At 46.9% G+C, this 62,981-nt stretch overlaps 1 protein-coding gene across 1 annotated transcript; it reads right to left on the bottom strand.

Moving 5' to 3' along the window:
* Window positions 1–19,261: 19,261 nt before the first annotated feature.
* LOC141057191 (eukaryotic translation initiation factor 3 subunit B) lies at window positions 19,262–49,462 on the bottom strand. The gene is made up of 19 exons (XM_073553734.1): window positions 48,996–49,462; window positions 42,736–42,928; window positions 42,195–42,314; window positions 42,058–42,115; window positions 41,750–41,878; window positions 40,500–40,657; window positions 39,958–40,089; window positions 39,811–39,877; window positions 38,100–38,146; window positions 37,751–37,961; window positions 37,601–37,673; window positions 30,225–30,347; window positions 30,032–30,110; window positions 29,474–29,612; window positions 28,617–28,742; window positions 28,458–28,535; window positions 21,226–21,334; window positions 20,786–20,897; window positions 19,262–19,747 (listed from the first exon to the last, which is right to left on the bottom strand). The coding sequence occupies exons 1-18, from the start codon at window positions 49,126–49,128 to the stop codon at window positions 20,800–20,802; spliced, it is 2,073 nt and encodes a 690-aa protein (XP_073409835.1). The 5' UTR covers window positions 49,129–49,462; the 3' UTR covers window positions 19,262–19,747; window positions 20,786–20,799.
* Between the last annotated feature and the right edge of the window lie 13,519 nt (window positions 49,463–62,981).

The following is a 62,981-nucleotide window of genomic DNA, read 5'->3' as shown; positions in this document are numbered from 1 at the left end:
TAGCATCACGACAGCCTCACGCCACATGTTGCGCGTTACTGTGAGCAGTCTGCGTGACCAACACGTACTCCCAGAGCTGCAGCGTCCCCGGACTTGTCTCACAACGAGCACATCTGGGACGTCATTGCCAATTACAAAGCAGCTGCCAGCAGCGGATCTTGATTATTTGCCCAAGCGCAAACATTGTGACGGAACGTTCCTCAAACGACCATTAATAACCTCATTGAAAGCAGCCGAGGCTGGAAGTGCTGGGATTTCTGCATGTGACTCATACGCCATAAAAAATACTGTATAGCCAGAATGTTTTTGTTTCCATTTTTCATCAGATCCTGAGATTTCCAGAATTTCACAAGATTTCTTTCTTTGTGTTGCCATATTATCTATCTATATATCTTTCATCTATTTTTCTATTATCTATCTATCATCTATTTTTCTGTCCTCTCTCACCCTGTACCCGTTGTGATTTGTATTGTTTGAGATTACTGTACTTGTGTTTATTACGTATACCCCTCCTCACATGTAAAGCGCCATGGAATAAATGGCACTATAATAATAAATCATAATAATTTATTATCTAATAAAAGGAAGTCACATGGAGTGTTATACTGACCTCTAGTGGTCCTTAAGGTAAATGCAACATTTCATTATTTTTTTTTAACTACACAGACAAAAAAAATTCTGTCTGCTGCAAATTCAGTACAGAAAGCTTCACCCTTTTTATGGCAAAAGGTGCAATCATTGCCATGCTTTGGATTTTGTATCCATAGCCCTGGTTAATGTATGGTGCAGGTTTTCTTTACAGCCCAGGATTGAGATTTTATGAGCCTTGTCCACAATATTATCACTGTATTAAGCAACATTTTGTCCACCTGGATAGTCCCTGCATATAAAAAAAATCCCCATGCCAATATACACTTACAAGTTCTGCAACTTTGTGTTTCGATCTCTACTTCCTTTCTGTGACTGTTTGGCTGAGTTCACACGTGGCGTTTTTTTCGTGTTTCCACGACGGTTTTAACTGCGCGATATTGCCGCGAAAATGCAAAAAATAAGCATCCCATGCATTCCTATGGGATTCCGCAATGCGATCCTGCGAGAACGGACGTCATTGCGGTAGTTGTCGCAAAGGATTACTGGGACCGGGAGCGTGGAGAGAGGCGGGAAGGCTGCGCGGGACATCGGAAGGTGAGAATAACAATATTTTTTTTTTTATTATTATTTACATTCTATCTTTTACCACTGATGCTGCATAGGCGGCCTCAGTAGTAAAAAGTTGGTCACACTCGTCAAACACTGTTTGATGAGTGTAACCAACCTGTCAATCAGTTCTCCAAGCGAAGCTACAGATTGCTTGGAAAACGCTAGCAATTCTGCAAGCTAATTGCGCTTGCAAAATGCTAGCTTTTCCGCGGGAAAATCGCAGGAATTTAAAATGCGATTTTCCCGCGGAATGGAACTCCGGAATTCTCACGGTAATTTCCGCGAGAGTTCCGCTACATGTGAACCCAGCCTTACTGTATAGATCAGCGCTCTGGGCCAGGGTCTACACCTGGAGGCCTGCACACTGCTGTGATCGCTCACATATGATCACTGCCCTGAACGTGTAGTGAAAGACTAAAGCCCCCGTCACACACAGCAATCTCGCTGCAGAGTCACAATTTTTGTGACGCAACAGCGATCTCACCAGCGAGATCGCTGTGTGTGACACTTACCAGCGACCGTCCCCCTCGCCGGGTATCACTGATCGTCCTGGAATGGCCAAGACTTTTTTTCATCGCTGGCCAGTACGCATCACTGCATGTGGCAGGCGGGAGACCAGTGATCAGCGAGCAGGAGCTGGTAACTAAGGTAAACAGAGGGTTTCTAAGAGGCACGCAGCGCTTAGAAACCCGACGTGTACCTTAGTTACCAGTGCGTGACATTTTATTAGGCGCCTTCATACTCTAAAAAGTCACTAGAACGGTCAAAGACAAAAATAAAAAGATAAAAATTCTGCATCAAATTGATGAACCATGTGGGCGATTTTGAATTATTTGGGGCAAAGACGTCAGCGGATAGCACCATGATGAATCAGGACTTTAGTTGTAGGAGCTGGAGCAGGCAAAATAGGTCAGGATATAAACCAAAAATGTTTCCATTCACTGGCAGGGTGCAGAGATACTAGAAATGGTGATGTAAGTAGCAGAACTATTACTGAGGCCAGTTTCACGCGTCAGTGTCTCCGGTACGTGTAGTGACAGTTTTCTCACGTACCGGAGACACTGACACACGTAGACACATTCTAATAAATGGGTCTATGCAGATGTCAGCGTGTTTTCACGGACCGTGTGTCCGTGTGCAAAACACGCTGACATGTCCGTTTTTGTGCAACAGCACGGATCACACGGACCCATACAAGTCAATGGGTCCGTGTAAACACGTACCGCACACGGATGGCATCCGTGTGCCGTCCATGTGCGTTTTTAGAAGTCATAGGGTTAACATTGAAACAAATTTTTTCAATACACGGACACAGACAGCATACGGACAGCACACAGATCACACACTGATGGTACACACGGATATACGGATAGCTCCGGTAGCGGATCTGGACGTGTGAAACTGCCCTTAGGGACTTTTGAACCCCTCCTAGACTCCAGGGCCTGGGTGCAACTACCGCACCTACTATTGTTATATCCTTGGTCTTTGCCAGTCCTGAATACAGACGAATTTGCCACATTCCATTTCTGATGACTGTCCTTCCATATTACATATAGGTGGCTGGTGTTTTCCAGTGCAGATCTCTGTTTGGCTTATATAGGGGGTCCAGAGTGGGGGACCCTGTCTATGACATATATATATATATATATATATATATATATATATATATATAAAGCTCAAAGTGTGTATGTATGTGTGTCCGGGATTGGCATCCGCACCTTCGCAGCTACAGCCACAAAATTTGGCCCAGTCACACGTCTGGACCCCGAGAGCATCCTAAGCTATGTTGTGAGGCGAAATTTTAACCCCGCGCGTTCCAATTCACCAAACAATTTTGCCCCTATCTACATAATGGGGAAAAAGTGTGCGCGCGTCAAGCCCCGCCCCTCATGATGTCACAATGGTTGACTATGGGATGGAGGATGTGTGATGGGTATATGGGCACTGGACTATGGGATGGAGGATATGTATGACGGGTATATGGACACGGGACTATGGGATGGCGAATATGTATGATATGTATATGGGCACGGGACTATGGGATGGAGGATGTGTGACGGGTATATGGGCACGGGACTATGGGATGGCGGATATGTATGATGGGTATATGGGCATGGGACTATGAGATGAAGGATGTGTGATGGGTATATGGGCACTTGACTATGGGATGACGAATATGTATGATGGGTATATGGGCATGGGACTATGAAATGAAGGATGTGTGATGGGTATATGGGCACTCGACTATGGGATGGCGAATATGTATGATGGGTATATGGGCATGGGACTATGAGATGGAGGATGTGTGATGGGTATATGGGCAATAGACTATGGGATGGCGAATATGTATGATGGGTATATGGGCACGGGCCTATGGGATCGTGGATATGTATGATGGGTATATGAGCACGGGACTATGGGATGGAGGATATGTATGATGGGTATATGGGCATGGGACTATGAGATGAAGGATGTGTGATGGGTATATGGGCACTCGACTATGGGATGGCGAATATGTATGATGGGTATATGGGCATGGGACTATGGGATGGAGAATATGTATGATGGGTATATGGGCATGGGACTATGGGATGGAGGATATGTATGATGGGTATATGGGCACGGGCCTATGGGATCGTGGATATGTATGATGGGTATATGAGCACGGGACTATGGGATGGAGGATATGTATGATGGGTATATGGGCACGGGACTATGGGATGGAGGATAATTATAATTTGCTATAACTAACCACAGTTAGTTACTATGCCCGGGCAGCGCCGGGCTCTTCAGCTAGTATGTATGTATATACTGTATATATATATATATATATATATATATATATATATATATATATATATATATATATAGGTATATAACACCAACCCTATCTTGCACTCGTTCTACTTCCGAGTGATCGACCATACTATTGGTTTAATGGTCTGAACTGATGGTGCTCAAGACCCTTCTGGGGATTTAAAGGGGATTTACACAAGGTTTTGAAATTTGTCAGAGTGAAAAAAAACTGTGAAATAAAGAAAGAATAAAATAAAATACTACTTACCGCTCCAATTGGCCACTGCTCCTGTGATCTCTGCCAGGACTAGAAGTGCTAACGTCCCATCCAAATAGTCACCTGACTGATGAGGCTGCAGAAGCGGCAGACACAGACAGAAGAGACCCCTGTGCAAGAATAATATATGCGCCCCCTTTGTAGTCCAATATCTCATCATAGTGCACAACTTCTCTCGTTTGGAGGTAGAAATGGGTCCCCTTACCCCTTGGGCCTCTGTGATTAATGGTGTGTCTGCCAGTGGGCTGCAGGCTCAAGTGATTAATAGATGGCACGTCATTACTTCTGTTTGTGGGGGAGACCACCTGAACTTTAGCGCTGGATTGGAGTGGTAAGTAAAGATATGAGAATATGTTTACAGAGGATTTTTAATATTTTGTATATAGGTGGATCCGTTCCAAAAGCCTCTTTAGCCTATATGTACACTGACACTGGCGGACATTTTTCCTGAGGCGACGTTGCTGTCATGCTTAGGCCGGGGTCACACTTGCGAGTGTGATGCGTGAGTCTCTCGCATCAATACCCGGCACTCGGGACCGGTGTATGCGGTTGCATGTATTTCTATGCAGCCGCACACTCCGGTTCCGAGTGCCGGTGGCAGTGCCGGGTGTTAGGAGTGGCGGAAGGCACTAAATAAAAATATAAATAAAGTGCCTTCGCCACTCGGAGTCCACCGTGCAGAAGATGAAATAACTGCTGCTAGGTGATGGCAGAGCAATCTGGCGGTAATGTGCACAGGGGTTAATGGCACCCAATGTGCACTGCACAGACTCTGTTGTACTCACAGAGTAAAAGTAAGGAAACACAAAACGCTGAGTCTGTTTAGGACACAGAACATCAGCGCTGCACCCGCGGTATAAGGTCACAGGAGTAAGCACTAGATGGCGGTACTTACTCCGTCTAGACCTACTGAGCAGAGCGCCGCAACCGCGAACGCACAAAGAGCTGCAACTGCAGTGCGGCAAGGACAGTGCCACGGTATAGACACCGCTAAAGCAGGCGCGATGCTGACGCTGGGCTGCTGAGGCAATGGAGCAATGCGCGCTGGCGCTGACTACTGGCAATAACTCAGGCACTCTCACAAATGTAGTATCAGAGGGATGGGGGTTTCCAATGAGTCATTCACCAGTCCAAGTATCCATCCACAAACATTCAGCAGCAAGTATGACTATACTAGCGCATGGCGGAACAGCCATGCGCGCTTTTTATAGCGAACGGGACCTTCCGGAAATCTCCAGGTCTCCAAGAGGAGCCAATGGGATCCGACACAGGATCTGAACACCTGACTCCCGAACTACAATGGGAGTTCGTCCCATGAGCATGCTCAGACGCAGGAGTAGAGGACTTAGCCTCTGGAGAGAGCTGCCGCAAGTCAATCTCCTCAGCAATCTCCTCTACAGCTGGTGAAGAGCAGGAGACTGAAGAATGTGAGGGTCTAGATTTCAGCATAGGAGAGGCAGAAATATGACTCCTAACATTACCCCCCCTCCTAGGGCCCCCCCCCCCTGAGCCTTCTGGACCATCAACCTATGCTCTACGGTGACATAGGGCTCAAACTCGCCCGAAGGCGAGCTTGGTGTCCTGGTAGGTGATACAGTAAACCGAGACACTTGGAAGGCATCAGTGGAGGCAAGGTCGCCAGGTTTCAGAAGGGACACCTGGGAGACAACGGGAGCGGCCGATGCAACAGAGCGCCGCCGAGAGACGGCGACCGTCACCACTCTCCGCCTAGGAAGGCTATCCTGAGCACATGAGGTGCAGGCCTGAATAATTTTTTTGATGTCCCGAGCCCTGTGGGGCCACCAATACGCACCGGCCAATAGCTTCGTGGTTTGCATATAGCCCCGATGGTTGTGCGCATCGGACGCGTGTGCCCAGGTGAGAACCTGAGTCCTAAGATGAGGAGGGACAAAGGTCTCGTCGACCGGCTCAGAGTCCGACCATTGCGGGGAGCTGACCTCCTGAGAAGCAGCACAGACATGGTAACCACCGCAAATGGACTCTTGGGTCGGGCCTGTATCAAAACCGGTGCGAGACACCTCCATGGGCTCTGGGGGTAGAACCTCTGACTCGGGCAGCTCAAGGGGTTCAAAAAATTTGGGAGCCGAGCTAGCTCTCCGCTTGGAGTGAGCACGCTCCATACCGTGCTCTGAAAAACGGAGGTCAATACGCGGAGAGACAGAAATTAGCTCCTCCAGGCTAGTGGGGATCTCTCTAGTAGAGAGAGCATCCTTGACATGCTCCGCTAGCCCTCGCCAAAAAACGGGGATAAGGGCCTTGTCGGACCATTCCAACTTGGACGCCATTGTCCGAAAACGGACAGCATACTGGCTAACCGAGAGTGACCCCTGAGTAAGTGCGAGTAACTGCAGAGACGTGTCATGCGTGACCCGTGGGCCAAGGAAAACCTGCTTGATGGCCATTAACAGGTGACCTGCAGTCCAAATATCAGGATCGCCGCGCTCCCACAAAGGCGTAGCCCATTCCTAGGCCTTGCCCGACAGTAGGGAAATAACAAATGCCACCTTGGCCCGTTCCGTAGGGAATTGCGCGGCCAGCAGCTCCAGGTGGATTGAGCACTGGCTGATGAAACCCCTACAGGAGGCGCCATCCCCGGAAAACTTATCGGGTAACGGGAGGCGGGTGACTGTCGGTGCGAGGGTGGACACGGACATACGGCCTACCGCATCAGTTAGAGCCTGTACAGCAGCATCAGAAGCTTGTGCAGCGCGAGAGCCTTCTCAAGAGTAAGTAACCGGCCTTCAAGCTGCCGGATGCACTGCATAAGTTGCTGCTGATCTGCCATCACTAGCCAGAACCTGGCGCTAGTATAATGTTAAGAGTGGCGGAAGGCACTAAATAAAAATATAAATAAGGCCTGTTTCACACTTCAGTTTTTTCAAATCAGGCAAAATCCGCTTTTTGACGGATCGGTCCCATCCGCTGGCATCCGTTTTTTCCATCCGTTGGATCCGTTTTCTGACGGATCCGTTTTTTAACACCTCCAAAATGGGATGCTCCCAAATATGATTGGCTCTTGGAAAATGCTCCCACATGTGATTGGATCCTGGAAACTAGGGGAAAAATGTATCTAGGGTGTTGTAATACAAAATCTTTGAAAGGTTTTAGAGCTAGTGGCAGCGATGGAAGGAGTTATTGCGAGTATTAACAGCTTCTGTGTGGACTTCGATCTTCACTGCAATCGGTTGGAAATTATTGCTCTCCAGAGGGAGAAAAGAAGACTGCGAATCCTGCGTCTGAGGAGACAACGGCAGTGGATTCATCCGATTAATGTGCAGAGGTTTACCCGTGGTGTGCTTTCTACACTATATATGGAATTGAGGGATAATCCAGACAAGTTCTTCAACTATGTGCGCATGAGGCAGGACTTGTTTGAGCCATTGGTGGAGCGTGTTGGAGAACAAATCTGGAGAAGGGACACCTACATGTGGTTTTCTATATCACCGGCGGAGCGTTTGATGGTGACCCTTCGGTAAGTTATGTTTTTTAAATGGTTTCAGAATTTGCAGACTTTTATTGTTATGTTATGGCTTGTAGTTTGTATTAATTTTACTTTTTTCCCTTTTTTACAAGTTTCCTGGCAACTGGAGAATCATTCACCTCCCTCCATTACCAGTTTCGGCTCGGGATTTCAACGATATCTGGAATTGTACAACAGACCTGCCGGGCATTGTGGGATTGTCTACAGGAGGAATACATCCCAGAGCCAACACAGGAGAGGTGGCTGGAGATTGCCGACAACTTTCAACAAATCTGCCAGTTTCCAAATTGCGTTTGTGCTGTAGATGGGAAGCATATCAGGATTGTGAAACCCATCGGATCTGGATCAGAATTTTACAACTACAAGAAATTCTTCTCCATTGTACCTATGGCCATTGCAGATGCCAACTGCAAATTTATTGCCGTGGACATTGGTGCGTATGGGCGTTCAAACGATTCTCAGGTCTTCAAGATGTCCGCAATGGGCCGTCGTTTGTATGGAGACAATTTTGACTTCCAATCTCCAAGACCACTCCCTGGAACAACAGGCCCACCAATGCCATTTGTGTGCGTTAGTGACGACGCTTTTCAGCTGTCCAAACACCTACTCAAGCCATATGGTAGTCGTGGATTGACTCACCGCAAAAAAATATATAACTATCGATTGACCAGAGCGCGAAGAGTGGTGGAGTGCGCTTTTGGGATTTTAACTGCCAAATGGAGAGTCCTGTTAATGGCCATAAAAATGAAAACAGAAACTGTGGATGAGGTGGTGAAGGCGTGTGTCATCCTGCACAACTTTGTACTTTCAAAGGAACCTGTTTCCATAGAAGAAAATCTGTCTGAAACCACCTTGTGGGATTATCAGCAGCCAACTTTTCGGAGTACTTTGTCAGTGTCAAGAATGAGGTACACATTTGCGGATTATTTTCTGACACCAGAGGGAAAACTTGACTGGCAAGATGACATGGTATAAATTTTTTTTTACATTTTTTTTATTTTTTAACAATTTTTGGTAATAAAAGTGTTGTGTTTTCACATTTTAAACCACCGGTGTACTTTTGAAATGTTACCAAGCGTTTTTTTGTTTTTTTTTACCTTTTACACCACCGGTTTACTTTGTGAAATGTAATGTTGTGAAATTTTTACACCACCGGTGTTTTTTGTCAAATGTTACAAAGTGTTGTGACCTTTTTACACTACCGGTGTAGTTTGTCAAATGTTACCAAGTGTTGTGACCTTTTTACACCACCAGTGTACTTTGTCAAATGTTACCAAGTGTTGTGACCTTTTTACACCACCGGGGTACTTTCAACCTTTACCAAGAAATAAACAAAAAAAGAAACTATACAATAAAGTTCTTTTGAAAAAATTGTTTTTAGTTTTCCAATTTTTTTCAAAATTTTAGATAAGAAAACTTTATTTTTTTGTTAGAAATTTTTTTTTTATTTTTTTTTTGGGGAAAATACATAACATTATAAATGCTGGTAGTTTTGGGTGGAGATACTATCGGAGGGGTTAACAGGGTTGACCACATCGAGAGGGGGGGGTAGAGGACTGGGAAGTGAGTTGGTGAGGATCAGAAGTGGAAGGGGGGTTGAAAACATGAGGTTGGGACGGGAGTGGATGGACAGAGGAGATTTGTGGGAACATTGAAGGTGTGTGTGGGGGTGGGTATGGTGAGGTCATTGGGGTAAAATGCAGTAGGGAATGAAGGTACTGGGAAGAATGGAATGGGGAACTAGAGAAAGGAGAGGGAGTGGTAGGAGGAGGGATGGTTGTATGAAGGATGGACGGTGGGAGGATGGACGGTGGAAGGATGGACAGAGGGAGGTTGGGATGCTTCGGACAATACTTCCACTAGAGCATTGTGACAGGCTTGCATCACACGCATCTGTTGGTGAGTACTTAAACCTTCCATTTGCCAGACAACTGATTGAAAAAAAATATGTTCTCGGCGTCTGGTTTGACTATAAATTCATCTGTTCCATGTATCTTCTGATTTCCATGATACTTTGATTGATCATGGTCAACTCAGAAGATAACTGTTGTCCATAAGTGTGGAAACCATGCTGGACAGATGAGTTCAGACTCAAACAGTCAGACAAGGTCATCCTTTCCTGACCTTTCAGACGCTGCCGGCCAGAACCAAAAGTTAGTCGAGATGTTGCGGCCTGCTACCCCTGTGAAAATAAAAAAATTGCTGGCTGAAAATAATTTTTTTGAGGAAAAAAAAAAAAATTTTTTATTTTCACGGCTCTGCGTTATAAACTTCTGTGACACGCTTGGGGGTTCAAGGTGCTCACCACACATCTAGATAAGTTCCTTGGGGGGGGGGGGGTCTAGTTTCCAAAATGGGGTCACTTGTGGGGGGGTTCCACAGTTTAGGTACATCAGGGGCTCTGCAAATGTAACATGATGCCCGCAGACCATTCCATCAAAGTCAGCATTTCATAATGTCACTACTTCCCTTCCGAGCCCCGACATGTACCCAAACAATGGTCCCCACCCACATATGGGGTACCAGTGTACTCAGGACAAACTGTACAACTTTTGGGGTCTAATTTATCCTGGTACCCTTGTGAAAATAAAAAATTGCGCACTAAAAAATAATTTTTTGAGGAAAAAAAATATTTTATATTTTCACGGCTCTGCGTTATAAACTTCTGTGAAGTGCTTGGGGGTTCAAGGTGCTCACCACACATCTAGATAAGTTCCTTGGGGGGTCTAGTCTCCAAAATGGGGTCACTTGTGGGGGGTTCCACAGTTTAGGTACATCAGGGGCTCTGCAAATGTAACATGATGCCCGCAGACCATTCCATCAAAGTCAGCATCTCAAAATGTCACTACTTCCCTTCCGAGCCCCGACATGTGCCCAAACAGTGGTTCCCCCCCAGATATGGGGTACCAGCGTACTCAGGACAAACTGGACAACTTTTGGGGTCTAATTTATCATGGTACCCTTGTGAAAATAAAAAATTGGGCACTAAAAAATAATTTTTTGAGGAAAAAAAAATGTTTTTTATTTTCACGGCTCTGCGTTATAAACTTTTGTGAAGCACTTGGGGGTTCAAAGTGCTCACTATGCAACTAGATAAGTTCCTTAGGGGGTCTAGTTTCCAAAATGGGGTCATTTGTGGGGGAGCTCCAATGTTTAGGCACACAGGGGCTCTCCAAACATGACATGGTGTCTGCTAACGATTAGAAGTAATTTGCATTTCAAAAAGTCAAATGGCGCTCCTTCCCTTCTGAGCCCTGCCGTGTGCCCAAACAGTGGTTCCCCCCCACATATGGGGTACCAGCGTACTCAGGACAAACTGGACAACAACTTTTGTTGTCCAATTTCTCCTGTTAGCCTTGTGAAAATTAAAAATAGTGTGCTAAAAATCATTTTTGAGGAAAAAAAAAAATTTTTTTATTTTCACTGCTCTGTGTTATAAACTTTTGTAAAGCACTTGGGGGTTCAAAGTGCTCACAACACATCTAGATAAGTTCCTTGGGTGGTCTAGTTTCCAAAATGGGGTCACTTGTGGGGGAGCTCCAATGTTTAGGTACACAGGGGCTCTCCAAACGCGACATGGTGTCCGATAACAATTGGAGCTAATTTTCCATTCAAAAAGTCAAATCGTGCTCCTTCCCTTCCGAACCCTGCCGTGAGCTCAAACAGTGGTGTATGACCACATATGAGGTATCCATGTACTCAGGAGAAATTTTTTAACAAATTTTAGGATCCATTTTACCCTGTTGCCCATGTGAAAATGAAAAAAACTGAGGCTAAAAGAAAATTTTTGTGAAAAAAAAGTCCTTTTTTTTTTTTTTTACAGATCAATTTGTGAAGTACCTGGGGGTTCAAAGTGATCACTATGCATCCAGATAAGTTCCTTGGGGGGTCTAATTTCTAAAATGGGGTCACTTGTGGAGGAGCTCCAATGTTTATGCACACAGGTGCTCTCCAAACGTGACATGGCAACCGCTAAATATTCCAGCATATTTTCCATTCAAAAAGTCAAATGGCGCTCCTTCCCTTCTGAGCCCTGCCGTGCACCCAAACAGTGGTTTTTGACCACATATGAGGTATCGGTGTACTCAGGAGAAATTGCCCAACAAATTTTAGGATCTATTTTATCCTGTTGCCAATGTGAAAATAAAAAATTGATGCTAAAAGAAAATTTTTGTTGGAAAAATTAAAATGTCCATTTTTTCTTTCCATGTTGCTTTAGTTCCTGTGAAACACCTGAAGGGTTAATAATCTTCTTGAATGTAGTTTTGAGTAGCTTGAGGGGTGGAGTTTTTAGAATGGTGTCACTTTTGGGTATTTTCTGCCATATAGACCCCTCAAAGTGACTTCAAATGTGAGGTGGTCCCTAAAAAAAATGGTTTTGTAAATTTTATTGTAAAAATGAGAAATCGCTGGTAAACTTTTAACCCTTATAACTTCCTAACAAAAAAATATTTTGTTTCCAAAATTGTGCTGATGTAAAGTAGACATGTGGGAAATGTTATTTATTAACTATTTTGTGTCACATAACTCTCTGGTTTAACAGAATAAAAATTCAAAGTTTAAAAATTGTGAAATTTTCGCCAAATTTCTGATTTTTTCACAAATTAACGTAAAAATTATCGACCTAAATTTACCACTAACATGAAGCCCAATATGTCAGGAAAAAAACAATCTCAGAATCGCTAGGATCCGTTGAAGCGTTCCTGAGTTATTACCTCACAAATGGACAGAATTGCAAAAAATGGCCAGGTCATTAAGGTCAAAATAGGCTTGGTCATGAAGGGGTTAAATTTAGAATCATTCCCATTAATGTTATAGAGGTCATGATAGTATTTAGCAAAGGTGTCGACTATGTCCTGGGGGTGAGATTTAATTGTACCAGTTCCAGATCTTATCTTGTCCATTCTATTGTAAATTCTCTTTTTTTTTTTATTTGGCGCATCATAAAATTTGTGGGCTTATTAAGTGAGGAGTATAATTTGAATTTTGAGTTTTTGATCATTGAGTCATATGATGCAAACAATTTGTTTTTAAGATCTTGTCTAAGTTGGGTGATTTCTTGCTTTAATTTTTCTGAGGGAGATTGTAAATTAGTCTGTATATTCTCCTTAATCTTAATTTGAGTTTGGATATTCAATATTTTTGCTTTTCTTTTTGTGTCTAGAGGAAAGTTGAATCATAGTTCCACGAATTACGGCTTTGTGTGCATTCCAACAGGTAAACGGTTTAAGCGAGTCGTCTTTATTTTCTTTAAAGTAGTTTTTTAGGCAATTTTCAATAATGGCTTTGTATTCCGGGGTATACAAGAGAGTAGAATTGCATGTCCATAAAAAATTATTTTTAAAACTGGGGCCTAATTTAATTATACCAGTAACAGGGGAATGGTCCGAGGTTTTATCATTAGAGATTGCGCTAAATTTGGAGATGGTGAACACATCTGTAAGTATCAGATCAATCCGTGAAGCTGATTGATGGGTATCTGAGAAGAAGGTATACTCTATTGATGTGGTGTTGATACACCGAAAAACGTCAAATAATTCGTTTTTTTCAAGCCAATTATTTAGCGTGGGGTATAGATGTCTTTTGGGGGCTGAAGAATCCATGTGTCCATCAGGGACAATGTTAAAATCTCCCATGATTACTAGATCTCCCTTTTTCTTTTCTGCAACTTTTTTCATAAGCTTATCTAAATTTGGTTTGTCTGGAGTTGGGAGCAGAAGCGTTAACTATGGTGCAGAGCTGGTTATTAAATTGGCCGATCAGAATATGATACCTTCCCTGAGCATCACAAATTTCTCCCTCTAGTTTAAAGGGGATTGTATTTTTTATAATAGTCATTACACCTGCTTTCTTCTTTTTGTTCGTTGATTTGAAAACATGGGGATAACTTTTGTGATGAAATTGTGGTTGTTTATCTGTCGCAAATTTTGTTTCTTGTAAACATATGATTTCTGCCTGGTATTTATCAAGTTCTTTCCAGAGTGTAAATCTTTTGTGCGGGCTATTTAACCCTCTAACATTGTATGTAAGTAAATTAATACTCATTTCATTTAATAATAAGGAATCGACTTCCTAATCATGGTTAGAAATTGAAGCCGTTTTCAAAGTAATGGAATGATTTATAAGTAAACTTGGACTATATAAATGTAAAGCTTGTCTATGTATTTAATGCTTAAAACTAACAACAACAATACAAAATTCAAACGCCAAATAAACGTTACAATGTATCAGACGTAGAATAATTAGATCAGAGTTCTTGGAAGATCCTACCAAAGTGTAGGATAGTTTGTCTGGGGAAAGTTCGTATAAGAGCCCTTAGGGCAAACCCTAGTGCGTGAAGATTTCCTCATCTAGAAGAAACTAGGGTGTATACAAATATAAACAATGAAGCATTGAAACAAGATAAAACGATAATTAAACATTGTCGGTTATTTATAAATGTTACATTTGCGCTAGATTTCAACGCTTTGGAAGAGGAGATGTTGGGGGTGTCTTGGCGCCTCGATTTCTTTTTAATGTTGCTATAAATCTAAGACCATCTTCTGGATTTGAGAAATTGTTTTCCCTTCGTGAAGAACCAGCAGCTTCAAAGGGAAGCCCCACCTGTATTTAATTCCTTCGTTTCTTAAGACAGAGGTGGTTTCTTTGAAAGCTTTCCTGCCTTCAATGGTCTCTTTGGATAGATCCGCAAAAATCTTCAGGTGATCAAAAGGTTCTGCAAAAGTTTTATGTTCTTTTAAGAAATTATGTATCTTTTCTTTAGTATTCTAAAAATGCACACGCATTATGGTGTCTCTAGGCGAGTCAACTGAAATATGGTTCGGACGGGGGAGTCTATGTATCCTACCTATTGTCAACTCAGGTTCGGGTGTGGAAGGAAGTGTTTTTTACATAAAGATTTAATGTAGCCTTCCAAGTCGCTTGGTACAACATTTTCTGGGATTCCGCGGATTTTCAGGTTATTTCTACGATTTCGGTCTTCAAGATCCGCTAATTTAGTTTTAAGTTTGTTCAATTCTTTTTGTGTGTCGTGGTTTATTTGAGAGTTTTTACCCACTATCTCTTCTACTTTCAGCAGCCTATTTTCACTCTCTTTCTAGTCTTTTGTTAAATGATTCAAGAGATGACTATCAAAATTGATTGTTTTTCAAAATTAATTTTCATTGATGGCTCTGACTAGTTTCGACATGTACCTCTGTCATTTTTTGGTGGAGGAAGATTGTTGAGACTCCATGACTGATGTCCTTCTGAGTCTGATACCTGAAGGGAGTTATCTCTTTTGGGCTTGTTTTTCTCTGGGCTGAAATTGGGGGAGGAGTCTGCGAACTCTAACTCTGATTCAGAGTCTTCTCCAGTGCCCGAGCCCCGCATAGGTTTGGCCCCAACTACCGGGTTTAGGTCTTTTATGTGATGAGGATACATCCATCTCCTCGCCAGGCGGGTTGCCAGAGGAAGCTTGTAGTTTGAGGACATTTTTGGGATCAGTTACTGTTTGAGGAAAGTTTATTACTATTAGTAGACGAGTTGGTGCTCTTTTGTTAGCTCTGTTTTAACCTCCGGACGTTTAAGAGGTGATCTTGATTTGACAGGACTAGTCAAGTTTGGTAAATCTTCTGAAGGAGAGTAATATGAGTGAAAGTGGGCAGGGACGAAAAGGCCGAAACTGATGTTTCGCCGGAGGTCGACGAGATTTTGACTGGGTAAGGGAGCTTGTGCCCCCAGTGGCATCCTTAATGATCTGGTCCAGCCTATCGCCAAAAAGACGCGATCCCTGAAACGGTAAACTGGTGAGGGACTTTTTTTGACGATAAGTCCGCTTTCCAAGCCTTAAGCCAAACTGTGCGCCTAATAGCCACCAAGTTGCTTGATGCCTGAGCTGCGAAGGATGCGGCATCCAGGGAGGCCGAGACCAAATATTCGCCTGCATGCGAAATTTGGTCGGCGAGATCCGCCAGCTGCTCTGGCTGGTCTCCAGCCAAAATGCCTTGGCGGAGGTCCTTAGCCCATTTCGCTATGGCCTTAGAAGCCCAAGTAGAAGCGAAGGCTGGGGTTAGAACAGAAGACGCCGCTTCGAAGGCTGACTTAGCAAAAGATTCTATGACTTTGTCAGTGTCTGCTAGAGATGCTCCCCCAGAAATCGGAAGGACCGTGCTGTTAGTCTTGAAACCGGAGGGTCCACGGTCGGTGAAGCTGACCAGTCTGCAGTGAGTTCCGGCGAGAAAGGATATAACACCCCAAGGCGTTTTCCTCTTTGAAAACGCCTGGTCGGATTTTCTCTCTCTGGAAAGAATTTTCTGGAACTCCGAATGATGAGCAAAGACCTTGGAAGGTGGTTTCGACCGTCTGAAAGAAACCTCCTGGTCTGCGGGTTCCGCAGGAGAATCTTTGATATTGAAGGACTAGTTAATCGCTGCAATGAGGCACTGAACTATATCCCTCATATCAGCGATTTGGTCCGAGTCCAGCTCCAAAACATCCTCGGAGGGTCCATCCGAGAAAGTCTCGCCTGGCTCAGGGGAGGAAGATCTTGATAAGGGAGGCTGTTTGGACAGACTATGGGGCGATGCGGAACGGGAAGAGTAACCAGACCTGGTGCTCCCGTCTGGCTCTTTTGCAGCTAATATTAACAGGCTAGACCAGAGCATCCTGTGACCCGCTGGGTCCTGCAGAAGTCTGTAGTGGCAACTTATCCAGTACAGACACCAAGGTCTGGGACACCTTGGTGAGATCCGCCACAGATTGAGACAGAGAGGAAACCCACCCTGGGATAGGGGCCTGAACCTCACTCGGGACAACCGGGGGCTCCTGGGCGGTGGGTTGTGGGCTTGCTGCAGTCTTGACAGGGGGGAGGACTGACCTGATGGAAACTTGCGTTTGCAAGAAGAACATGCAAAATGACTGACTACCACAGAGGAAGAAGCAGAGCATATTGGTTTAGAATTAGACATTATGAGCTAACCCACTAACAGTGCCAGACGGTTAGGGGACGGAGAGCTGAGGAGGGTGTCAGTCTGCAGCGCAGAGCTACTCACGGAACCTGTGTACACAGCACGCTGAAGCAGAGACGATCAGCTCACAGGCTGAGGAAAAACTGAGGTAAAAACGTGCTCCTGAATGCTGTGGGCGGGAATCAGCTCACCAGAGGGGGTGGAGGTAACCGCTCTGTTAGCATAAGAAAACTCCACTCCCTCCTATACTGGGAGGAGTGGGCGGGCCTCTGCGACGCCTCTAACCCTCAGAGAAGCAGTGGGCGGCGCCAGATGGGCGGGATTGTTCCTCGGAAGAAAAAGCCCGCCTGAAAATGGGGGCATGGCCTCGCCTCAGAACTAGGCCCTAACTGAAGCCGGGGCCAGGATTTGAAACGGCGGCCGCCGGAGAGCGTGGGGCGGCGCGGAGGTCTAAAGAGAACCGGTTTCGCGGCGCTGGAGCCGAGAACACTAAATACAGGTAATGCCGTTTAAGGAAGCTTGCCCGTTCCCCACCGCTCAGGGGGATTACTATCATGGGAAGGAGAGAGGGGTTCAGCCTGCTGCTACTTACCTCCTGAAGTCCTGACTTACCCCATTTCCAGTTGCAGACCATGTCTCCATCCACCGACAGGCTCTGGTAGGCTAGTGGGGGAGAGACAGAAGGCGAAAACACATACGTGTTCCTGGCCGGTAGACATATGAGGATACGGGGTGGCAGTACACGCCGTAATCATAGTCTCTTTGTGGGAATAGATGTGACTATTCACTCTGTATCCCTCCGGAACCTGCCAAGAAACTACGCACACTGAGGTAGATAACGGTCTAATGAAAGACCCGTGTCCATCTCCTACTGACACTAAGCTAAACTGAGTAATTGAGCGCCAGTCGGTGGGGTGTATACTGCGGAGGAGGAGCTAACTTTATTTGCATAGTGTCAGCCTCCTAGTGGCAGCAGCATACACCCATGGTTCCTGTGTCCCCCAATGAAGCGATAGAGAAACAGTTAAATTCGGTGGTGGAAATATCATGGTCTGGGGTAAACATTCAGTATGGTTGTGTGCGAAACATTTGCAAGGTGGAAGACAGTATTAATAGCCTAAAATACCAAGAAGTATTAGCTAGCTCTTTTACTCCAAATAATAAAAGGGGTCATATTCTGCAGCAGGATGGTGCTCCATCTCATACATCCATCTCTACAACAAAGTTCCTCCAGGCAAAAAAGATCAAGGTGCTCAAGGACTGGCCAGCCCAGTCACCAGACATGAACACCATTGAGCATGTTTGGGGTAGGATGAAAGAGGAAGTTTGGAAGACAAAACCAAAGAATCTAGATGAACTCTGGGAGGCATGCAAGACTGCTTTCTTTTCTATTCCTGATGACTTCATTAATAAATTGTATGATTGTATGTATCATTGTTGAACCGCATGGATTCAGTCCTTCAACTCATGGAAGTCACACAAAATATTAAATATGACTCTAATAGCACCACAACTTCATTCACCAATGTTATGCAACATATATTTGTATTTTAAAATTATTTGTTTGAATATCACATTACTTTCTGTGGGCAACAAAACTTTTGTCTTGCCAAAAGCTGACCATTCTGTATCCATTCAACGATCAATATTTCTGCATTGATGCCAATTTATTTTCTTAACCTAAACCACATTTCGGAGGGTTTCAGCTTTCAAAAGAATAATTTATACAACCAATGGATGAGTTTAACGTCAGGTTATAAGCTTTTATTTACATAACATGGAAAAGCGACATTACTTCTGTCAGGGAGTGTATATGTATCTTCAGTCCAAACCTTGTCATGCAATAGTTTTCCTTGTTCTTACTGGAATGTGCATATTGTAGATTCAGACTGGAGGCAGCATAACACACAAGGGAACAAGTGCGAAACAAGCTAGAATGTGTTGCACCTTATATCCCTCAATTTTCTGTTTCTGAGGTTAGTAACGGTGATTAACTTATCCTCTGCAGCAGGGGTCACTCGATCTTCCGTTCCTGCGGCCATCCTCGTAAGCCAGTTTCATCATAGGGATTGATATTTTTTATGACTGCACTTGTCAAGTTTCTAGCCATTTCTGAAATGACTGACCTTCATGTCTATTCTGTCTTAAGACATTGTAGAATAGGACTGAGCACTGAATGGAGCAGCATACCAACACAGCCTTTGCACAACACACCCGATGGTGGAAAACTCTTTCTGAAGGCCGGTCATTCCAAAAATTAGCTCGACGAGGCCTACCTGTGAATCAGAAGCCATGACAGGTTACAACTTGATGATGCTGCTTCAGACTAAGTGTGTGTAAAGTAAGGGGGGGGATACTTTGAGGAATCCAGGTTTAATACATTTCTACCCTTAATATTTTGCTGCTTTCCGCTTAATCTACAATGTGCACATTCGAAAATAGGGTACTGTGATGTTCTGTTACCAGAATTGTGAGCTGAAAATTGTCAAATATGAAAATACTGTACAGACTAAAGCAAACAGAATAAAACCAGAGACATTTTGTTTTAAGGTTAAATTCCATCTTTAATCCCACAACATTGCAATCTGAATGGAGGAGGATACAGTCCACTGTAGTGCTGGTTCAGCACACTAAAATCTGGACCGAGTACAAGAGTATCTTTACTAATCATCCGCCAGTAGGAACTGCTGACTGTCCATTCAGTAAGGAAGTAGAAAAGGCCCTTCGAGAGCTGAACCCACGTGCATCGAGGAGGCAAAGTCATGGCGAGGCAGAGAGGCTCTTGTCGTACAAGCAGCAGAGCAGGAGTTCCCTTTGCTTGGATAAGGATGGAATTGGTGGTGGTACAGGAAATTAAGAGATTAAAAAGTAGCGCTCTTTAAAAGATCCTCCGGTGAAGGTTAAAGGCACAACTTCAGACAAGAATGATGTAATGTCCATTCACGGTCGCAAGAGGAGGATTAAGACAGAACTTTTGGAGTTTCGGGTTTTGGTAGAGAAGTGTTGATGCTGGATAGGATAACGCTGTACAGAGAAGAACAAAAGCTCGGTCAGCGGACTGAACCCCGGCACATTTCACAGTAAAGATGTAACTTTGCAATTACTGAACAGTTGTCAACCTTTGCCATCTCAAACACTCTCTAAAAAAGTAAGAATTCCTAGGCTACGTTCACATTACGTCAGGTCTTCTGTCTGAAGCCCAGAAAGACTGCATTACGACGGGAAACCGACAGAACCTGTGGACACTGTCTGGCCGACGTCAGGACTGTATTTGTGGTTTGCCACGTTTATAAAAGATCAATACTGCCTAGACAGATACCGGACAGTGTCCACTGTACCTACGAGCTTCATTCAGAGGACTGGCTCCGTCGTACACGGTTTCTAGGAGATTCCTTGACGTAATGCTCTGAGGACAGTGCTGTATTAATGTGAACTTAGCCTAAACCAAACCTGGAACACAGGTAACACAAGTAACATCCACCTTACCATTAAAATGGCTAATTCATACAATCGCTTAGTGGCCTTAATTTCAGAAGCCCAATACAAAAGACCACAGGTCTCGTGACCTATACTAGCAGAATCACAGGCTTAGAAGATTCATTTAGCTTGAGCCACGAGCTCCCAGGTCGATAAGGACTTGTTGCCACAAACCAGACAAGAAACTATGCTCCCCAAACGGTCGGACGGAGGCGAAGCTTCATTTCTAACAGTCAGACTATATGGAGTGAAGATGAATTCACATACAAGCTTTTGTTACATTTTTCACATTCTTTGGGACTGATGAATCCAAAGTCAGAGTGCAGTCTCACTTGCATATTTACCAAGGGAGAAGGACTGGATCCTAAAGAAAAGACTTTTGATCGAAAAATGTACTTTGGTGAATCAAGAATCGAACACAAACACTGCTCCTCCATCAGTCCCATCCACTCGATTCCGAGCGATGTGTTGCAAAGCAAGGAACAGAGCCCTTACAGAAGAGCAGCCGTCTTTAATTATCTGATCTGTGGAGGTTCAAGTAATCAGACTTCAATTGACCATATTTTTAGCCAAAATCCAACTCACACAATGCTAGCGGACTACTCCTCCAGTGGGATAATTTCTTCTGTGACAAAGAATTCAATGGTCTCCTCTTCCCAGTCATCCACGTTGCTGTCGAGCTCATCTGTATCGACTCCTGGCATAAAATGAAGCCGAAAAATAAGTTGAAATTTAAGGACTAAACACTAAATGGAAATACATTTATTAAGGCTTTAGTCACTGGAAAGGTCCTATAAAACTAACATCTGGGAAGTCCCATGTAACAGGTCTGAGAAATACATGTGGCTCCTGTACAGGAGTGCTCACAAACAGGGCTGATTGGTCTAAAGAGGGAAGGGTCACAGCTATTAAACCACCCCTTCTTGTTAGGAGAATCCTTTGAAAATAAGATAATCTGAGTGTTTACTACTAATAAGATTATGTAAAAATGGACATTCCCTTTAGTGCCGCAGGTTGTGACTTACCCCCTCTAAGCTCCAAGCGAGCATTTTTCTGCTCCAAATACAGTTTCTGTGCCATCTCTCTGTATTTTTTGTATTCTTCCATCATGGTTCTTCTGCGCTCAATCAGTTCCTTTAAACATGAAAAAAAAAATGGAATATATATTAAGAAGCGTGTTCCCTTTTCAATAAATCAGGTGAAAATTTGCTCTAGAAAATCAAAATTACAAAAATCAGGGGCTAGCATAGTCACACAATACAGTCCACGTCATTTTCTGAGAAGTAAAGGAGTCAGGAACTGGGAAGCTCAAGACCCTTTTACTACACTCTGCCCCCACTTTGTCAAAAAGTGCGGCGAGAGTTGGAAAAAGATAGAAGCTGATGACCCAAAGCCACAGCTTTATATAAAACTTCATTGTAGAGGAGTTCGGGTCAGGAGACCCTTGGCTGGTCTAGATATTGTTGTCCACAGACTGTGAAACTGGCTTTAACCAGAAAAGGCTTTTTCTCTATCGCTTCATTGGGGGACACAGAGACCATGGGTGTACGCTGCTGCCACTAGGAGGCTGACACTAGGCACAAAAAGAGGTTAGCTCCTCCTCCGCAGTGTACACTCCACCGACCGGCAGGCAATTCCTCAGTTTAGCTTAGTGTCAGTAGGAGGTGGACACGGGTCTTTCATTAGACCCTTATCTACCTCAGTGTGCGTCGTTCCCTTTCAGGTTTCCGGAGGGATACAGTGTGAATAGTCACAACTGTACTCCCACAAAGAGACTATGAGCACGGCGTGTACTGCCACCCCGTATCCTCATAGCTCTCCACAGCAGGACCAAGAGCTCAGCACGGATGCGTGCCAGCGATCCAGATGGTCCTCGCTCCCCGTCTCCCACCCACTCGTCCACCAGAGCCTGTCGGTTTGGATGAGACGTGGACACTACAAAAGACGGATCAGACAGCGTGGGATGAGGTACCTTTATTGAATGCAAGACGGAGGTAAGTATGGGGGCCGAGTCGCGTCCTCCTCATCCCTAGATGGGCATCTCGGCGGCTCCAATATTATTCAAAGTGGCCACTGCGGCCGCCGCAATTACTCCTGGCCCTGGTGTCAGTAGGGGCCTTGCCCGGCGTTTTCCCCCCCGCCTTCAGTCCTCGGTGCAGCAGATATCAGCGGCGTTCTGCAGAACGGTTGCCGTGGCAGCGCTGCGGGACCTCCGCGCCGCCCCGCGCTGACAGGCGGCCGCCGCTATTAATTTAAGTCCCGGCTTCATTTTGGGCCTTCTTCTGCATCGCGGCCACGCCCCCGCCCCTTTCTCCTAAGCGAGCTTCTCTCCTGCCCGTTCTAGGCCTGCCCACCGCTCTCTTTGATCCTAGCCTGTTCTTGGCCAGCGGGCGGTGCCTTCCTTCAGCTTCGGCGGCTAGCTCCGCCCTTCTTCCTCTGAAAGCACAAGTTCCTCCTGCTTCTCTCAGGCGGCCGCCATCTTCGCAGCCTGTCAGCCGGACACGCATCTCCGCTGCCCTACATCTTCCGACAAGTCGTGTGGCACGTTTTCTAAGGACACCGGACCGTGAGTAGCTCTGCATCTGCAGACTGACGCCCTCCTCTGCCTTTCTGTCCCCCAACCTTCCGGCAGTTCTTCAGGGTCCTTATTTCCTTCCTTCATTATGCCTAACTCTAAGGCTGAGCGTGGCAGTCTGCCGGCCCCCAAGGGCTCTTTAGTCCAGTTCTTTGCATGCGCCTCTTGCAATCGCACACTTCCCTCAGGTCAGCCTACTCCCCTCTGCCTGGACTGCAGCAACCACATTCAGCAAGACCCCATCCAGGAGCCATCTATTGCGCCATGTGGAAGCGAACTCCCCATTCCCGGTTGGGCCTCGTCTCTTTCACAATCTGTGGCAGACCTCACCAGGGTGTCTCAGTCCCTAGTAGCAGTCCTTGATATGTTGCCCCTGGACACTTCTGCAGGTCACATGATGCTCCATCTGAGCCAGCCAGCAGAAGCCGCAAAAGGTCCAGACAGGATCTCCGGCCGGGTTCCCTTCCTGGCCTCACATCCCCACATAGTCCTTCTCAGCAGTCGCCCTCCCGTGCCTCCTCACCCGAGCCAGGTGAAGCGCTCTCGGATGTGTCATCCGAAGTGATCTTAGAGCTGGATTCGGACCAGGACGCGGACATGAAGGTTACGGTACAGAACCTCATTGCAGCGATTAACCACACCTTCGCATTCTCAGACTCCCCTGCGAAATCCTCAGAACAGGAGGTTTCGTTCAGACGGGCAGAAACACCTTCCAGGTTCTTCGCCTCCCACTCTGAGTTTGGCAAGATCCTTACCAGGGAAAGAGAAAATCCGACCAGGCGCTTTCAAAGAGGGAAGCGCCTCGACGTGCTGCACCCGTTTGCCAAGGAGCTCACCGACAACTGGTCCGTTTCCCCCTCGGTAGATGCACCCGTGTCCAGACTTTCTAACACGGTCCTCCCAATTTCAGGTGTGGCGTCACTAAAGGATTCTAATGATAGAATTATAGAATTTTTAGCAAAGTCAATATTCGGAGCGGCTGCAGGAGTGCTAAGCCCAGCCTTCGCTTCATCTTGGGTAGCGAAGGCCATAGCCACTTGGGCAGAGGATCTCCGCAAGGGCATCCTAGATAAAGCCCAACCAGAGCAATTGGCCGAACTGGCCAACCAGATATCTCATGCAGGGGATTATCTGCTTTCTGCCTCCTTGGATGCCGCGTCTTGCGCAGATCAGGCGTCAAGCAACGTGGTAGCGATCCAACGTACAATTTGGCTCAAGGCTTGGCAGGCGGATTTGTCTTCAAAAAAGTCCTTTACCAATCTGCCTTTTCAGGGAGCGCGTCTCTTCGGATCCCAGCTGGACCAGATTATTAAGGACGTCACTGGAAGCACGAGTTCCCTCCTCCCTCAGTCCAAGCCTCGCAGACCTCCGCTAAGACGTCAGTTTCGGCCCTTTCGGACTTTCCGCCGCTTCAATGCGGCAGACAACTTCTCTACCCAACAGAGACCGCAGGCACGCCAGGATAGAAAAAAAGGTGTCCTTCAGACCCACTCCCTCCTGGCGATCTCACAACTCCCAGGGCAGATCCTCCAGATCCAAATCTGGACGATCCATATCAGCATGACTATCAACGAACTCCCGAGGGTCCTTCCCAATTAGGAGGTCGACTCCTTTTCTTCAGAGACGTCTGGCTTGCCTCAGTAGAGGACGCTTGGGTCAGGGAGGTTGTATCATCAGGATACAAGATGGAGTTCGTTTCTCGTCCCCGGGATCGTTTCTTCGAGTCCCGACCTCCAAAAGATCCCACCTTAGTTCCGGGGTTCTTTGCGTCCATTGCCTCTCTCCTCAGTTCCGGAGTGATTGCACCCGTTCCCGAATCAGAACGTTTCACAGGGTTTTATTCAAACCTGTTCGTGGTGCCGAAAAAAGGCGGTACAGTTCGCCCCATCTTGGACCTCAAGTTACTCAACAAGAGAGTCCGACTGCGTCATTTCCGAATGGAGTCTCTTCGGTCGGTAATCGCTTCCATGGAAACGCAGGAGTTCATGTGTTCAATAGACATCCAAGATGCCTATCTACACGTTCCCATATTCTCCGGCCATCAGAAATTCCTACGTTTAGCGATTCGCCAGGAACATTATCAGTTTGTTGCACTGCCGTTCGGTCTCGCCACCGCACCCAGAGTGTTTACAAAGATCATGGCGGCGTTGATGGCCTTGTTGAGAATCAGAGGTTCTTTTTCCGTACCTCGACGACATTCTGATCAAAGCTCTGTCCTTTCATCAAGCTCACCACAGTCTTACCATCGTCCTCGACACCCTGTCCAATTTCGGGTGGCTCATCAACAAAAAGAAGTCCTGTCTTGTTCCGACACAACGTCTTGTGTTTCTGGGTCTATTGTTCGACACTCGTCGATCGAGGGTTTTTCTCCCACAAGAAAAGATTTGCTCCCTGCAGCGGCATGTACGATCGCTACAGATCTTACGACTTCCATCTCTCCGGACAACAATGAAAGTCCTGGGAAAGATGGTGGCAGCGACAGAGGCGGTTCCCTTTGCCCAATTTCACACCAGACCTCTCCAACACGCCATCCTGTCTCGGTGGAACAGGTCTGTTCTTTCTCTGGACCGCCCAGTTCGTCTTTCATATCGGGTCAAGCAGTCCCTCAATTGGTGGCTGATGTCTCCTCTCATCTCCCTAGGACGGTCTTTTCTCCCCATTCACTGGCAGATTGTGACGACGGATGCCAGTCTCCTCGGCTGGGGAGCAGTGTTCCGCGATCACACTGTTCAGGGTCGAAGCAGGAGTCAACCCTGCCGATCAACATTCTCGAGATACGAGCGGTTTATCTGTCTCTCGTTCACTGGGAGAGACTTCTCAGGGGCCTGCCTATCCGGATTCAGACAGACAATGCCACAGCGGTGGCATGTGTCAACCGCCAGGGGGGGACACGGAGTGTCTCAGCCCTGGCAGAGGTGTCCAAGATTCTTCGTTGGGCAGAGGTTTCAGTCCCGGCAATATCCGCGGTGCACATTCCCAGCGTGGACAACTGGGCCGCCGATTTTCTCAGCCCCGAGGGTCTTGCGGCGGGAGAGTGGTCCCTACATCCGGAGGAATTTCTTCAGCTTTGCCGTCGTTGGGGAACCCCGGACGTAGATCTGCTAGCTTCTCGCCTCAACAGGAAAGTCCCACAGTTTGTATCCAGGGCTCGAGATCCCCTCGCAGTGGGCGCCGACACTCTGGCCATTCCTTGGTCGCAGTTCGAGCTCCCCTACCTGTTCCCTCCCCTGCCTCTTCTTCCCAGGCTGTTGAAGAAACTCAAGGCGGAAGGAATTCCAGTCATCCTCATCGCCCCGAATTGGCCCAGAAGGTCTTGGTTCGCGGACGTTGTCAACTTTCTCGCGGACGCCCCCTGGAAGCTTCCAGACAGGGCAAATCTGCTGTCTCAAGGTCCGATTTGCCACCCCAATTCTCGGCCTCTCAATTTAACGGCGTGGCTGTTGAGACCGAGGTTTTGAAACGATCAGGCTTTTCGGATCGTTATTCAGACCATGATCCGGGCCAGAAAGCCATCGTCTTCCAAAATTTATTACCGTACTTTGAAGGACTATTTCACTTGGTGCGAGGTCAACGACATTCCGCCCATGCGTTTTGATGCAGGCCTTGCCCTCAGCTCTTTAAAAGGTCAAGTTTCGGCACTGTACGTTTTATTTCAGAACACGTTGGCCTCCCGTCCTCAGGTCAAAACCTTCCTTAAAGGTGTGGCTCATGCGGCTCCACCGTACCGAGCGCCCGTAGATCCTTGGGATCTTAATTTGGTTCTTGAGGTTCTGCAAGGTCCTCCCTTTGAACCTCTCAGGGAAGTTTCCCTATCTCTCCTTTCATGGAAAGTAGCCTTCCTAGTAGCCATCACCTCCATCCGGCGCGTGTTGGAATTGGCGGCCCTTTCTTGCCGCTCTCCTTTCTTGGTACTCCACCAGGACAAGGTAGTTCTGCGGTCTCCGCCCTCTTTCCTTCCTAAGGTGGTGTCCACTTTCCACCTGAATGAGGACATTGTTCTCCCGTCCTTTTGTCCGGGTCCAGCTCACCCTCGGGAGCGGTCCTTGAACAAGCTGGACTTGGTCAGGGCCATGAAGGTCTACCTAGCTAGGACGACTCCTTTGCGGAAGACAGACTCTCTCTTCATCATTCCAGAGGGGGCGCGGAAAGGTCAGCCGGCCTCCAAAGCTACTATTGCTCGCTGGATCAGATCGGCAATTTTGGAGGCCTACCGGATCAAACATGGATTGGCCCCTCCGGGAATTAGAGCCTACTCTACCCGGGCAGTGAGTGCCTCCTGGGCGGTGCGCCACAGAGCTTCCGCGCTGCAGCATTGCAAAGCTGCAACCTGGTCATCGGTTCACACGTTTGTGAAATTCTACAAAGTCCACACCTATGCTTCGGCAGATGCCAGCCTAGGTAGAAAGATTCTGCAGGCAGCGGTGGTGAGTCCGCTGGCCTGATGGAAGTTTGTTCTCCCTCCCCAGGGACTGCTTTGGGACGTCCCATGGTCTCTGTGTCCCCCAATGAAGCGATAGAGAAAACAGGATTTTTGTGTTGCTTACCGTAAAATCTGTTTCTCGGAGCCTTCATTGGGGGACACAGCACCCTCCCATGTTCTACAACTCCTGTTCTTATGTTTTGTTAGTTATTTACAGTTGAGCTGTCTGTTCTGTTTTTCAATCTATTCTGTAAGGCTAAGTGCACACATTGCAGAAAATTTCTGCACAAAAACCTGAATCCCTTCCCAGAAACCGCACTTATTTTTCCGCGGCGGTTTTTGCGCGGTTTTGATGCGTTTTTTACCGCGGCGGTTTCAAAACGCATGGGAGAAGCCAAAACCGCGGAAAAATCCGCAAAATTAATGAGCATGCTGCGTTTTTTACCGCAATGCGTTTTTTTCGCGGTAAAAAACGCATCAATGTGCACAAAAAGTGCAAAATGCATAGAAATGACTGTGCAGCTTATTTTTAGCAGTTTTATAGTGAAAACCGCGGTAAAAACCGCTAAAAAAACGCTGTGTGTGAACACAGCCTAACTTCTCTTACTGCTTTCTCACTAACTGAGGAATTGCCTGCCGGTCGGTGGGGTGTACACTGCGGAGGAGGAGCTAACTTTTTTGTGCATAGTGTCAGCCTTCTAGTGGCAGCAGCGTACACCCATGGTCTCTGTGTCCCCCAATGAAGGCTCCGAGAAACAGATTTTATGGTAAGCAACCCAAAAATCCTGTTATTCACAAGGTCTTACATTAATTTCAATATTTAAATATTACAATAATCTTATTTTCCTTGTAACTGGGACTGCTACATTAGCTCAAGTTACAGGGGAAATGCAGCTTCCTGTCTGCATAGCGGAGTAGTCTGGGTCTCATTTTAGTAGAAGCCGGACCGCCCGGACAGATGGTGGTCCAGAAGCGGTTAATTAACAATGGACCTCATAATCCATGACATTTACCTATACAGCGACATACATTGCTGTAGTTACGACGCATATACCAGAAAATATTTGGAAGGCAAAAAACGACATAATAAAAAAAGATGAGGAAAAGCCATGACAAGCAAAAACACAAATGAGAATGATCCACTAATATGTAATATATAAATACTAATATATATCAATAATAATAATATATAAATATTTATATATTAATAGTATATTATATATTTTCATTGCAATGAACACTGCAGATGAGTACATTTTTACCTTTGAAGCCTTGGATTGGCTTAAGCGATCTTTCTGCTCAAATATTTTGGAGTACTTCTTGAGATCTTTCTTGATTTGCTATTACGAAGAAACAAAACAAACGGTTTACTGCTGTTCCTCATAAAAAGACCGAAAAAAAATAATCCCAAAAATACGGACCTTTATCTCATCTTGACTAAGCAATGTTGGCGGTCTTGGCCTCCACAACAGCTGGCAAAACCTGTCCTTGTTGTTCTTTTGGAGAAGTCGGCCTTGGAAAGTCCACAGCCAGTATGCATTGTCCACCTAAGAATACAAAAAAAACCTAAAATATATTTACTAAAAATATCTAAAACCTTGAGGAACAAGCAAAAAAATAATAATAAAAAAAAAAGTTTTCATCCGGGAATAAAAAATAAATTTTATCATCAATTATACTTGAGGGGAAGCGCAAGGAGTTAAAGGGGACTAGCAGTGCGTCTTTTCTAATGAGCTTGCAAGCACTGCTCTGAAAATGTCTGGATCCGACTAGTCAGAGACCCCCTGTGCCCCTCTAATGCTGCAGAGGCAAAGACGTCTCTGCTTGCGGCAGGGACGGACGCACAGTTCAGACCAGCGGGGGCAACTAGGCCACTGAACCGAGATGTCAATATGCAGGAGCGACTGCTCCAATATAATGAAGAAAATATTTTTAACATTTTTTAACACTGGCTACAGATATTAAATTTGTGTTTAAAGAGTATTCCCACTTTAGATATTGATGGCAGATCCACAGGTCTTACTGGTGCTTGACTCATTACTTTTATAGAAGCTAACAGAGAGAGTATAGCTTTTTGCCAGGATCCAGCAGTGGTCTCACAATGGACACAAGTGCAGGCGCCAGAGGTGGGACCCATATCTATCCGACAATTGTACCATATCCCATAAATGACTCAGGAATACCCCTTTATGGGATTTAATAGTTTTTGACAATGTCAGGGCGCAAAGGCTAGCACCTACATTGCACAATGAAGAATAAAAAGTGATAAGCGTCTTACTTTGTGGCTCCACCAGGACACTGAAGTGATGACGTAACGGCCCGTCGGATCCCATTCCACGTCGGATGCTGTATAATGCTCTGCAATGTTCATTATGGTGCAATCTGAAGTGTCCACAAAGGCAAGGGCTCCGTTCATGCTGCATGCACAAAGTCAGTGAATAAAACAGCAGCCGGGACCCGTGCAAAACCTCTTCACATAAGGCTCCATTCACACTACTACATTTTGTGTCAAAAGAGGGAGAAAGGTGATCTGCCCAGCAGAGGAAAAGTTTTAGTTTTCTCCAAAATGTTACACACACACTGCACAAAAAAATATGGATCTCACAAAGAAGATGAATTAAGACACGGTCAGGGGAATAAATCAGTGCTTTTATGATCAGCTTGGGCAGATTATGCAATTTTGCCATGACATAGCATAGGCTGTCATATTAGCACAAGTTGCTTCAAGAGACGGAGAACAGCTAAAGAAACCTTTAAACCCTTTGACAAAAAAAAAACGAAAAAAAGAAACAGGAAACACACAACATAGAATACAGCATTACATCTTTAGTCTCACCTTCGTAAACCTGCAAGGACCAAGAACTGACCCTGTGGACTCCAGAAGATTGTATTAGCTTGCTGCTTGTCATACATCTCTGAAGAAAAAATAAAAGACAAAATAGAATGTAATACACGTATAAACACAGGTTACAAAAATCAGATAAAAATGTATTTTATCAATAACACTGCAACTAATGATGTGAACTCACTTATCAATTCAATTTTCCCATTGTTCTTGACATGGTAGAATGAGACCGATATCCGAGGAACTTCTCCATGAAGCACAGCAAATTTGCTTCCATTAGGCTCCCAAGCAAAGGCGATGATGCCATCTACAGATTAGAAGATTACATGCACGAGATCACAGCTACCGATGCACAAAGCCACAATGCTCATTTTCAGCACTCCCCTCACATTGGGAAAACACATTGCAATGATATTCTATTATGACTATTGCCTTAACAGACCAAACCTGCAAATAAAGCGTGACTGTAACGTGTATTGGGACCTCCAGATTCTCTCCAGATAGATGACGGTGAAAGATGGTTTCGGCATTGCTGATTTCCAAGAGCCGATCCTTTTGTTCTCCCAAGAGATAGGCCGCTATCAGAGGAGTCTGGCTGCAGCTTTCTCATAGAAAACACAGAGCCAAGCATTGCTGTGTATGGGGGCGATAGCGGTCCATGGATCACTCATTTGGCCAACAGCTAACTAAGGTGTATGGGGGGGTCTCTACTATCGCCAGTTTTGGACAACTACTACATCTATATCACAAAAGGCTACAAACCCAACCAGGCATAAAGGAGTGTTCGTCTCGATCATATATTGCACATCCACACAAGTGATACCTGAGGTCTGCACCAAGGGGACCTGCATCTAAAATGGCAAAAGGGGTCTTGCCTGGCACCATCACCAATGTAAAGAAGGAGGAACATGCCATTTCTACATTCAGTTCAATGGAAAATGCTATAAATATGAGGACACCCCGTGGATGCTGTCTTGCAGCTTTTCAGTATTACTTTGTAGATGACCAGAATTGAATTCTGTTCATTGCTTATGTCGGAGGTATAGGTTATTCCTTCGGTGGTTGGCTGCACTGTATCCCACTGTACGGGCATATAGTGGAATAACTCACCCATAGATTATCACTGCAAAAGAGGGATTTTGGGTTCTTACCGTAAAATCTCTTTCTTGGAGCCTTCATTGGGGGACACAGATTACCATGGGTGTATGCTGCTGCTAGGAGGCTGACACTATGCAAAACGAGAAAATTAGCTCCTCCCCGGCAGTATACACCCACCGACAGGCACCAAGCACCTCAGTTGGTGAAAGCAGTAGGCGAAGCAACCAAAAACCATGAACATATGTACCAACCCAACAAGGGACTCGAAGACCCAACACTGTACAACTTAAACAGGGAGGGTGCTGTGTCCCCCAATAAAGGCTCCAAGAAAGGGATTTTACGGTAAGAACCCAAAATCCCTCTTTCTTTATCGCCTTATTGGGGGACACAGATTACCATGGGACGTTCCAAAGCAGCCCCGAGGGTGGGAACAGCAATAAAGGAACGACAGTAGGAAGGGCTTAGGTCGGCCGGTGCGTGACCGCCACCTGCAGAACCTTCCTACCAAGAGCTGCATCAGACGAGGCCTGGGTATGAACCCTGTAGAACCTTGCAAAGGTGTGCAAAGATGACCAGGTCACGGCCCTGCAAAGTTGTAAGGTTGAAGCCTGGTGTCGCACAGCCCAAGAAGCCCCTACAGTCCGGGTGGAGTGGGCTTTCACTCCCGGAGGGGGCCGTTTCTCCTGAAGTCGGTAGGCTTCCAGGATGGTAGACCGAATCCAGCGAGCAATCGTGGATTTGGAGGCCGGAAAACCTTTCCGGCGACCCTCAGAAATGATAAGCAGGGAATCGGATTGGCGAAAAGAAGCGGTCCTGGCAAGGTATACATGCAAGGCTCTCACTACATCCAGTTTGTGGAGCGACTTTTCCAGAGGATGAGCAGGCGCAGGACAAAATGATGGAAGGACGATATCTTCGTTAATGTGAAAGGGAGATACCACTTTAGGAAGGAAGGATGGAACTGGCCTGAGAACAACCTTATCTTGGTGGAGGATAAGGTACAGTATGGAGAACGACAGGATAAGGCCGCCAGCTCAGAAACTCTCCTGATGGATGTAATGGCGATTAGAAAAGCCACCTTCCATGAAAGAAAAGACAGAGGGATGTCCTGGATTGGTTCGAACGCCGTCTTCTGGAGAGCGCCAAGCACAAGATTAAGATGCCATGGATCTATCGGAGAACGATGAGGCGGAGCTACATGGGCGACTCCTTGGAGAAAAGTCTTCACTTGCGGTAAGGAAGCTAGATCCTTCTGGAAGAGGATTGCTAGGGCAGACACCTGGCCTTTGAGAGTACTGAGGGAAAGGCCCGCATCCAAACCAGATTGGAGGAAACCAAGAATGGATGGAATGGAGAATGACAGTGGAAAAATCTCGTTATCGCACCAACGGAAAAAAGCCTTCCAGTACCTATGGTAAATGCGGGAGGAAGCTGGCTTCAGAGCCTTGATCATGGTCTGAATGACCCGGCTGGAAAACCCTGATTCCCTCAGAATTGCGACCTCAACGGCCATGCGGTTAAGCTCAGACTGAGAATTCTGGTGGTAAAGGGGGCCTTGTGAGAGAAGATCTGGACGGTCTGGAAGCCTCATGGGGACGTCCGCGAGCATGTTTACCAACTCCGCGTACCAAGGGCGTCTCTGCCTGTCTGGAGCCACTAGGATGACAGGGATGTCCTCTGACTTTATCTTTTTGACCACTCTTGGGATGAGGGCAAGGAGAGGAAACAGGTAAGGCAGTCGGAACTGGGACCACGGAATTACTAGGGCGTCGCAACCGACGGCTAGAGGATCCCTGGACCTGGCTACAAAGTGAGGAACTTTGTTGTTCATCCGAGATGTCATGAGATCGACGTCCGGGGTTCCCCAACGCTGGCATATCTGCCCGAAAACTGTGGGATGAAGGGACCATTCGCCTGACGCTAGACCTTGGCGACTCAAGAAGTCAGCTGCCCAATTTTCCACCCCTGGAATGTGAACAGCGGAGATCGCCGGAACGTGAAACTCTGCCCAGCGCAGTATCCTTGCCACTTCTGACATCACCTGCCTGCTGTGAGTACCGCCCTGGTGGTTTATGTACGCCACGGCCGTGGCGTTGTCTGACTGAATGCGGGCTGGGTTGCCTACGAGGAGATGCTGCCAACGAAGGAGAGCAAGGAAGATTGCCCTAATCTCCAGAAGGTTGATGGGCAGAAGAGTCTCCTGGGCGATCCAGCGCCCTTGGGCCGTTTTCTGATGGTAAACTGCCCCCCATCCTAGGAGACTGGCATCGGTGGTGATGACCTGCCACCGAGGCGGAAGAAAAGACCTTCCGCGGAGAACTGGCGCCGCAATGTCCACCAAGTCAGCGATTGTCTGACTCTGAGCGGAAGAAGAATGGGGCGGTCCAGAGAAAACGAGGTCTTGTCCCAGACTGACAGGAGGAACAGTTGGAGAGGGCGAGAGTGGATGGAATTGTGCGAAGGGCACTGCTTCCATGGAAGCTATCATCTTCCCCAAGACCCTCATGCAGGACCGAAGGGACATGATCCTCGAGCGTTGTAGGGACTGGATCCCCTTGCAAAGGGTTGAAAACTTGTCCCTCGGTAAAAATACCCGGGCTAGATTCGTGTCGAACTCCATGCCCAAAAAGGTCAGACGCTGGGTAGGGCACAGGATGGACTTCTCCTTGTTGACTATCCATCCGAGGCGTCTGAGGGCATCCAAGGTTATCTGAAGACTGTGAAGACAGTCTTGGCGGGACGAGCCCATGATCAGGAGATCGTCCAGGTAAGGAATGATAAGAATCCCTCTGGACCGAAGGATGGCCATGACTGTTGCCATCACCTTCGTAAAGACACGGGGAGCGGAGGCTAGGCCGAAGGGGAGGGCCGTGAACTGATAGTGATTGTCCTGAATAGCAAAGCGGAGGAGGTATCTCTGATGCCGCAGAGAAATGGGGATGTGGAGGTAGGCATCCTGTATGTCCACAGAGCAGAGAAACTCTCCGGGTTCCATCGAGGCTATTACCGAACGCAGAGACTCCATCTTGAAGTGGCGGATCTTCACGTGGCGATTGAGAAACTTGGGGTCCAAAATTGGACGAAGAGAGCCGTCCTTTTTCGGGACTACGAAGAGATTCGAGTAGAACCCAGAAAACCGTTCGTTTGTAGGAACGGGAACGATGACCCCGGCGGAAAGAAGGGAGGAGACGGCCTGAAGGAACCTTGGAATCTGTGACCGCTGTCTTGGGGATCGAGACAGAAAGAAGCGACTGTTTGGGGGGGGGAAGAAAACTCGATTTTGTATCCGGATGTGATGATTTCCCTGACCCAAGCGTCGTCGATAACGGATAGCCATGCGTCCTTGAAAGAGGAAATTCTGCCTCCCACCCTGGAAAGATTTCCAGGTGGGGGTGACCCGTCACTTAGATGAAAATCTGACGGATCGGGAGCCTGAGGACCTGGAGGGCTGACCTCTGGACCTCCAGCGGGGAGCCGGCTTATAAGAAGGCTTTCTCCGGTCTCTGGAAGCAGGATGCCGGTCCTGCTGGGATGAACCTTCTGCGGGAGAGAAGGGGCGAAAGGAACTAAATGGCCGAGAAGCCTTCCTGTTAAAGAACCTCCTAGGGCGGGACTGGGGAAGGGAAGTGCTCTTTCCACCAGTGGCATCTGAGATTATCTGATCCAGCTTGGCGCCAAAGAGCCTAGTGCCGTGAAAAGTCAGGTTGGTGAGCGACTTCTTTGAGGTGGTGTCCGCATTCCACGACTTCAACCAAAGAATGCGGCGTATGGCCACTAGGTTGCTGTTAACTCTAGCTACGCACCCAGCTGCGTCCAAGGAGGCCAAAAGGTATTTGCCCACATGATTAATTTGGTCTGCTAAATCTGCCAGGTCATCCTTAGGAGCTGCCGCTGAAATGCCCCTGCGCAGAATTTTTGCCCAAGCCGAAATGACCCTCGCCACCCAAGCAGAGGCGAAGATAGGACAGAGGGAGGTGCCGGATGCCTCAAAAATTGACTTAGCCAACGACTCTATTTGCCTGTCTGTTGGGTCTTTAAGATAAGCTCCGTCTGGAAGGGAAAGAACCGTCTTAGAGGAAATACGAGAAACTGGAGGATCTACCTCGGGAGCTTTAGTCCGTTTCGTGACTAGATCCGCATCGAAGGGATATAGTACATCTAAGTACTTGCGGTCTGAAAAACGTTTCTCAGGATGTTGCCAGTGATTGGCTAAGGAAGTGTCTTACTCTTTATTATTAGGAAAGGTTCGAGATGGAGGCCTCGCTTTCTTAAAGGAAACAGAGCATTCCTGCGGGGGTGCCTTATCCTCCTTTATCTTGAGTGTTTGGTATATAGCCGATATGAGACTATCTACCATATCCCGAGTTCTAGCTATGTTGTCCGTCTCTGAGTCAGATCCAGATTGGGAATCGTCTGACCTAGGATCGTCTGTTGAGGATGGAGACGAAGGGCGTAGCCGGAGAGAAGCGGAGGGACCCTGCGAACTGGAAGAAGAGCCAGACAGGACCCGCTTCCTAGAGCCCCTACCTGGCTTGTCCGTCTGAGGATCGCGGTCAGGTGCTGGCGACTCACCGTGAGAGGCGGTCGGTGCACAGGTGGCTGCGGATAACTGAGGTAACCGCTCTAAGACCTGGACCAGCGATTGAGACACTTTTGTCAGATCAGAAACCGACTGAAACATCGCCACGGCCCACTCAGGGGGTGGGGCGGCCTCCACCCGGGGCTCGGAGTGCTCCTGAGGGGCAGACATGGAGGAAGGGCTGCAGGACGGGCAGAGGGGAGACGACTGACCTGATGCCCACTTCTTTTTACAGCGCGCGCAGGCGTAGTGAATAGCGGTGGGTCTAGAACAGAAGGCCCTTGCAGGGTTGGGCATAAGTCTCTGTGGTAGAAATACTACCTGAATGAAACTGCTGGGGGGAAGCTAAGTCAAGCGTCAGGGAGAGTGAGCGTCGAGCCTACCGAGGTTCAGAAGCAGACAGAACAGCGTTGTGTCACCCAGAAAACGATCCGGAGAAGAGGGAGGAAGATGCTCAGCAAAGACCGGAAAAGGACGCTGGCGGTGGGCGGGGCTTAGCCGCCGCACCGTGTGATTGGCTGAGACCCGAGGGGGGGGGGGGCGCGGTTAAAGTCATGCTGACAGGGCAGAAGTGAAAGCAGCCCTGAGATAGGCTGGAGAAGCGTGCGAAGAAAGAGGGAGAGGGAGGACCGCTTTTGAAAATGAAAGCGCTCCCTCTGCTTTCACTAGCGACGGCGCGCCTGGCGCCAAGAAACCATGTATACCACCGCAGATTAAATGATGGGCTGGAGAAGGGGGCACCGGGAATGCTGACCGTGGAAGCCCCCGCCCCCCCCCCCCCCCCGGTGACAGAAGGAGCGCGCGCCTGCCAGAGCGCTGTCCCAAAAGAGCGGGGAATTCAAATAGGAGGAGAGAGGTACCGATTGACAATGTGTGAGGGGGTTGCAGGGCGCGTATTAGGAACAGCGCTGTACTGGCTGTGATAGCTGCAGACAGGATTGAATGGGTCCTTGTAATAGATCTTTGAGAGCGGGGCTGAAGGGAACATTCAGATAAGCTTACCTGATGTCCCTGAAGATGATGAACGCAGGAGCCCACGATAGAGCGCAGGCCGCTGGGAGAGGCGATCCTCAGTACCCGCACCAAGTCCGTATGGTGCAGAAGACAGCTCCAATCCCAGTGTCAGGGGAAACGTCACCGCTGGCGACCGCCGTCTTCCTCTCAGCCCTGTCCTGGGAGAGGGATGAGGAGGGGAATCGGCTAGGACCGGGCATCCATCCATGGCCCATAACACCCGAGGGTGATAGGGGAAGGTCCTGCCTGCGGGCCTGAGAGTTGCGATGTGGGCAATACCACATTGCTCGCTCAGCCGCATTAATTGGAAAAGCAGGATGAACTCACATCCTGTTTCCTGATGCTGTATCTGGAAAATAAAGGGAAAACATTAACACAACTAAAAAACCTGAAAAGAAAAGATTAAATGCGGATCTGGGGAGATCCCGGTCCGCCTCCTACAGACACTAAGCACAAACTGAGGTGCTTGGTGCCTGTCGGTGGGTGTATACTGCCGGGGAGGAGCTAATTTTCTTGTTTTGCATAGTGTCAGCCTCCTAGCAGCAGCAGCATACACCCATGGTAATCTGTGTCCCCAATAAGGCGATAAAGAAAAGTCCTTCTATGCAAGTTTCTAATTTTCCTGATTAAGCCCAACGTGGCACTGTTTTGACCTCTGTGCCCCAACACACAGCAACACACACGGAAGTGAATGGAGCTGAACAAAGCGACATATTAGATGCCTTTTCATCATTCAAGTGGCCAAGACATGACAAAAATGTCTAAGATGGGAATAACCCTTTAAAGACTCTGGTCTGAGCCAATACAAGCAAAAAAAACTCATGTGACACCGTTAGGCAGCACAAGTTATTTTCAAGGGGATGGCTTACCTTTCATTTCAACTACGTCGACTGGAACTTGCTTCTCTCTCATTCTAAAGATCTCAAAATTGGTCACAACACCCTATGTGCGAGATAAGAAAGACTTCTAAGCAGTCACAAAGCGACTTGATGGCAGAGCACACCCAGACAGGAGCCTACCTGCGTGCCCTTAGGAGTCCGGTCCACCTTCACGCACAGATAGTCACCATTCTTCTGCCAGTGCAACTTGCAGTCGACCACATTGAACAAGTTTCTGACTCTGATCTCCTGTCTGGATGGCAGCTGCATTAGCGTCACTCTGGCTGGGATGTCTTTATCTTCAGGGACCCAGAATGCTATGATGTTACCGCCCGGGGACCATGAGAAGTCTCTGAACAGAAAAATGCACTTGTAAGGGCATGTGCACACAACGCCTTTTTTCAGGCCGATACGTTCTGTAAACCTCCACCCCTTAAAGAAAATAAAGCTTGCAAGACAAAGCAGTCCAAAATAGCAGCTTTTCACTTACTTTATCCCTGTAATCTTCAGACTCTTCTTATCCAAAAGGCCCATAGACTAAAAGGAAGGAAAGAAAAAAAGAAAAAAGTTGTCAAAGCATAAAAGACCCATCAAATTGGTCATCATTACCACGTCGGTGCGGATTCACCACCCCAAAGATCAGCGCCCGCAGTACTGAAGGGATCAGAACTGCTGCTGCCGGGTACAGGAGATCAGCTCCTATTATCATCCATCAATTCAGTAATATCCAGAGCCGCTGTACTATCAATCCCCTTATGCTGCTCTATGCAAGTCACTACTTACCGCTGCAGCCAATCACTGCAGGAAGTAGAGACTAGGAGTGAAGTACCATGTTTCCCCGAAAATAAGTCCTAGCATTCAGGCTTTTTGGAGTATGTTTAAAATATGTCCTACTCCAAAAATAAGCCCTAGTTGTGATTCAATAAGACAGTGTCCAAGCAGCTAAAAAAGTTAAAGAATACAGGAGGACCCTTCATCAAATACAGGCAATCCCCAGAGAATCGCACTCACCAGACCCCAAACAATTAAGAGTTTGCAAGTGCCAATGGTGGATGGGCTCTCACACAGAGAACTGCGTCACTGTCAGGTCCCTCGCCATTCCAGCTGCATTGCAATACAGCTCAGATACACAGATCGGGTACCAGTATGACTACGCTCCACTAACGAGCGCTGTTTCTGCATCCGGTCACCAGGGGGAGCCACCCGCTCTCAGGGGGATCTGACAATGACACAGATGTGGCGTGAGAGCACCTCCACATTTAAACTCTACCATAATTGTTTGGGGTACGATGAGTGCAATTCTTTTGGGGGTAAATCAATATTAGCACCCAGTCCAAGTACATATAGAACAATATTTGTAAATTTAACTAGATAAACCAGAATAAATATGGTATGTACCCACCACTATAGTACTGGTGTATATGGTTGTGCACCATGAGAACAGCAGATCAAATAAGAAAATATACAACTGAATCAGGATCATAGGATTAACACTAATTTTTGTCTAAATACAATTTATGGAAAAATGCTAATTAAAATATTAATATATTAGCCAGTAGATGACACCACATAATAAAGACCTACAGTTTCCAAAAGGAATTGATACCACATCTATTTGTCGTTTACATGTTAGGTAAAATTCTTTTTGGAATTTGTAGGTCTTATTTGATGAATACTACAGTCATTTATATCGTTATACCTTTCCCTATTTGTTATGTGGCGCCATCTACTGGCTAATTGATAAAATTAAATGTTAGAGTAGCATTTTTCAATAAATTGTATTTCAACTAAATTGTGTTAATATATTTTATTTTGGGGATTGTTTTTCGTGAAATACAGGACATCCCCTGCAAATAAGCCCTAAATAATAGCAAGTAGTTCTTCTTTATATCCAACCTACTTTTTTGTTTGTAAAGGACAACTAACCTACAAGGGATTGCAGCACTTTATGGTAAACATATAGATAAGTTTGGAATAGTGCAGTCTGTATGGAGGCATCCAGCATTAGAAGTATACTTTTTTCTTTAACATAAGAGTCAAAGGCAACACAGTGGCATATTCGGAGCGGAGGAAATCCTCCCAATGTATACTGCACCACAGTGTGAACTGACCCTAAGTGAAGAAGCATTTTCTTAACAGTCCTTAGAGACTGCCCTCTATGCTCGAACAAACAGATTATAAAAAGTTGGTGAAATACTTACAGGAGTTTCATAAATGCTGAGCGTGTCTGGAGTCATTCTAGCAAAGAACTTGCCATCGTGACTCCACCTGCAGAAAGGTGAAAGATGCTCAGGCACTTGCAACAAGTCAATGGCAAGCATAAAAACATATAAGATTACTTTACATACTTAAAAATTGGCCAGTGCGCTGAGCTCTCACAGTGGAATCCTCTCTTCTTCTGTCCAGTCAAGGTGTCCCAGATAATAATGGCTTGAGGGTCGTCCTTAGTGTCCATAAGAGGGCTAAATGTAACAAGATACCTACGAGAAAATAAAAGGAACATTTTAGCTGCAAAAAAAAAAAAAACAACAACCCATGAACAGGATAATTCAATAACCAGTGGAGCCAAAACATAAAGACTAGAAAGCTGTGGCCCTTCCAAAGAGCAGATCCGCTGGAGGCCGAACGTCTGATATTTGGTTTCCTGTGTCCCCCAATGAAGCGATAAAGAAACCTTTTTATTTTATAAAGAGAACCTGTCAGATTATGCTGCCCAAACCACAGGAAGGATAAGACACTGGCTGTGCAATTGCAGCAATACATTAATTTAATCCCAGAAATAATTTAGAAAAATCAGACCTGACAGCAATCACAAAGTCAATGTCCCATTTATGCTGCCCGTAGTCCTAATATCAGGTTCCCCTTTAGACCAATACCAAAACGTACCCACCTTTCACATGGAGAAAAGTCAATGAGTTGTACACCTTGATGGCTAAACCTCTGGATCTGCTTGAATTTCTCTCCTCCCCAAAGTGCAATTCCTCTCTGATGGAAAGTGGCCAAGTAAGTTCCTCTTGGAGACCAACGCACATATGTTTCAGTCCATCGCTAAAAATAAAAATAAAAAAAAGACTTCAACTATTTTAATTAAAAAAAAAAAATGACCAAGCAGGAGACTAAATAATTGCACTTGTCAAATTTATAGGGAGCCTGTCAGCACAAAATGACTTCAAACCAAGCACAGGCGCTTTGTGCACCCTCGGTGTGGCCAAACGGTTCGGCGCCCCTTCCCACCTACTTGCCCTCTATCGCCATCCTTTTCAGTCTCAGAGCTGTTAAACAAGCAAAAGGATGGCATAGATAAATGGGAAAATAAGTATGTGGGAAGGTGCACTGAACTATATGGATCTGTCAAAGCACTGCACAGAGAGCCTCTGCTTGTTTTGGTCAGGTTGTGCTGACAGACTCCTTTCAAAAGGAATCTGTCAGCAGGTTTTTGCTACCTCATCTGAGAGCGGCATGATGTAGGCTAAGAGACCCTGATTTTAACAATGTATCACTTTGTTTACTGGGTGCAGCTGTTCTGACACAGAGTATTAGATTTAGAATGAAGCAGAGCTCAGAAAGCTAATCCCGCCCTCATCAGGCTCTCTCTATAGACAGTGAGCTGCTTATCACAGGAGGGGCGGAGCCAGACCAGAGCTCACACACAGCTAGTCACAGCAATGTTAATCACAAGGCGAGTCAAATTTCACTGTAAGTAAACGACAGAACACAGCCGTAATTGTGACACATGGCTAAGTTCAGCGTTTTAACCCCTACCTCATGCAGTCATCAGATAACATAGCAAAAACCTCATCCCACTGAGTATTACAAGCGCTAACTGGAAGCGCCGTCCTAGTCTGGTTTTAAAAAGTTGTCGGGTGAGATGGTTTATTAATACATATTAGGATGGAGAAAAGACTAATAATAACATATCTGTTGCAACCAATATCATGTTAAAAAATCATGTAAATGAGTTTGTTTCTGTATCAAACGCATGGATTTTTTCCAAATCCCATCCAGATTAATAAAACAATCACAGATGTGTCTGCAGCAAATCTGACACTTGAATATACTCCAGAGAAAACAGAGGGTTAGAGCACGATGGCTCCTCCACCAGAGCACTACGGCTTCCCATGATGCTACTGAACCACGTACAGCTCTCTCCTCCACTGGAACTGGCTCTTTCACATCGTTCCAGAAGATCGTCGTCCTATCACCTGACTCGAATATAACACTGAACTGATCCCTGCAGTCTGGATCTTCAAGCCAAGATCGGAGGTTACCCTGGAAGAGAAAAAAAAAAAAAAGATAGGTGAGACATGTAATTATAGTGGTGTACACCCACAACTCAGCCCATATCATTCACGCTGCCAACGTCAAACTCTTACGTAATAACAGACAGCATTACACCCATAGAGAAAATCATGTACTTGTCCCTCCAGGAAAACACAATATACACTTACAAAGTCTTTAAATGGCTGCTTTTCAGGGACTTCCCATTCATCCCCAATGATCATATATCTGCAAGAGTGGAAACAACTGGTTAGTTATATCTTTTTACTGCAAAGAAAGGCCTCGTATCACATCTGAATGAACTCACTTGTCAAAATCTGTGAAGATGTTCACTCGAAAAGTGTGCTGCTTGTCCAGCTTGTATCCGTCCGCGTTCTTCACGGCGTCCTGAGCTTGAGCTGGTAGTGCATACTCTAGGAAAATGTACCTAGGGTACAGCAAAAACAAAATAAATTAGAAAATGAACCTCTTGTGGCTTCTGAAGTCTGGAAACCAAGCGCAAGAACTTATCTTCAGACATCGGACTGCAAAGAACATCTCCGTTAAAAGGAGTCGGTCAGCACAAAATGGCTGTTCAAACCAAGCAGAGGCGCTCGGGGCACCACTAAGTTCAGCGCAGCTTCCCACCTTCATGATTTCCATCGATTTTCACACTTATTGCGCTCCTGTAAAGCCAAAGCTGTCTATCGAGGAAAAGGTAGGCGAGTGGGAAGATGCACTCAACCGTTCAGCCACACCAAGAGTGCACAGAGTGTCTGTGCTTGGTTTGATCAGTTATTTAGTTTAACAGACTCGCTTTACATGGCTTCCTCCAGCATCGCCACTTTTTTTTATTTTCGGATACACACCCTTTAGTTGTCCCATCCACGTCCGGATAATACTCGTTGGTAATTTTTCCAAACTTGGAGAAAATTTTATTGATGACATTTTTCAGCTTCTCCAGGCGGTCAGGTCCAACCTGTGGTACGTTATCCACCACGACCACGGAGTCAATACCGTCTGCTTCCTGAGGGCGATCTTTTAGGATATCATCAAGTAATTCTAGGGAAATAAACAATTAAAAAAAAAAAAAAAACAATTACTTCCATATGCCAGAGAGCGATCACCTAAAAGGATCCATTGCTCATCTCTACATGCGCAAAGGGATGAAAAAGGGACGGGCACAGTCAGCGGCATGCAACCTGCCCGAGCCATTCTTGCTCCCTTGACATAATGCAGAGGAGGGTCTTACAGCCTCTTTGGTTATATGTAAAAACAACTAGACAGATTCCCCACTCTCTCTATGCATGGCACAGAAAACGCTCACAGCCAGTGCAATACATGGTGGTGGGAAAGGTTCATGGACTAGGAGAGGCCACATTGCAAAGGAAACAGCAGTGACCTCTCCGACCTTTCTCCAGCACAGTGACACTACCCACCAGGCAGCCCATTCACATGAACATAGCAGAACTGCTATATCAGACCCTAACTGGTCAGGAGCGGCACGGTGTCATCAGGGAACGCAGCCCCCGGGGCCATCAGCTGATATTACTGAGTCACGCTGCAGGCAAACAGCCAGACATCTGAGATCACATTACATGTCAGCCATGCAGAGGACGGTGGGGCCCAGCGGAACGGGACCCGCTGCAACCGTCCATGTACACTAACTTTGGAGTTATAATGTCTCACGGCATCAGACGTAACGGTCTCTGTAGTCTGTATCTATACAGAGTGCATGTTATACAGCCTCTCTGCACCCGCTAGGAACACGCACATATGTGCTGCGCTGGCAAGACAAGGACATCATCAACAGCCAGCCCTCTCCTGTGGTCCCCGGCGGCAGCTGCAGGTCCTGAGCTACTACAAAGCCCACCATGCATCAGTGCATTGGAGGGGGAGAAGGAGTGTTGCGTTTAAAGCTTTGGTGGATGATTAGCTTTGTAGTAGTTACTAGTCTTGCGCAAGAGCCGGTTATCAGTATTCTCGGCTGTCCTTTAGGGTGTACCCACCACATGGCAAAGCCACAGAAGAACCGCCCGGTCTACACATGTGGGTTAGTTTCAATCTGCAGCTACTATTTTTTCTTTAGAGTATAACTGCACTTATTGGAAAACTTTTGACACGTCAGGCACTCTGATCAATGGGAGTCTGTATGCAGAGAGCCCCAAAACCTAGGGGCTGACGCACTCAGCTCCCTCCATAACGCACAGGAGACTCTTCTACGACAGTACAATTCGCACAATTTAGTGAAGGACATAGGGAACCTTATATCGGGTCCATCAGGCTCCATCTTTGCACATTTGTTTGACGGGTTTTATGTTTTTTTTGAGCAGTGTGACTGCAGAATTGTGACCTCTCACACCGTGTGCACTGCACGCTGTCAGGATTCTCCTGAATCCTTGCTAGGAACAATGGTCACGTGACTGTAAACATGCAATATGCATACTCCCAGCCAGAATCCGACTAGACACTTGCATTGAGCGAGGTCGTGTCCATCTGGCCGGGTGTGTGCATAGCGCATACTTGCAGACACGTGACTCTCGTTCATAGCGCTGACACAGGAGAATCCTGACAGTGTGCAGTGCAAGCGGTGTGAAAATTCACAAGTCTGCAGTCACGCAGGGTAACAGCACACTTGCCATTTTAGACCGGACAAGCAAATTTGTATTGCTTAAATCCTTCCTGACATCCGCTGTGTATGTATAGCACATGATGTCGGCTGAGGATATACAAGTGATCACAGGTTCCAAGTTCCCCATGAGAACAACATAAAAATGGGGCAAAAAAAAGTTTAATAAAATATAAGAAAAAAAAAGGAACGCTCCACTTAATTAAAATTAACATATTTGATATTGCCGCATCCATGAGGGAGGATTATTTCCTCGTAATATATATGCCAACAAATCTCCCAAAAACCGCTATAAAAATAATCATCTCAAATCATCATGTGTCCCAAAACAGCATCAAAATTCTTCTAGACAAAGGGGGGAAACAAACCTTCCTTCAATGTAAATAATAAAAACATATGGGGACAATTTTTTTTTTGCTTCACTATTATGCTATGTTCACACGTGTTTTTTTCCTGCAGGTTTTGGTTTGTTTTGGTGCTTTTTTTTTCCTGCGTTTTTGTCAGAGTACATGTGTGTCTCTTGTGCATGCCAATAAAAGTTTAGCGCATAAAAAAAAAAAAAATCTGATTTTCATCAGATTTTGGCACCAATGCCTGATACCTGCATTGTTCGCACCACCCATTGCTTTTAATGGGTGAAAAAGACAGAAAAAAGCTGAAAGTGACATGCTCCATTCTGCAAAAAAAAAAAAAAGTATTGCACAAAATACTGAGGACAAAAACCAAGCTGAGTGCCTGAGAATTCTGAGGTCTCACACTTTGCTGGTCCTGTAAAACGCGGCTGAAAATTAGCATAAAAACGCAACGTGTGAACACAGCTCTAACGTTACTTTCCCATAACGACCTGGAAGTGACAGCGCTTTGGATGCAGCGCACGTCCGCTGCATCCAAAGCGCTGCGGTCTATTGAACGCGGGTGAATCCGCATGTTATCATTGAACCGTGAGGATTCACCACATCCAATACATTGTACGGGTGACACTGACATGCTGCGGTCTGGAAAGACGTGCCGCATGTCCTCCTCCGCTGTGCTGTAACATCTGGCCACTGCGGGGTGGACGCTGCACAAGTACACAGCATCCAACCTGCAGCGTTTACTGATCGTCTGCACGTACCCTTGATATTGCAGAATCTCTGCTCCTATTACCGTATATTGTATAAGCCGAGATTTTCAGCCCATTTTTTTAGGCTGAGTGCCCACGTAAGCGCTTTTTTTCACATGCAAAAACGCTTAAAATTTAACGCATACATTAAGCATCCCATTCTTATAATGCATTCTGCATTTTCTGTGCACATGATGCGTTTTTTTTTCCACATTAAAAAAACGCATCGCGGCAAAAACGCAGCATGTTCATTAATTTTGCGGAAAAAAACGCATTTCCAACTATATTCAATGAGAAAGTGGATGGTCTGGAAAAAAACACACAAAAGACGCGTAAAAAAAGCGCGACAAAAACGCAAAAAATAAAAATGCGGATTTTCCTGGGAAGGAATCAGGTTTTGCTCAGGAATTTTCTGCATACGTGGGCACATAGCCTAAAAGTGCCCCTCTCGGCTTATACTCGAGTAATTGTCCCGGGGGTCGGCAGGGGAGGGGGAGCGTGGGTGTCAGATCATACTCATCCCCTCCTGGCGCGGTCTCTGAAGTCCCTGCTTCTCTCATGGTCTCTGGCACCTCAGCTCTTCCAGTGTTCAGCGGTCACGTGGTACCGCTCATTAAAGTCATGAACATGCGCAAATTCATGACTTTAATGAGCGGTACCATGTGACCACTGAACACTGGAAGAGCTGCGGCACCGAGACCATGGGAGAAGCAGGGACTTCAGAAACACGCCAGGAAGGGGTATGACGGGGAGGACGGTGGAGTCATGCTATATTCACCTGTCCCCATTCCACCGCCGCGCTGTGCTGTCTTCCGCGTCCTCGGGCTGTGACGCTCAGGTCAGAGGGCGCAATGATGTAGTTTGTTCAGGCAGAGGGCGCGCACTATCATTGACAGAGGACCTGGAAGATAGAGCGGCGCACGGTGGTGGAACGGGGACAGGTGAATATCGCAGGTGTCGGGGACCTGAGCCAGCGGTGACATCGGCACCTGGCCCCCAGCGACAACAGGTATGTCTTTTTTTTTTTTTTTTAATAGCAGCAGCATATGGGGCCATCAAGATATATGGAGCATTATATGGGGCATAATCTATGGAGCATATTATGGGGGCATTATTAACCTTTATGGAGCATTATATGGGGCCCATCATGAACTGTATGGAGCATTATGTGGGGCTCCTGATTCAATATGGATATTCAAAAACATTTAACCTACTGATGTCTCAATTAATTTTACTTTTATTGGTATCTATTTTCGTTTTTAAAATTTACCAGTAGCTGCTGCATTTTCCTCCCTTGGCTTATACCCGAGTCAATAAGTTTTCCCAGTTTTTTTATGGCAATATTACGGGGGGGGGGGTGTTTGGGGGTTGTCGGCTTATACATGAGTATTTACGGAAAGTTACTTGCATTATTTTTAGTGCTTTTTTAACACGTTTTTGTCATTGCAGTTTGTGTGTCTCGTTGTGGTGTTGTGCTTTAAATAAAGCTGCTTTGGGTTTGATACTTCCCGCTATCTGACCTTAAGGCTATGGGCCACGTAGCGTTTTAAAACGCACAATGAAAACCGGACTCCTTCCCAGAAATCGCGCGTTTTTTCCGCGCGATTTCACCGCGATTCTGTTCGCGATTTTCTCAAGCACTTTCCAAGCGATTTGAAGCATCGCTTGGAAAGTGATTGACAGGTTGGTCACACTCGTCAAACAGTGTTTGACAAGTGTGAGCAGCTTTTTACTATTGAGGCCGCCTATGCGGCCTCAATAGTAAAAGATAAGATGCTAAAAATGATAAAAAAAATAAAAGAATCGGGGTATATTTATCTTCCGACGCCCCGCGCTACCATCCAGGGCCTCAGCGTTCCCAGCGATGCCTTGCGAGACCTGTGATGACGTTGGTCTCGCGTTACTATAGCGATCTCGCGAGACTGCTAGAGTCACGCGAGACTGCTAGTCACGCGAGACCACGTCATCACAAAGCCTTGCCGCAAGGCATTACTGGGAACGCTAGGCCGGGAATGCAGCGCGGGACGCCGGAAGGTAAATATACCCCGATTTTTTATTTTTTATTCTTTTTTTTTTTACAGGGGTATGGTACCCAGGGCCTGGAGGACAGTCTCCTCTCCTCCACACCGTGGGTACCAACCGCACATGAGACGCTTAACTTCGCGCATGGTGGGCATAGCCACATGCGGGAAGTAAGTGATTCTCATGCATTCCTATGGGTGTGGAATACCGGCAATTCTTTGCGATTCCGCACAAAAGAATGATCATGCTGTGATTTTTTTCAGCGATGCGATTCCGCCGCGGAAAAAAGCGCAGCATTAGCACAGCATGTGCGGAATGCCATAGGAATACATGGGGGGGCGTTCTGTACACGGTTTTTAAACGTTTTCGCGCCGAAAATCACGGCAAAATCGCATCGTGGGCACACAGCCTAACAAAACTTTATTGATACAGTCAAAATCGGCGCACCCGCAAGAGAAACGGACACGCTGCGGATTTGAAACTCGCATCGCAGGTCTGTTTACTCTGCCTAAAAAAAAAAAAAAAAACAAACAAACTGACTACAAGATTTCAATAAATCCCATCCATTCCGCTGGATCTGTGACGACTCCGCGTGTGCACACAGACTGACAGAAAAATAAAATACACGCAGTTTGTTACCGCCGTAATCGTACAGACCTACTAGACATTCAGGCTTCCAGATCACAGCGACCCCCGTAAAAACCCTGCCGCCCCTAAAAAATTAGGAAAATAAAAAAAAAACAAAACCAGATTTTTTTTTTACAATTTCACCAAATTTGGGATTTTTTTCCTAAGGCTGAGCGCACATGGTGCGGATTCTGTGCATGCGTTTTTTGTGCACAGATCACGAAATCCGCAGGTCCAATGACTGACATTTTTCCTGCGGATTTCTTCCTTTTTCTTTGCGGATTTACTGCGGTTTTTCCCTGCGGATTTGGAGAATGGAGCGGGTGGAAAACCGCACAAAAGAAGTCACATGCAGTTGTTTGAAAAAACCGCAGCAAATCCGCACTCTGTTTTCTGCAGCGTCTGCACAGCTTTTTTTTTTTTTCCATTGATTTATATGGTACTGTAAATCACAGTGCGGATCCGCACTAAATCTGCATCGTGTGCACACAGCCTTATTCTCCAGATGGTAACATGAATGGCGCCATTCACAACTACAACTCGTCTGGCAAAAAATAAAAAAATAAATAAAAAAAAAGTGTTACAGCTCTAGGGGGGAGGGCAAAAAATAGAAGTGCAAAGACAAAGGGTTAAATAACAAGACAGTTTTCCTTAGGTCTAAGTATCTAGGCTGCAAGTGCATGCTGGGAATTGTAGTTCCCCAGCAGCTGGAGACCCAAACAGAGGGCCCCCCTCACTGCCGTCCTCACCCTCCTCCGTGATCTCGTCCACGAAGTCCTCCGGGTCACTGAACGACATCTCGTCCTCCTCCTCCTCAGTGGCCGCCTCCTCCTCCTCCATGTCTGGCTCAGGCCCGTCTAGCGCGTTATCCGCCCGGTGCATTGCCCGCTCTCTCCGCTCTGCTGCTGCTCGGAGTCTCCGTGGTGCTGGACGAAGTGACCGGTTACCGCCTTCGGTGCTTTACCGTCACCTAGAAGGGAAGCCCCTGGCTTCGCGGTACTAGCGGGCCATGTGCACAGGACCCGGCGCCGGGCGGAAAAGGAGCGAACTAACATGGCGCAGAGGGGAGGACACCTCCCTAGTCATGGCCCACCTTACTAACCTAAACTGCAAAACTGATGGATATCACTGTTGTATTAAATATGAATATGATTTAGCCTCCTGATAATATTCTAACCAGTCACTTATCTTTTAATGTAAAAATATTGGAAGCGCCACTGTGAAAAATGCCTCCCCCTGCGAGCAAGAAGTGGATTGATCCAAGATGGCCGCCGCCAAGTTGCGTTCTTGCTGACGCCTCAGTGCAGTGTGCGCGGGCGGGCGGCGTTGTTGTCGTGTCGCGTCACGTTCGTGACTGAAAGTTTAATAAAATGCTACTAAAATCACTCTGTTAATAAAAATTTATGACCAAAAACGCATTCATGAAGCGAAATGTGTCATGTTCTGTTTCTGGTGAAAGCTGGGTGGCTTCTAGCTTTTCAGCGCCTGATACCCAGCTTTCCCATTATCCTGAGAGGAATTAAATAATTCTGTACGTTATATGGTAAAGTGAATGGTGTCATTCAAATTTACAAATTAAATAGCTCCATATGGCAATGGCAGCAGAAAACGAGAGCTGAAACGTGAAAAATAGATGTAATTTGGCTATGGGAGCGCAGACGTGAACGGGATCTGAAGGAGCAGACTGGATTATTGGACATCTGTCTATACAAATGCATAAAGGGTCGTCAAGGCAATAGTGCCGTAATATGGGAGCATTTTTGCGCCTATGTTTTCTGCTATAAAGTGTTATCTGAGCATGCTCAGGTGCTAACCAAGTGTCTTCGGCGCGCTGAAATACTATGTTCGTGTCCTCGCGGCTGTTCAACAGGCACAACACATGCAGGGATAGTCTGTTAAGGGCAGGGTTCCCCAACTCAAGGCCCACCAACAGGTCATGTTTTCAGGATTTCCTTCCTATTGCTCAGGTGATAATTGCATCACCTGTACAATGCAAGGGAAAACATGATCTGTTGGTGGGCCTTGAGGACTGGAGTTGGGGAACCCTGCATATGTTACGCCTGTCGAACAGCCATGAGACATGCAGCCACAGGGGCTTGAACATGTTTTTCGTGTGCACCAAAGTCACTCGGTAAGGCTGGTTTCACATTTGCATTAAAACAACGCTGCGCCCTGCGTCGTTAAGCCCCGCCCCGAGCCGGCTCCCTGCCCGCCCCATCCGGGATCACCGCCTACTTTCGCATTTGCACGCATGCGATCGGCGCACCCTATCTTTAGCATAGGGTGCGCAGATCATGCGCTGCCAGTGTGAAAGTAGCGTGCTGCGCACTTTTGACGGTGCGCCGTGCGCGCCGAAATGCAGCATGTTGCAGCGCTGGACTGAGTCTGAAGTCCAGCCCTGGCATTTGCAGCTCACAGACCCACTGGCTGTGCGGTTAAGATGAAATATGTTTGTGGTTATGACTGGTCGGGGCATATATCACATTTACGCCTCATCCAGACGTCCGTGTTGCACGTGAGTGTTCTGTCCACTTTTTTCACCCATTATAATATATTGACTGTTCACATACCTGAGTTTTTTCATGGACAGTGCGTCCATGCTAAACTCATGGAGTCATGTCCGGTTTTTCCCGGTATCACGGAATAAAAGTGCCAATACAGGTCTACGGGCCAGTGAAAAACACGTCCTGGCAGCTGCTCCAGCAGCCATGTGTACTGGCAGCGGTGGGAAGTCTTGCTGTTCTAGCTACCTGGTAGCAACATCACACATATTAAGGTTATCCAGTCAACATGAGGAGACTGGAAAGTCATTTGGGCACACATTACAGAGTTTTCGCTATTTTCTTCTTCGCAGATCTGTCATAAAACTTGAACGGATTCCTGATGCCGGCAGCAAAGCGAATGAGATTCCCGAAGTCTCATGCACACATTGCTTATTTTTGACTTGCAGATTTAATTCTACAGCGTGCCAATTCTCTGTGCGTTTTTGCTGCAGATTTCACTCATACTAATGAGTAGGGAAAAATCTACATCAAAAACTCGACTACTTTACCCAGCATTTCCCCGCCAAGACATGCAGAAATGGTGTGGAAACTTCTGCACCAAATGCTTAACGCGTCGGATTGGGGTACCAAAGGCCCGCTAATAGCATTGACTTTGGGGGGGGCCCCACTTTTCACCTGCATACAAATATTACACTACCCTCGTTAACAAATTTACCTTTATCACTATTTAATAATAAACTAGGTAGATTGGATAATGAATGATGAGATGCTGCTTTCTTTCTGTACAGAGTGAATTATGCAAAGTTCTGCCTATACGGTGGGGTTGGGGGCCAAGATCTGCACGGGGCCCCTTGTTTCCCTATGGGCCATCCCGAGCCTGCCCTTATGGGTTAATTGCCTTTGTAAAGCTATGTTGACTTTGCATCTATTGCTTCTGTTTAATATATACACCAAGAAATCTATATATACATGTTTAGTGGATGCCTGTAAGATACAGTGATCGGCATCATCCATAGGTTCCATTGTAAAAAAAGAAAATGAATATGTTTAACATGTACCGATGTATAATGTGATACAGTGGCCGCAGGAAATAGAAACGAAAGAATAGATATATACACATAGAATACATATATATATATATATATATATATATATATATATATATATATATATATATATATATATATATATATATATACACTAGATTATGGCCCGATGCTATCGCATCAGGAGGATGCGATAGCATCACACCTCTTGCCATGTTAACCCTCAACACACACACTCCTCTCACCTTTCTCCTTTCACCATCTCCACTCACTCTTTCACTCCACATACGACCCCTTCTCTCACTCCGTCTCTCATACTCACGCCGTCATCGCCGCTGCTCCACGATCCCCGGCATCTTCTTCCGCCGGCGCCATCCTGGATCCAGACGTTGTCCACGCCGGCGACATGTTCTTGCGGCGACGCCATTTTGGTTCACAAAATCCCGCGATAGTCAAGATGGCGTCGCCGCAAGAACATGTCGCCGGCGTGGAGGATGTCGGGATCCAAAATGGCGTCGGCGAAATCTCGCGAGTTTTCGCCGACGCCATTTTGGATCCCGACGTCGTCCTCGCCGGCGACATGTTCTTGCAGCGACGCCAACTTGAGTATCGCGGGATTTCGCCGATCCAAAATAGCGTCGCTGCAGGAACATGTCGCCGGCGTGGATGCCGTCGGGATCCAAAATGGCGTCGGCGAAATCTCGCGAGATTTCGCCCACGCCATTTTGGATCCCGACGTCCTCCACGCCGGCGACATGTTCTTGCGGCGACGCCATCTTGACTATCGCGGGATTTCGCCGATCCAAAATGGCGTCGCCGCAAGAACATGTCGCCGGCTGAGGACGTCTGGATCCAGGATGGCGCCGGCGGAAGAAGATGTCGGGGATCGTGGATCAGCGGCGATGACGACGTAAGTATGAGAGACGGAGTGAGAGAAAGGGTCGTATGTGGAGTGAAAGAGCGAGTGGAGATGGTGAGAGGAGTGTGTGTGTTGAGGGTTAACATGGAAAGAGGTGTGCGGTGACGTCACCGGTTACAACTGGACGGAAGTTGTTACTACCGGAAGCTGGTTAGGGCATTTATTATTATAGATATATGCATTCTATGTGTCTATATCTATTCTTTGGTTTCTGTTATAAACCCTGTCATAGGGCTCCATTATATGTCCATTTTGCAAGCCTGCGAGAAAATCTCGCCATACGGATGCCATACGGATTACATACGGATGCTGACATGCGCAAAATACGCGACCACACCTTGATTACGGATGACATACGGAGCACTGTTTAGGGGTCTGTCATCCGTATTACGCATGTAAAATACGGAGCGTATTTTGCGCAGGTTAGTGTGACTCCAGCCTAAGGCTAAGTTCACACTAGGTATTTTTGGATTTCAGAAATCTCAAGCTGTCGGCTTTTCCTCAGCTGGTTATGAAAATTATGCGGGAACCCCACTCCTTTTTTATTATTTAATTATTTATTTTATAAGAACGATACACAGATGGCGGTGCTGACTACAAGTCTCATCAGCGTCGCCTGGTCTCGCTGATTGCAGAGAGACCAGGCGACAATGATGAGAGCTGCATCCAGCACCTGGGAACAGCGCTAACTGGACTGCTTTTCCCAGGCGCGCCAGTATGTGTCACACTGATGTGGCACATGGATGCCATACGTATGCAACACACGGATAGTACAGGTAAAGTTTTTTCCAGTAATATCAGGACGTATGAAGGGAGCCGTACAAATAATTACTGAAAGTGTCTGGAAACCCTCATACTCATTAGTGGCTACGCGTAGTTACCGGTGATTCTGGCTGACGATGTCCGTGAAGTCGCCAATGCTTCCTTCCTCCTTCATGAGTCATGACACAAACGTGAATAGGTGGAGAAGGAGATCAAATGGTAGAGTGGATGGAGGTAGGACACAGTGATTGAGTCGATCTCTGCACAACGGCAGCGCAGAGATCTAACTACTGAATAATTTCAGAGACTTGTAGAGCGCTTCCCTGAGAAGGAGCAGCCCACTGCCAGAATTGCCAAATGGCCAGTCCAGCCCTGATGCTCAGATAACGCCTTATCCAACCATGTTTGCTCAACACTACTCCTTTCCATTCATGGCCATTTTTAATTTATACATTTTCGTTTTTTTGCTCCTATTCCCAGAGCTATAACTTTTTTTTGTTTCCCTCTATATAGCCATATGTGAGTTTTATTGTTTTTTTTTCTTTTGTGGGAAGAGTTGTAGTTTGGAATGACACCATTCACTTTACCATATAATGTACTGAAAAACAGGAACTGAGGTATAATGATGGGGAAGAAAATCAATTCCGCCCTATTTTTATTCTTTTACGTTTACGGCGTCAGTACTAATTAAGAAGAGATCTTACACACACATATATATATATATATATATATATATATATATATATATATATATATATATTGTGTTTGTATCACCATTTTTCAGACTTTTTGACTTTTCCACCAATGGCCTTGTCTTTCAGCTTGTTTCCTGCGTCGTGACCTGTAATTTTCATAGTTACCATTTTGGTGTTAAACGTAATGTTTTTATGGCTTGTAGCTGCATTTTTTTTTATTGGAGGTATATTGACTATAAAATGAATGTGATAATGCCAAGAAACTTTTAGATAGGAAAAAGGAGGGTGATTCAAACTTTTTTTTAATACTTTATAATGTTTTTTTAATCCCCTTAGAACTTGCAGTCGGGGGTGATGCAAAAACATTTGGCCTTATTATGGGCTATGCTGTCAGTTTGGTCACAATAGGTATTTTTCACAACTTTTCAAACTTTGCCAAAGTGAAAGGATCAGTATTAATTCCAGGTCAGATGATGTCGGGGGGAGTTAAGGATCCGGCATGTCCGATTTCATACTGCTGATTTTTTCATTCAGCCTGAGATAAGTCGTCACCAGAGATGTCTGGCGGCTGCTACAGTATCTCATAGAGAACAAAAGAGCATATGGCAAAGTAGGGCGAGATTGCGGACCCATTGTTCTGCTGACAGTCACCTAAGGTGAATGAGGGTCTTGGGCTATGTTCATGTTCACACAGAATTTTTTAGTTAAAAAAATGACAAGTTGCGGTATGATCACATTGAGTGATCTACTGTAAAATCAAAATAAAAAATAACCTCGGCTTCGCCTGGGAAAATTGCGTATGTTCATTCTTTTGACAGTTTTTGGATAGGTTTTCAATTGGTTTCTGTGTCAGGAAACTCCTAAAAAAGACTTAGAATTTTGACACGGATCTACTTAAAAAAAAAAACTCTTTAGAGAAAAACATACTTTAAACTGGGAACCGTCCCACATTGGGAGACTAGTCAGACAGGTGGGTCCCCGGTGGCCTCTTCCCACCCACTGTCAGTGACAGACAGGTCTCTCCCTATACATGCACCCAGGGAGAAACCATTGTGGACCCCCCAATCCGACTATTCTACCGTGCAGTCCAGTGCTGGCTTTTGACTCATGTTTTTCTCTGAAACACCAGAGTGTTTTAGGCTATGTGCACACGTTGCGGATTCTGCTGCGGATCCGCAGCGGATTTGGCCCTGTGGATCCGCAGCAGAACTTCAAGTGATGTACAGTACCATTATAGTGTAGGGAAATTAAAATCCGCAGTGCACATGCTGTGGATTTTTCCACGCAGATTTGGTGGGGATTGAAAACTGCAGCATGTCACTTCTTTTGTGTGGATTTGCTGCAGTTTTCCACCTGCTCCATCCTAGAAATCCGCAGGTGGAAAACTGCAGGGGAAATGCGCACAAAAACTGCAGTAAATCCGCAGGTAAAACGCAGGTCATTTTACCTGCGGATTTAGCAAAATCTGCAGGAAAAATTCCTCAGCATATTCCGCACCGTGTGTACAGTCAATCTTACAAGGCTGAGATCATGCAGCCAGTGTCTGATACAGGCAGCTCCCGGATCCGGCAGCATCACCTATTAGGCTGCTTTTACACTTGCCGCTTTTTATGCGGCCCGTTATTGTGGGCCGCATGTTTTTGTGGTATGCCGCAATAACGGACCGCAAAAAAGTTTGCGGAGTGCCGTTTTTCATTTTTACAATACTATGGAAATAGTATTGGAAAAAAAAAATGGCGTTCTGCAAAACCGGAAGTCATGGTGCGCCACGAAAACAAACTTCCGTTTTGTTTTTGTGGCCCCCATTGGTCAAAATGGGGGGCCGTGTCCGTACGCCGTATAAAAGATATTTTATCACGCACGCAAAAATGGCCCTCATGGCCATACGGCACATGGCGCACCGTGGAATTTTTGTGGGCCGCAAAATAGAAATCTATTGGCACCGCAAAATTGACCCGCAAAAACACAGTAAGGCTGTGTGCACAGAATTCCTGCGGATCCGCAGTGGTTTTTACCACGCAGAAACGCTGCGGATCCGCAGTGTGATTTACAGTACCATGTAATTCAATGAAAAAAAAAAAAACGCTGTGCAGACGCTGCAGTTTTTTCCACGTGGTTTTGCTGCGGTACAAAATCCGCAGCATGTCACTTCTTTTGTGCGGTTTTCAACCTCCCCAGTCTCCAAATCCGCAGTGGAAAACCGCAACAAAACCGCATTGAAAATGGAAGAAATCCGCAGGAAAAATGCAGGTCATTTGACCTGCAGATTTCTTCAATTCTGCGCGGAAAAATCTGCAGGGCTCAAAAGTACGTCTGCACTCAGCCTTTAGTGTAAAACCAGTCTCAGGTTCCCTTTAAAAGAAGTAACATGCTCATTCTTAGCGGCATTCACCCGTTCTCTGCACTTCACAGTATAGAGTGAAAGATGCCACCGGCGGAGCTGTCCTAAGGCCGGGGTCACACTTGCGAGTGTGATGCGAGAAACTCGCGCATCAATACCTGGTGTTAGGAGTCAGATTTCTGCCTCTCCTATGCTGAAATCTAGATCCTCACATTCTGCAGTCTCCTGCTCTTCACCAGCTGTAGAGGAGATTGCAGAGGAGATTGCCTTGCGACAGCTCTCTCCAGAGGCTAAGTCCTCTACTCCTGCGTCTGAGCATGCTCATGGGACAAACTCCCATTGGAGTTCGGGAGTCAGGTGTTCAGGTCCTGTGTCGGATCCCGTTGGCTCCTCTTGGAGACCTGGAGATTTCCGGAAGGTCCCGTTCGCTATAAAAAGCGCGCATGGCTGTTCCGCCATGCGCTAGTATAGTCATACTGCTGCTGTATGTTTGTTGATGGATGCATGGACTGGTGAATGACTCATTGGAAACCCCTACCCTCTGATACTACGTCTGTTGTGAGTTCATTTTCCCCTTCACCATTGAGGTCTGATGAACTCCCTCTTCTGGTGAAGGAAGGTAGTGAGGCTGATTACAAAGCACCTGAGCAGAATGATGATGACTGAGTGACTGGGATTGGTGACTGGATATAAGGCAGCCGACGCCCTTCTGCCTTGCGGGTGATTCTTGGAGACCAGTCTGATTCCTGCTCCTCAAAAGCTAAGTTTTCTGCTCTACTTTTTGCATTTGTGTTTTGGTTTTGTTTTGCCTTGTTTTTCTGGATTTCTGCCTTTCCCTGCTGGGTGAGCTGAATTCCTTTTTGCTCTGTCTTCAGATAATACCTGAGTGCTGATATAGTCTTTTTGAAGCCTAGCGTCTTCAGGGCTTTTTTCCCTATCAGTCAGTTGGCTCTTGTTTTTGAGAGGGTTTTGGCGGATTGCAGACAGCAGCTTTTCTATTCTGTCCTATTTAGTTAGCTTGGGCCCCATCATTTGCTCAGCCTATCTTTCTATCTGTGTGAGTGTTTTTTCATCTTGCTTCACCGTCATTATATGTTGGGGGCTGCCTATTGCTTTGGGGTCTGCTCTGGGGCAGTTTAGATTTCCCTTTCTGTCTTTAGGCTATGTAGTTCTCCGGCTGTGATCGAGGGGTCTAGGGCACCGTAGGAACCCCCCACGGCTACTGCTAGTTGTTGTTGTTAGGTTCAGGGGTCTGCAATCCGATAGCTGCCAACTTCTCTGGTTTTCTGGACTTAGCTAGTATTTCTGTTTTTGCCTCCTACGGTGACTCATTCATAACATACGTCTGTGTGAGTGTCTGAGTTATTGCCAGTATTCAGCGCCAGCGCGCATAGCTCCATTGCCTCAGCAGCCCAGCGTCAGCATCGCGCCTGCTTTAGCGGTGTCTATACTGCGGCACTGTCCTTTCCGCACTGCAGTTGCAGCTCTTTGTGCGTTCGCGGTTGCGACGCTCTGCACCCGATCCTGCTCGGTAGGTCTAGATGGAGTAAGTACCGCCATCTAGTGATACTCCTGTGACCATATACCGTGGGTGTACCGCTGGTGTTCTGTGTCCTTAACAGACTCAGCGTTTTGTGTTTACTTACTTTTACTCTGTGAGTACAACAGAGTCTGTGCAGTGCACATTGGGTGAAGTTAACCCCTGTGCACATTACCGCCAGATTGCTCTACTGTCACCTAGCAGCAGTTATTTCATCTTCTGCACGGTGGACCCCGAGTGGCGAAGGCACTTTAACGTACAATGAGACACAAGATCCTACACCGGTGTCATAAACGTCTCTACCAGTCTGCAAAAATCTGATGACTAGGGCAGTAAGGCTTTGTTCACACTATCTGCATTTTATTAATTTGTCAGCTGGTCGGGGTCATGTATCCATGGGGATGTGAGCTCTTACGACTGCTTGCTTGCCAGGTACATGGGCCTGTGTGAATGGGCCTTTGCACAGTGTACTGATAGCAAAAACGGGGTCTTAATGGCGACATTATTAATCAGATTTTCCGAAAGACGAATAGGTGCAGACCCTTTATAAACCCATTGCTTTGATTTTAATTCCCTTTTTTTCAGGAGTGTCTTGTCACACCGGTCCCCCATAGCGATATGCTGAGGTCGGTGGTGCTAATTCTCCGCTTTTGCATTGGATGAGCTGTTTGTTCCGCTCCTGCGGGGTTAACTATAGGCAGGTCGCTGATAAGGCCGCATCGAGTTCAAAGGTCAGCGTTGGATGCGATCGGATGTCTTTCCCGTTGGCCATGTGAGACCAAAATCTATATCTAGTGATCTATTACTATAATGTGACCACGCGTCCTCGCCTCACTGTTCCGGAGCTGCAGCTCCCTGCCTTTCATACATTGAGCGGTGCGGCTGCGGAGCTGAATGATGTCATCCAGCCGTGGCTGCGCCTCTCAGTGTGTGAAAGGAAGGAAGCTGCCTGCGCGCGGAGAGGTGAGTGTGGCCGCTGTGGTTTGGGTGTGTGTGAGTGTGGTGTGTGTGTGTGTGTCAATGATGGGGAGAGGGCCAGTGATGGGAGTGATGGGGAGAGGGCCAGTGATGGGAGTGATGGGGAGAGGGCCAATGATGGGAGTGATGGGGAGAGGGCAATGATGAGAGTGATGGGGAGGAGGAAATGATGGAGGTGGTGGAATGGGCAATTTCTACATTTCTGCATGAAGGGGATCATGATGGGGCATATTTCTACATGAAGTGGATCATGATGGGGAATATTTCTACATGAAGTGGATCATGATGGGGCATATTTATACATGGAGGGGATCATGATGCCGCTTATTTCTACATGAAGGGGATCATGATGGGGCATATTTCTACATGAAGGGGATCATGCGGGCGGCACGATCATGTGGGCCTTGCAGTGCTGGGGTCCTGGGTTCGAATCCCACCAAGGACAACGTCTGCAAGGAGTTTGTATGTTCTCCCCGTGTTTGCGTGGGTTTCCTCCGGGTACTCCGGTTTCCTCCCACATTCTAAAGACATACTAATAGGGAATTTTGATTGTGAGCCCCATCGGGGACAGTGATGATGATGTGTGCAAACTGTAAAGCGCTGCGGAATATGTTAGCGCTATATAAAAATAAAGATTATTATTATTATTATGATGGGGCATGTTTCTACATGAAGGAGATCATGACGGGGTATATTTGTCCTTCGCCTCATTGGGGGACACAGGTTCTGTGGGTGTATGCTACTGCCGCCTGGAGGCTGACACTAAGTGAAAAAAAAGAGGTTAGCTCCTCCTCCACCGTATACACCCTCGCCCCGATTGCTGGCGGAAACCAGTTTTTTGCTTAGTGTCTGTTGGAGGCACACGTCTGTCTGTCTCAAGACTGATTTTTTTTTTTTTTCTTTTCATTTTCCCCACGAAGATAAGACAAGGGCAACGGACCCTATTGAAAGGGTCCGATCTCCCCAAACCAACAACGGGCGAGCACGTGCGAGTGTCCCTCCACGTATCCTTTCCTGCAACGGGGATTTTGTTTCCGGATGTTCCTTTTTTACATGAAGATGAGATAGGGGCGACGGATCCTTTTGAAAGGGTCTGATCTCCTCAAACCAACAACGGGCGTTGCGTGTGCGAGTGTCCCTCCATGTATCCTCTCCCGCAACGTGGGATATTGCCAGACCACGAAGGTGAGATAAGGGCGACGGACCCTATTGAAAGGATCCGATCTCCTCAAATCAACAACGGGCGAGCACGTGCGAGTGTCCCTCCACAAATCCTCACCCGCACCATGGGACATGATGCCGGACTTAGCGCTGTCCACCCTAGGGTATTGAAACCCTAGGCTGCACAGAGGCACAAGTGTAGTCCGTGCGGCCCCCACTGCCCCACCAAGGCTAAGACTGCGGTGGGGCAAGGTGGCGGACGGTCCCGCTCCTTACCCCGGCAAGGGGTTAGATGGAGTTAGGGTGCCTGCACCGTCCTTTTTTCATATGGGCCCCCTCCCCTCTACCTGAGCTGGATGTAGGAGGATGGCTGGGGAGGGCTCCTGCAGCGGCGCAGGGCTGGAGCCCTTAACTTCTCCCGGGCGGCAGCAGAGATGGGCGTCGGCAGCGGCGGATCCAGTTCCCGGACTTGGTTCTGGGGTCCGGCGGTTTCGCCCGGGTGGATGGTAAAAATCGAGGCCGTGGCTTCAGCCGGCACTAGGCCGCGGCCGGAAGTCTCCGCCCCTGGCGTCGCGTCACGACGGCCCCGCCCCCCGTGGCCTGGGTGGACGCCGAAGAAATTTAGGCCCCTGCTTCAGGCCGAAGCTAGGCCGCACACGGAAGTACCGCCCCCAGGATCCCTTTTTTCTTCCGGGGACCTGCCCGCAGTTGTGGTGCACAGAATGAAGCGACGCCTCGCACGCTGAGGACACAGGAGACACAGGACTGGGGTAAGTACTACCCCCTAGCCCCACAGAGAGGCCACACTAAGAGAAGCGAAGAGCGCCCTCCCCTGGCGGTTTTTTCAGAGCGGATGCCTGACAGGTACAGCATGTCAGGAAAACTAAGACGCATACGTTTTTATACGCTGCATGCATCTCCTGTCGGTCCGCTTTTCCGCGAGAGCAGACCAAGCGAGTATGCGAAGCCTGCGAGTCCAAACACGCTCAGGAGCCCACCCCTGCGACCGAGCCCAGTGTACTAAGTCCCCCGGAATGGGCGTTATCACTGTCGCAATCCATGGCGTCACTTGCGAGAGCAATCGAGTCCCTTCGGGCCCCAGATAGGGGCAGGGACAGTGGCTCGCCTGTCTTAGAGGGGTCCTCTACCTCACAGGAGCATCTGGCCTGCAGGGGCCACTCTCTAGGCAGACCCGGGGGAAACTGACTCACACAGCGTCTCCCGCTGCCTTGGCATCCGTGAGCTCTGCTTCTCGCTCCCCGTCACCAGAAGTCGATAGCGAGCAAGGCTCGGACTACGACTCGGACGAACCTCTTGACCTAGATATGCCGGGTGGATAGGAAATGGTTGACAGTCTCATAGAAGCCGTCAACCTGACTCTGGGGATTGAGGATGATTCCACTCTGGCTTTGGGCCATAAAGTGTCATTTAAGCGAGTCAAGCGTCCTCATAGAGTATTTTGCACTCACCCTGAATTTGAGAACATAGTGCAACGACACAGAGAACGGACGGACAGGCGTTTCTCGGGCCAGAAGGCACTCGAGGCGAAGTATCCTTTTGCCCGGGATCTCTGTAAAGAGTGGACGGAATCCCCAATGGTGTATCCACCTGTGTCGTGCTTGGCTACAAAAACTCTACTGTCCGTACCTAGTGGTTCTTCTATTAAGGATCCCACTGATCGTTTCATAGAGAACTTGGCTCGCTCAGTGTTTGAGTCATCTGGATCATCCCTCTCTCCTTCGTTCGCAGCAACGTGGGTAGCCAAGGCCATGATTTCTTGGTCAGAATCATTGAATAGAGCCTTGAAAGACATAGACCTACCAGCTGAAGTATCAGAAATCACAAATCAGATAGCCATGGCGGGGGACTACTTGATTAATGCATCTTTAGATGCGGCCAACTGCGTGGCACTTGCGGCCTCAAGTGCAATCTCCATTAGGGGAGCGATATGGTTAAGGACATGGCTGGCCGATTCAAAAAAGTCCTTTACAGCGCTACCATACTAGTGTGGCCGCCTGTTCGGAGAGAAGTTAGATCAGCTCATCTCCGACTCCACAGGAGGCAAGAGCGGTTTTCTTCCTCAACAAAAGGTCAAACCGCCGTTTCGTCACCAGTTTCAGGCACGTTTTCGGGCCTTTCGCAACCCCGGGTGGACGACAGCGGCTAATTCCGCCGCGTCAGGGCGCCCCAAACAGAATAGGGACCGACAGGTCTCATATAGAGCCAACCCATTGGGGACGATGTGTACTAACCAGTCCAGGTCGAGGGGATCCAGGTCCCAAAGATCTTCAGCCAAATGACTCGGGGCATTTGTCAGGCGGCACCAGCAAGGTAGGCGGCTGCCTACTCCGGTTTCACCACGCCTGGCTCAATGTCGCACACGACACATCGGTGAGAGAGCTGGTGTCCACAGGGTACAAGATAGGGATTTGTCAGGAAACCCCCCCAAGACGATTTTTTCTTTCCCGTCTTCCCAAAGTGGATTCCCGGGCAAAGGCTCTACTAGGAGCCATCGATTCGCTCAGCCACAACGGAGTCATCATTCCAGTACCGGAAAACGAGAAGACTCAGGGCTTCTATTCCAAACTGTTTGCAGTCCCCAAAAAGGACGGGACTGTCAGGCCTGTTTTGGATCTAAAGCTCCTGAACAAATTTATCAGGATCAGACCTTTCCGGATGGAGTCTCTCCGTTCAGTTATATCGGCAATGGGGCAGGGAGAGTACTTGGCCTCTATAGATATTCAGGACGCCTATCTACATATCCCCATTTTCCCTCCGCATCAAAGGTC

The sequence above is a fragment of the Dendrobates tinctorius genome, unplaced genomic scaffold (assembly GCF_039654945.1).
Source record: "Dendrobates tinctorius isolate UK_male_01 unplaced genomic scaffold, ASM3965494v1 ptg000202l, whole genome shotgun sequence".
Classification (NCBI taxonomy): Eukaryota; Metazoa; Chordata; class Amphibia; order Anura; family Dendrobatidae; genus Dendrobates; species Dendrobates tinctorius.
Note: the sequence above shows the minus strand (reverse complement) of the source record. Positions and strands in the feature narration are given on the sequence as shown.

What these genes read in the sequence shown, in the direction of transcription:
- LOC141057191 (XM_073553734.1), bottom strand. Translation starts at nt 49,128, where the DNA reads ATGCACCGGGCGGATAACGCGCTAGACGGGCCTGAGCCAGACATGGAG. An exon ending in ATCTTCACAGATTTTGACAA is followed by an intron (nt 42,116 to 42,194) that starts GTGAGTTCATTC and finishes CCACTCTTGCAG; the next exon opens with ATATATGATCATTGGGGATG. An exon ending in TTCCAGTGGAGGAGAGAGCT is followed by an intron (nt 40,658 to 41,749) that starts GTACGTGGTTCA and finishes TTTTATTTTTAG; the next exon opens with CGATGGACTGAAACATATGT.